Consider the following 72,089-nt stretch of genomic DNA (forward strand, 5'->3'; position numbering starts at 1 on the left):
CCTTCAGGTAGCATATGTGGGTTTATTGCCCAGTTGCCTTCATCCAAAAAGATCACTTTCTCGTGACGCCTGCGTCAACGAGGACATTCCACATCCGCCGCCAAGGTCTATGAGTGGTGGCGCTGGCTAACTCTCCCAGGGTTTTACTAGTACACATAAATACCCAAGAAAGTTGATGGGGAAACAGCGCCGCGGTAGCTCAATAGGTTAGGCATCGCACGCGAAATGCGATGGTTGTGGGTTCGGCTCCCCCCTGCGGCAAGTTCTTTTTTCATCCACTTTTATTTCTAGTATTTGTCGTTTCTTCATTTCATTTATTAAGCACAACAAATTTCTCCTGTGTTTTCCTTGGTGTCAGTGTTTGTTGGCTTCTGATGATATGACTAATAAATATCGGGCCCCTCGGTTAACCCCCTTTCTTCTCGTTTATTACATAACGAGGGTCGCGAATCCGGCTACATTGATGCCTACAGGTAGCATATGTGGGTTTATTCACCAGTTGCCTTCATCCAAAAAGATCACTTTCTCGTGACGCCTGCGTCAACGAGGACATTCCACGTCCGCCGCCAAGGTCTATGAGTGGTGGCGCTGGCTAGCACATCCCAGGAGTTTACTAGTACAAATAAATACCCAAGAAAGTTGATCGGGAAACAGCGCCGCGGTAGCTCAATAGGTTAGGCATCGCACGCGAAATGCGAAGGTTGTGGGTTCGGCTCCCACCTGCGGCAAGTTCTTTTTTCATCCACTTTAATTTCTATTAATTTATCGTTTCTTCATTCCATTTATTGGGCACAACTAATTTCTCCTATGTTTTCTTTGGTGTCAGTGTTCGTTGGCTTCTGATGAGATGACTAATAAATATCGGGCCCCTCGGTTAACCCCCTTTCTTCTGGTTTATTACATAACGAGGGTCTCGAATCCGGCAACATTGATGCCTTCAGGTAGCATATGTGAGTTTATTGACCAGTTGCCTTCATCCGAAAAGATCACTTTCTCGTGACGCCTGCATCAACGAGGACATTCCACGTCCGCCGCCAATGTCTGTGAGTGGTGGCGCTGGCTAGCAATCCCAGGGTTTACTAGTACGCATAAATAACCAAGAAAGTTGATGGGGAAACATTGCCGCGGTAGCTAAGTTTGTAGAGCATCGCAGGCGAAATGCGAAGGTTGTGGGTTCGGTTCCCGCCTGAGGCGAGTTGATTTTTCATCCACTATAATTTCTAGTATTTGTCGTTTCTTCATTTCATTTATTAAGCACAACTAATTTCTCCTGTGTTTTCCTTGGTGTCAGTGTTTGTTGGCTTCTGATGATATGACTAATAAATATCGGGCCCCTCGGTTAACTCCCTTTCTTCTCGTTTATTACATAACGAGGGTCTCGAATCCGGCAACATTGATGCCTTCAGGTAGCATATGTGAGTTTATTGACCAGTTGCCTTCATCCGAAAAGATCACTTTCTCGTGACGCCTGCGTCAACGAGGACATTCCACGTCCGCCGCCAATGTCTATGAGTGGTGGCGCTGGCTAACACTCCCAGGGTTTACTAGTACGCATAAATACCCAAGAAAGTTGATGGGGAAACATTGCCGCGGTAGCTAAGTTTGTAGAGCATCGCAGGCAAAATGCGAAGGTTGTGGGTTCGGTTCCCGCCTGAGGCGAGTTGTTTTTTCATCCACTATAATTTCTATTATTTTTATAGTTTCTTCATTCCATTTATTAAGCACAACTAATTTCTCCTATGTTGTCCTTGTGGTCAGTGCTTGTTGGCTTATGATATGACTAATAAATATCGGGCCCCTCGGTTAACTCCCTTTCTTCTCGTTTATTACATAACGAGGGTCTCGAATCCGGCAACATTGATGCCTTCAGGTAGCATATGTGAGTTTATTGACCAGTTGCCTTCATCCGAAAAGATCACTTTCTCGTGACGCCTGCGTCAACGAGGACATTCCACGTCCGCCGCCAATGTCTATGAGTGGTGGCGCTGGCTAACACTCCCAGGGTTTACTAGTACGCATAAATAACCAAGAAAGTTGATGGGGATACATTGCCGCGGTAGCTAAGTTTGTAGAGCATCGCAGGCGAAATGCGAAGGTTGTGGGTTCGGTTCCCGCCTGAGGCGAGTTGATTTTTCATCCACTATAATTTCTAGTATTTGTCATTTCTTCATTTCATTTATTAAGCACAACTAATTTCTCATGTGTTTTCCTTGGTGTCAGTGTTTGTTGGCTTCTGATGATATGACTAATAAATATCGGGCCCCTCGGTTAACTCCCTTTCTTCTCGTTTATTACATAACGAGGGTCTCGAATCCGGCAACATTGATGCCTTCAGGTAGCATATGTGAGTTTATTGACCAGTTGCCTTCATCCGAAAAGATCACTTTCTCGTGACGCCTGCGTCAACGAGGACATTCCACGTCCGCCGCCAATGTCTATGAGTGGTGGCGCTGGCTAACACTCCCAGGGTTTACTAGTACGCATAAATACCCAAGAAAGTTGATGGGGAAACATTGCCGCGGTAGCTAAGTTTGTAGAGCATCGCAGGCAAAATGCGAAGGTTGTGGGTTCGGTTCCCGCCTGAGGCGAGTTGTTTTTTCATCCACTATAATTTCTAATAATTCATCGTTTCTTCATACCATTTATTAAGCACAACTAATTTCCTCTATGTTGTCCTTGCGATCAGTGCTTATTGGCTTCTCATTATATGACTAATAAATATCGGGCCCCTCGGTTAACTCCCTTTCTTCTCGTTTGTTACATAACGAGGGTCTCGAATCCGGCAACATTGATGCCTTCAGGTAGCATATGTGGGTTTATTGACCAGTTGCCTTCATCCGAAAAGATCACTTTCTCGAGACGCCTGCGTCAACGAGGACATTCCACGTCCGCCGCCAATGTCTATGAGTGGTGGCGCTGGCTAACACTCCCAGGGTTTACTAGTACGCATAAATACCCAAGAAAGTTGATGGGGAAACATTGCCGCGGTAGCTAAGTTTGTAGAGCATCGCAGGCAAAATGCGAAGGTTGTGGGTTCGGTTCCCGCCTGAGGCGAGTTGTTTTTTCATCCACTATAATTTCTATTATTTTTATAGTTTCTTCATTCCATTTATTAAGCACAACTAATTTCTCCTATGTTTTCTTTGGTGTCAGTGTTTGTTGGCTTCTGATGATATGACTAATAAATATCGGGCCCCTCGGTTAACTCCCTTTCTCCTCGTTTATTACATAACGAGGGTCTGGAATCCGGCAACATTGATGCCTTCAAGTAGCATATGTGGGTTTATTGACCAGTTGCCTTCATCCAAAAAGATCACTTTCTCGTGACGCCTGCGTCAACGAGGACATTCCACATCTGCCGCCAAGGTCTATGAGTGGTGGCGCTGGCTAGCAATCCCAGGGTTTACTAGTACATATAAGTACCCAAGAAAGTTGATGGGGAAACAGCGCCACGGTAGCTCATTTGGTAGAGCATCGCACGCGAAATGCGAAGGTTGTGGGTTCGGCTCCTACCTGCGGCAAGTTCTTTTTTCATCCACTTTTATTTCTATTATTTGTCGTTTCTTCATTTCATTTATTAAGCACAACTAATTTCTCCTGTGTTTTCCTTGGTGTCAGTGTTTGTTGGCTTCTGATGATATGAGTAATAAATATCGGGCCCCTCGGTTAACTCCCTTTCTTCTCGTTTATTACATAACGAGGGTCTCGAATCCGGCAACATTGATGCCTTCAGGTAGCATATGTGGGTTTATTGCCCAGTTGCCTTCATCCAAAAAGATCACTTTCTCGTGACGCCTGCGTCAACGAGGACATTCCACATCCGCCGCCCCAGGTCTATGAGTGGTGGCGCTGGCTAACACATCCCAGGATTTTACTAGTACACATAAATACCCAAGAAAGTTGATCGGGAAACAGCGCCTCGGTTGCTCAATAGGTTAGGCATCGCACGCGAAATGCGATGGTTGTGGGTTCGGCTCCCCCCTGCGGCAAGTTCTTTTTTCATCCACTTTTATTTCTAGTATTTGTCGGTTCTTCATTTCATTTATTAAGCACAACAAATTTCTCCTGTGTTTTCCTTGGTCTCAGTGTTTGTTGGCTTCTGATGATATGACTAATAAATATCGGGCCCCTCGGTTAACCCCCTTTCTTCTCGTTTATTACATAACGAGGGTCGCGAATCCGGCTACATTGATGCCTACAGGTAGCATATGTGGGTTTATTCACCAGTTTCCTTCCCCCAGAAAGATCACGTTCTCGTGACGCCTGCGGCAACGAGGACGTTCCACGTCCGCCGCCAAGGTCTGTGAGTTGTGGCGCTGGCTAACTCTCCCAGGGTTTTACTAGTACACATAAATACCCAAGAAAGTTGATGGGGAAACAGCGCCGCGGTAGCTCAATAGGTTAGGCATCGCACGCGAAAAGCGAAGGTTGTGGGTTCGGTTCCCACCTGCGGCAAGTTGTTTTTTAATCCACTATAATTTCTATTAATTTATCGTTTCTTAATTCCATTAATTGAGCACAACTAATTTCTCCTATGTTTTTCTTGGTGTCAGTGTTTGTTGGCTTCTGATGATATGACTAATAAATATCGGGCCCCTCGGTTAACCCCCTTTCTTCTCGTTTATTACATAACGAGGGTCTCGAATCCGGCAACATTGATGCCTTCAGGTAGCATATGTGGGTTTATTCACCAGTTTCCTTCCCCCAAATAGATCACTTTCTCGTGACGCCTGCGTCAACGAGGACATTCCACGTCCGCCGCGAATGTCTATGAGTGGTGGCGCTGGCTAACACTCCCAGGGTTTTACTGGTACACATAAATACCCAAGAAAGTTGATGGGGAAGCAGCGCCGCGGTAGCTCAATTGGTAGAGCATCGCACGCAAAATGCGATGGTTGTGGGCTCGGTTCCCGCCTGCGGCAAGTTGGTTTTTCATCCACTTTAATTTCTAATAATTTATCGTTTCTCCATTCCATTTATTAAGCACAACTAATTTCCTCTATGTTGTCCTTGCGATCAGTGCTTGTTGGCTTCTCATGATATGACTAATAAATATCGGCCCCCTCGGTTAACCCCCGTTCTTCTCGTTTATTACATAACGAGGGTCTCGAATCCGGCAACATTGATGCCTTCAGGTAGCATATGTGGGTTTATTCACCAGTTTCCTTCCCCCAAAAAGATCACGTTCTCGTGACGCCAGCGGCAACGAGGATGTTCCACGTCTGCCGCCAAGGTCTGTGAGTTGTGGTGCTGGCTAACTCTCCCAGGGTTTTACTAGTACACATAAATACCCAAGCAAGTTGATGGGGAAACAGCGCCGCGGTAGCTCAATAGGTTAGGCATCTCACGCGAAATGCGAAGGTTGTGGGTTCAGTTCCCACCTGCGGCAAGTTGTTTTTTCATCCGCTTTAATTTCTAATAATTTATCGTTTCTCCATTCCATTTATTAAGCACAACTAATTTCCCCTATGTTGTCCTTGCTGTCAGTGCTTGTTGGCTTCTCATGATATGATAAATAAATATCGGGCCCCTCGGTTAACACCCTTTCTTCTCGTTTATATCATAACGAGGGTCTCGAATCCGGCAGATGTGCCTTCAGGTAGCACATCTGCGTTTTTTGACCAGTTCCCTTCACCCAAAAAGATCACTTTCTTGTGACGCCTGCGTCAACGAGGACGTTCCACGTCCGCCGCCAAGGTGTGTGAGTTGTGGTGCTGGCTAACTCTCCCAGGGTTTTACTAGTACACATAAATACCCAAGCAAGTTGATGGGGAAACAGCGCCGCGGTAGCTCAATAGGGTAGGCATCGCACGCGAAATGCGAAGGTTGTGGATTCGGCTCCCACCTGCGGCAAGTTGTTTTTAGTCCAGTATAACTTCTATTAATTTATCGTTTCTTCATTCCATTTATTAAGCACAACTAATTTCTCCTATGTTGTCCTTGGTGTCAGTGCTTGTTGGCTTCTCATGATACGACTAATAAATATCGGGCCCCTCGGTTAACCCCCTTTCTTCTCGTTTATTACTTAACGAGAGTCTCGAATCTGGCAACATTGATGCCTTCAGGTAGCATATGTGGGTTTATTCACCAGTTGCCTTCATCCAAAAAGATCACTTTCTCGTGACGCCTGCGGCAACGAGGACATTCCACGTCCGCCGCCAAGGTCTATGAGTGGTGGCGCTGGCTAGCAATCCCAGGGTTTACTAGTACACATAAATACCCAAGAAAGTTGATGGGGAAACAGCGCCAAGGTAGCTCAATTGGTAGAGCATCGCTCGCGAAATGCGAAGGTTGTGGGTTCGGTTCCCACGTGTGGCAAGTTGTTTCTTCATCTACTTTAATTTCTAATAATTTATCGTTTCTTCATTCCATTAATTGAGCACAACTAATTTCTCCTATGTTTTTCTTGGTGTCAGTGTTTGTTGGCTTCTGATGATATGCCTAATAAATATCGGGCCCCTCGGTTAACCCTCTTTCTTCTCGTTTATTACATAACGAGGGTCTCGAATCCGGCAAAATTGATGCCTTCAGGTAGCATATGTGGGTTTATTCACCAGTTTCCTTCCCCCAAAAAGATCACGTTCTCGTGACGCCTGCGGCAACGAGGACGTTCCACGTCCGCCGCCAAGGTCAGTTAGTGGTGGCGCTGGCTAACACTCCCAGGATATTACTAGTACACATAAATACCCAAGAAAGTTGATGGGGAAACAGCGCCACGGTAGATGAAGAGTATAGTGGATTCGGCTTTCTGCCGCGCTAGCGAGCGGACGTGCCGATCATGAGCTCCGTAGGAGCGGCTTCAGCGGCCCAGCAGGGCCGCGGTACCAGGAGTTTTGCCTCAGAAGACCCGGAATACCAAGTTTTGCTGCCTCAATTGCCGACAGGTCGGATAGTTTTAAATACAGTTTTTCTGCATGCGGATGTGCGTGCCAGGCCGTATCGTGTGGAACATTTCCGAGATGCGTTGGCTAGCTTAGGCCTACTTGCCGATGTCATCGCCCTAGGGGCGTATCAGATGAGCCACGTTTGGGCGGTTACTTTCAAGAGCGACGAAGGCGTGAAAAAGCTTTCAAGCGCCAAGAACCTCAAGGTGAATGAACATCGGTGCATTGTCGTTGATCCTGCCAATCAGGCCGTGCGGCTGAAGTTGCATTGGATGCTTCATAACGTGTCGGACGAGGATATACGGACAGCCCTGTTACCGTTCGGAAAGGTCACGGACGTTTTCCATGAAAAGTGGCGTGTTCAAGGAGTTCAAGATAAAGCATCGTCGACACGGGCGGTGTCCCTGGTTCTGAAGACGGGTATGACCGTAGAAGACCTGCCCCATCAACTTCGTGTAGCTGGTGAGCAGACCCTAGTTGTGGTACCGGGCAGAGCACCCCTTTGCCTGAAGTGCCGAAACACCGGACATGTCCGACGTGACTGCCGCGTCCCGAAATGTGCAGTATGCCGTCGCTACGGCCACCTGGATACGGAATGTGTTAAGACTTACGCATCCGTCGCAGGACCTGCGCTTCGAGAGGACGTGGCTGACCTGTTAATGGATGAGGCTGACGTTGATGAGGCTTCCCGCGTGCTAGTACCACCGGCGGACATAGTTGCAACACCTTATGTGCCGGCTGCTAAAGCCACGAAGGTGGTAAATGTGCTGCCTACGAGCCCGAAAGATGCAGTGCAAAGGCCATGCGACGAAGGAGCCAAAGAAGAATCGGCCGCAAAATCCGCCACTGCCGAGGAGGCCGCCACGGAGCACGGACCGGCAACTCCCTTGATGGACGTCGAAGAATCGAGTGCAACCAATGTGGCTATGAAAAGAGCGAGGGACTCGACCGGCAACCTGGACGGCAGCCTGGACGGCAACCTTGACAACGGGGCCAAAGACGAGCCGCCGCCAAAAGCGCAGGCGGGTCGTCGTGTGCCCGTGCGCCCGAAGCCAAACATCCCGCCGGACATACGGCCGGCGGCAAAACCGCCTAAGTAGGACTCGGCGCCTACTGGGGCGCCCGGACTAACGTCGTGAAGAGATGGCGTCCTTTTTGGAATCGGGCTTCGCGTACGCTCTAAAGGTACGCGTGTGGATCGAGCGGTTTTCAGTGCAAAAGTTATGCATGCAAATTTTTCTACAGTGTGTCTGGATCGCTTGTTCTTCAGCGACACCGTGCGATCGGCTTGCTTTTGCAGATAAATGGCGGTGAAACTAGAGAGAGCACTGAGAGTTGCCACGTTAAATGTCCGTGGCCTTGGAGCGCGAAGGAGGCAGTATCAACTTAGCCGCTTGTGTATGGAGAAGGAACTCGATGTAGTTGCCTTACAAGAAACTAAGGTCGAAACCCAAGAGCAGACCGATCGCATGGTGACGCCTTTCACGGCGCATTACAATGTGTGCGTGTGCCATGCGAATGGCACATCAGGCGGATGTGCGTATTAATACGGAAGAGTGCTGGTATTATTGAAGAAAGTGTAACTGTTTCTGAAACTGGCCGCTTGCTTATTGTAGATTTTTCTTTTTCCCACGATTTGTGGCGGCTCGTATGCGTTTATGCGCCAAACAATGTGAATGATCGATTTTTGTTTTTTGAATGTATCGAGCAATATCTAAAATGTGATCGCTTTGTCATATTACTTGGTGATTTTAACTGTGTGTGTTCTCCGGAAGACCGACTAAAAAGGGAAAGGGTTCGCGATAAAAGTGCTCTCCTTTTGAGCAGACTAATTGAAGACCACAACTTAGAAGATGTGGGCCTAGTCCTCACTGATGGTATGATTCCGCAGTACACGCACATTCAGCGAAATAGCCGAGCAAGGCTGGACAGAGTGTATGTTTCTGACGACTTGATCACCCTTTGTAATAGTTATAACGTCGCACCGCAATCGTTCACGGACCATACATAGCCTGGTAAGCTTCTCGATTGGGGAAAAAGTTAAAAGAACACGATTCAACTGGAACATGTGGAAATTCAACGAAAAGCTGCTTGATGATGAACCATTTGTGCGCAGAGTTAAGGAAAAGATAACAGAGTTGATGACAAATGAGGGTGAATATTTTACTGCCACATGGGAGGAATTTAAGATTCAAGTTAAGTTCATTGCAATAGAAAGAGGAAGCAGCCTTCAGCACGATAAATTACAGAAACAAAGAGAGCTGCAAAGACAGCTAGAATATCTGTCAAGCGCACAAAATGCGGGTCACGATCTATTAGCTGAAAACGTAAAGAAAGTAAGACACGAGCTTGAAGTTATCGACGCCGAGCGATACAAAGCAGCAGTTATACGCGCTAGAAGCGAACGCCTATGGATGGGTGAGATACCAAACAAACGGGCAATGAGCGATGAAAAGCGTCACGCGTCAAGAAATGAGATCCAACAGATACGTCTTCAAAACGAGGTGACGTCAGACGCTTCGTCGATTGAGAAAGCTTTTGTGGAACACTATCGCGAATTGTTCGGCAATGTGACTCCTTCTGGACTGGCCTTCGAGAGTGAATTCATGAGCGAGATGCCAAGGTTGGATGACGACGTTAGAGAAAGTCTTGAGAGACCAATAGCTGTGTCCGAGATTGAAAGGGCGATAGAAGAACTGCCATCAGGCAAATCGCCAGGGCCGGACGGCCTAGGCGCCGCTTTTTACAAGGCATTCAGTCAGGAGTTTGCGTGCATATTGCACCGACTACTCTCAGAGGCGTATGAATTTAAAAAAGTACCACCCTCATTCCAGACTTCGCACATAGTATTAATTCCGAAAACCGATGAACGGGAAAAGCTCCTTTCAGTAAGTTCATACAGACCGATAAGTCTGACCAACACAGATTACAAAATATTTATGAAAGTACTGGCTCGACGATTTCAAAGCGTGATTCAGCAGCTTGTAGGGCCACACCAGACGTGTGGCATTAAAGGCCGCACCATTTTCACGAACACCCACATTGCAAGGAATGTGCTTGAATGTTGCGATGCCATTGGGGGTCGGGTGGCCATGTTGCAGCTAGACCTTGCGAAGGCGTTCGACCGGGTGTCACATGAGGTGCTTTTCGCTATACTGCAGTACTGTAATGTTGGGAGCGTCATTGTAGATGGCGTTAAAATGGCTTATGAAGACTGTTACATGCAGCTTATAGTTAATAAGTGTCTTAGTTCGCGGGTGCCACTCCGCTCGTCTGTACGGCAAGGCTGTCCCTTGTCTCCCTTGCTTTTTGCCCTGTACCTCGAACCCTTTTGTATGGCAGTCATACGGAATGAAAACATTCGTGGTTTTAGGCTGCACGCCGCAGAAGTTAAAATGCTAGCTTATGCAGATGACGTCGCCGTCTTTTGTGAAGACAGGGAAAGCGTGGTCGAGGCTGTCCGCCTTGCAAGATCCTTTTGTAGGTACACTGGTGCCCAGATAAACTTCGAAAAAAGTGTTGGGATATGGCATGGAAGCTGGGACGCGACACCCACAAAATTCGCCGGTATGCAGTGGACTACAGTGCCTCCACTGTATCTAGGAGTGCCCCTTGAGCACTATCGGGACTCGACACAGTTGTGGACCGGCCAAATAGAATCAATGAAAGAAAAGATAAAAGGATGGCAGGGCCGGGGATTGTCAGTGTTTGCACGTGCTTCAGCTTGCAATATATTTTTAATTGCCAAAGTTTGGTACATACTGCAAGTAATGTTCATGTCCCGTGTAAACGTTCAAAAAATGCATCGAGTGTTTGCTACCTTCATCTGGAACTCCACTTGGGAGCGATCCAGTCGAACAAATCTTTTTCGCACAGTTTGAAATGGGGGCCTTGGGCTCTCACACTTGTTCATTAGACAGATCGTATCGCGGTTCATCTTCCTGCGAGATGAAAGAAATGTTTTCCTCCGTACGGTCATTCAGGCGAAAATGGCAACAGAACTGCCTGAATTTGTTGTGTCCACATCTAGTGCTATCACTAGAGCGACTGGGTACTATCGTGAAGTCGTTGCATCTTTTAGAATACTCTGCGCACGTTTTTCGCTGGAGTACTTGTGCTCAGTGAGAAGAAAGAAACTGTACGCAGATTTAGTTGACAGTATGTTACCTATCCCACTGTATAGGAGTGTTTATTGTGGAGGCCCAGGAAAAGATGTGCTGAAACGAGTCAAAAGGATGCCTGTAAGACCTGCTGCGAAAACTTTCTTTTTCCACCTACACACGAACACCCTCCCCGTTAAAGTATGGCTAGAACAGAAAGGAATATTCGTACCCTGGACTACCGATTGCCGGCTGTGTAAAAAGCCTGAAACAATTGAACACGCCTTCATTGAGTGTTGGGACGCTGTCTTTCACTGGGACATCTTGCAGCGCACTCTTAAAAAAGAACTCCCCATAAACCCCTATGGAATTCGGTTCCTTCCAGTTAAAAGCGATGACGGGCCACCGTTCGACATGTTCATGTTGCTGGGTCTCCACAGTTTGTGGAAAACAAGAATGGCTGTACGTCATGCTGATGTGAATGTGTGCTCTGCGCGAGAGAACTTCATTGAAAGTATGTCACTATTACGAGAAGTGTATCGTGCACAAAGCGAAACCCCAGACTGGGTTAGCATCCTTGATGAGCTGGTGTGCCTCAAGAAATTTTAGCGACCATCCCACCTGATGTGATGTGGGTGCACTGTGTATATGGATTTGTTTTTTGTGTGTGTTAATGTCTAAGCAGGCAATAAAGAAAAAAAAAAAAGCCACGGTAGATGAATTGGTAGAGCATCGCACGCGAAATGCGAAGGTTGTGGGTTCGGCTCCCCCCTACAGCAAGTTCTTTTTTCATCCACTTTTATTTCTATTAATTTATCGTTTCTTCATTCCATTTATTGAGCACAACTAATTTCTCCTATGTTTTCCTTGGTGTCACTGTTCGTTGGCTTCTGATGATATGACTAATAAATATCGGGCCCCTCGGTTAACCCCCTTTCTTCTCGTTTATTACATAACGAGGGTCTCGAATCCGGCAACATTGATGCCTTCAGGTAGCATATGTGGATTTATTGACCAGTTGCCTTCATCCAAAAAAGATCACTTTCTCGTGACGCCTGCGTCAACGAGGACATTCCACGTCCGCCGCCAATGTCTATGAGTGGTGGCGCTGGATAACACTCCCAGGGTTTACTAGTACACATAAATACCCAAGAAAGTTGATGGGGATACATTGCCGCGGTAGCTAAGTTTGTAGAGCATCGCAGGCGAAATGCGAAGGTTGTTGGTTCGGTTTCCCGCCTGAGGCGAGTTGTTTTTTCATCCACTATAATTTCTAATAATTCATCGTTTCTTCATACCATTTATTAAGCACAACTAATTTCCTCTATGTTGTCCTTGCTATCAGCGCTTGTTGGCTTCTCAAGATATGACTAATAAATATCGGGCCCCTCGGTTAACCCCCTTTCTTCTCGTTTATTACATAACGAGGGTCGCCAATCCGGCTACATTGATGCCTTCAGGTAGCATATGTGGGTTTATTCACCAGTTTCCTTCCCCCAAAAAGATCACGTTCTCGTGACGCCTGCGGCAACGAGGACGTTCCACGTCCGCCAACAAGGTCAGTGAGTGGTGGCGCTGGCTAACACTCCCAGGTTTTTACTGGTACACATAAATACCCAAGAAAGTTGATCGGGAAACAGCGTCGCGGTAGCTCAATAGGTTAGGCATCGCACGTGAAATGCGAAGGTTGTGGGTTCGGTTGCCACCTGCGGCAATTTGTTTTTTAATCCACTATAATTTCTATTAATTTATCGTTTCTTAATTCCATTTATTAAGCACAACTAATTTCTCCTATGTTGTCCTTGCTGTCAGCGCTTGTTGGCTTCTCATGATATGACTAATAAATATCGGGCACATCGGTTAACCCCGTTTCTTCTCGTTTATTACATAACGAGTGTCTCGAATCCGGCAACATTGATGCCAATTCAGGTAGCATATGTGGGTTTTTTGACCAGTTGCCTTCTCCAAAAGAAATCACGTTCTCGTGACGCCTGCGTCAACGAGAACGTTCCACGTCCGCCGCCAATGTCTGTGAGTAGTGGTGCTGGCTAACACTCCCAGGGTTTATTGGAACACATTAATACCCAAGAAAGTTGATGGGGAAACATTGCCGCGGTAGCTAAGTGTGTAGGGCATCGCAGGCGAAATGCGAAGGTTGTGGGTTCGGTTCCCACCTGCGGCAAGTTGTTTTTTCATCCACTTTAATTTCTAATAATTTATCGTTTCTTCATTCCATTTATTGAGCACAACTAATTTCTCCTATCTTTTCCTTGGTGTCAGTGTTTGTTGGCTTCTGATGATATGACTAATAAATATCGAGCCCCTCGGTTAACCCTCTTTCTTCTCGTTTATTACATAACGACGGTCTCGAATCCGGCAACATTGATGCCTTCAGGTAGCACATGTGGGTTTATTGACCAGTTGCCTTCATCCAAAAAGATCACTTTCTCGTGACGCCTGCGTCAACGAGGACATTCCACGTCCGCCGTCAAAGTCTGTGAATGGTGGCGCTGGCTAACACTCCCAGGGTTTACTAGTACACATAAATACCCAAGAAAGGTGATGGGGAAACAACGCCGCGGTAACTCAATTGGTGGAGCATCGCAAGCGAAATGCGATGGTTGTGGGCTCTGTTCCCGCCTGAGGCGAGTTGTTTTTTCATCCGCTTTAATTTCTAATAATTTATCGTTTCTTCATACCATTTATTAGGCACAACTAATTTCCCCTATGTTGTACTTGATATCAGTGCTTGTTGGCTTCGCATGATATGACTAATAAATATCGGGCCCCTCGTTTAACCACCTTTCTTCTCGTTTATAACATAAGGAGGGTCTCGAATCCGGCAAGATTGATGCCTTCAGGTAGCACATGTGGGTTTATTGACCAGTACTCTTCACCCAAAAAGATCACTCTCTCGTGACGCCTGCGTCATCGAGGACATTCCACGTCCGCCGCCAAGGTCTGTGAGTGGTGGCGCTGGCTAACACTCCCAGGGTTTTACTGGTGCACATAAATACCAAAGAAAGTTGATGGGGAAGCAGCGCCGCGGTAGCGCAATTGGTAGAGCATCGCACGCGAAATGCGAAGGTTGTGGGTTCGGTTCCCACGTGTGGCAAGTTGTTTCTTCATCTACTTTAATTTCTAATAATTTATCGTTTCTTCATTCCATTAATTAGGCACAACTAATTTCTCCTATGTTTTTCTTGGTGTCAGTGTTTGTTGGCTTCTGATGATATGCCTAATAAATATCGGGCCCCCAGGTTAACCCCCTTTCTTCTCGTTTATTACATAACGAGGGTCTCGAATCCGGCAAGATTGATGCCTTCAGGTAGCACATGTGGGTTTATTGACCAGTTCCCTTCACCCAAAAAGATCACTTTCTCGTGACGCCTGCGTCAACGAGGACATTCCACGTCCGCCGCCAAGGTCTATGAGTGGTTGCGCTGGCTAGCACTCGCAGGGTTTACTAGTACACATAAATACCCAAGAAAGTTGATGGGGAAACAGCGCCGCGGTAGCTCAATTGGTAGAGCATCACACGCGAAATGCGAAGGTTGTGGGTTCGGCTCCCACCTGCGGCAAGTTGTTTTTTAATCCACTTTAATTTCTATTACTTATCGTTTCTTCATTCCATTTATTAAGCACAACTAATTTCTCCTATGTTGTCCTTGCTATCAGTGCTTGTTGCCTTCTCATGATATGACTAATAAATATCGGGCCCCTCGGTTAACCCCCTTTCTTCTCGTTTATTACATATCGAGGGTCTCGAATCCGGCAACATTGATGCCTTCAGGTAGCATATGTGGGTTTATTGACCAGTTGCCTTCATCCAAAAAGATCACTTTCTCGTGATGCCTGCGTCAACGAGGACATTCCACGTCCGCCGCCAATGTCTGTGAGTGGTGGCGCTGGCTAGCACTCCCAGGGTTTACTAGTACACATAAATACCCAAGAAAGTTGATGGGGAAACATTGCCGCGGTAGATAAGTTTGTAGAGCATTGCAGGCGAAATACGAAGGTTGTGGGTTTGGTTCTCGCCTGAGGCGAGTTGTTTTTTCATCCGCTTTAATTTCTAATAATTTATCGTTTCTTCATACCATTTATTAAGCACAACTAATTTCTCCTATGTTGTCCTTGCTATCAGTGCTTGTTGCCTTCTCATGATATGACTAATAAATATCGGGCCCCTCGGTTAACCCCCTTTCTTCTCGTTTATTACATATCGAGGGTCTCGAATCCGGCAACATTGATGCCTTCAGGTAGCATATGTGGGTTTATCGACCAGTTGCCTTCATCCAAAAAGATCACTTTCTCGTGATGCCTGCGTCAACGAGGACATTCCACGTCCGCCGCCAATGTCTGTGAGTGGTGGCGCTGGCTAGCACTCCCAGGCTTTACTAGTACACATAAATACCCAAGAAAGTTGATGGGGAAACATTGCCGCGGTAGATAAGTGTGTAGGGCATCGCAGGCGAAATGCGAAGGTTGTGGGTTCGGTTCCCACCTGCGGCAAGTTGTTTTTTCATCCACTTTATTTCTAATAATTTATCGTTTCTTCATTCCATTTATTGAGCACAACTAATTTCTCCTATCTTTTCCTTGGTGTCAGTGTTTGTTGGCTTCTGATGATATGCCTAATAAATATCGGGCCCGTCGCTTAACCCCCTTTCTTCTCGTTTATTACATAACGAGGGTCTCGAATCCGGCAAGATTGATGCCTTCAGGTAGCACATGTGGGTTTATTCACCTGTTCCCTTCACCCAAAAAGATCACTTTCTCGTGACGCCTGCGTCAACGAGGACATTCCACGTCCGCCGCCAAGGTCTATGAGTGGTGGCGCTGGCTAACACTTTCATGGTTTTACTAGTACACATAAATACCCTAGAAAGTTGATGGGGAAACAACGCCGCGGTAGCTCAATTGGTAGAGCATCGCATGCGAAATGCTAAGGTTGTGGGTTCGGTTCCCACCTAAGCCAAGTTTTTTTTTTCATCCGCTTTAATTTCTAATAATTTATCGTTTCTTCATACCATTTATTAGACACAACTAATTTCCCCTATGTTGTCCTTGCTGTCAGTCCTTGTTGGCTTCTCATGATATGACTAATAACTATCGGGCCCCTCGGTTAACCCCCTTTCTTCTCGTTTATTACATAACGAGGGTCGCGAATCCGGCAACATTGATGCCTTCAGGTAGCATATGTGGGTTTATTGACCAGTTGCCTTCACCCGAAAAGATCACTTTCTCGTGACGCCTGCGTCAAGGAGGACGTTCCATGTCCGCCACCAAGGTCTGTGAGTGGTGGCGCTGGCTAACACTCCCAGGGTTTACTAGTACACATAAATACCCAAGAAAGTTGATGGGGAAACAGCGCCTGGGTAGCTCAATTGGTAGAGCAACGCACGCGAAATGCGAAGGTTGCGGGTTGGGTTCCCACCTGCGCCAAGTTGTTTTTTCATCCGCTTTAATTTCTAATAATTTATCATTTCTTCATGCCATTTATTAGGCACAACTAATTTCCCCTATGGTGTCCTTGCTGTCAGTGCTTGTTGGCTTCTCATGATATCACTAATAAATATCGGGCCCCATGGTTAACCCCCTTTCCTCTCGTTTATTACATAGGGAGGGTCTCGAATGCGGCAACATTGATGTCTTCAGCCAGCATATGTGGGTTTATTGACCAGTTGCCTTCACCCGAAAAGATCCCGTGCTCGTGACGCCTGCGGCAACGAGGACGTTCCACGTCCGCCGCCAAGGTCTGTGAGTGGTGGCGCTGGCTAACACTCCCAGGGTTTTACTAGTGCACATAAATACCCTAGAAAGTTGATGGGGAAACAGCGCCGCGGTAGCTCAATTGGTAGAGCATCGCACGCGAAATGCGAAGGTTGTGGGTTCGGTTGCCACCTGCGGCAAGTTGTTATTTCATCCGCTTTAATTTCTAATAATTTATCGTTTCTTCATACCATTTAATATGCACAACTCATTTCCCCTATGTTGTCTTTGCTGTCAGTCCTTGTTGGCTTCTCATGATATTCTTTTTTTATTCAGATACCCTAAAGACCCTTATGGGCATTACATAGGGGGGGGGGGGGGGGTTAACAACAGGATATGTCAAACACAATTAGGGGGGGAAGGCAATATAGAACACCGTGGTAAAGATCACCGAATACAAGAAGAAAATATAAAAAGAAAAAAAGGAAAGAGAATTGCATACATGATGAAAACAACAACAACAACACTCCGTACAAAGCATGTAGATACACTTAGAATGCGTCAAAGGCATAAAATTCTGCTTTTACACAACATGCGTAAAACTGCGCTTCAAATTACTAACAAATGAGTCATGATCACGTATAGAAGCAATTTCTTTTGGCAGCTTATTCCAGTGATGAATAGCTAGAAAGAGCGGTGATTGTCGCAGGAGATTCGTACGTGCAAACATGGGACGCACTTTGTAGGGATGGTCGAGGCGGGGAAAAATTTTGTGTGGGGGTTTGATATGGGATGCTGTAAAGGATGACGGGGTATGATACAATCTGTGGAAGTGGGAAAGCAGTGCTAACAGTCGTCGTGTTTCTAGAGACGGTAATTGGAGGGACTCTTTGATAGCCCTGATGCTGGATGTTCTAGAGTATGTTTTAGTGATGAAGCGTGCTGCTTTATTTTGTAAAGATTCCAGCTTGTTTATTAGGTAAGTCTGATTTGGATTCCATATTATGGAAGCGTATTCAATCTTTGAGCGAACTAGAGCTGTGTAAGCTAATAATTTAGTTGACTCATTTGCTAAATACAAATTTCGCCTAATGAATCCAAGTGTTTTATTTGCTTTCGAAATTGTTTCATCAATGTGATCATTCCATGTAAGGTTAGAAGTTAAATGGACTCCCAAATATTTTAATGTAGACACATTCTCTATGCATATGCTGTTCATAAAATATGAACTTAAGTGAACGTTACTGGCTCTGCTAAATGTCATTGTTTTAGTTTTAGAAACATTAATTTCCATTTGCCATTGCTCGCACCAAAGTGAAATTTTGTTTAGGTCGGCCTGTAAAATATTAGTGTCTTCAGAGGTGATAATTTGTCTGTAAAGAACGCAGTCATCTGCAAACAATCGAACTGTTGAGGTCAGGTTGTTACTGATGTCATTAATGTAAATTAAGAATAAGATTGGGCCAAGTACGGATCCCTGAGGAACGCCAGATTTAACTTGTGCTAAAGCGAAAAGTGATCATTTACGGAAACAAATTGGTAGCGATTGGTTAAAAAACTTGAGATCCAATTTATAATTTTACCATGTATGTTAAGCCGGCTAAGTTTCAACATTAAGCGAGAATGGGGAACTTTATCGAATGCTTTCTTGAAGTCTATAAATATGGCATCGATTTTTATGGAATCGGGAACAGCTTGATGAAGATCAGTTATAAGTTCAAAAAGCTGTGTTTCACAAGAGCGTCCTTTCTGAAATCCATGTTGATTGTTAGAAAAGAAGTTATGTTCAGATAAATATTTCATAACTGCGGAAGATATGATATGCTCAAGTAATTTACATGGAATACTAGTCAAGGATATAGGTCTATAGTTTGAGGGCACTGAACGGTCACCTGATTTATAAATGGGAGTGATACGACCGACCTTCCAGTCATCTGGTACAATTCCTGTATCTATTGATTGCTGGAAAAGGGCGGCTAATATGGGAGATATTATAGGTTTAGTCATTTTAAGCATCTTTGTGCAGATGCCGTCTGGACCTGGCGCTCAGTTATTCGAAAGTCGATCGATGGCCGATTCTATTCCCTCTGGTGTAATTATGAGATCATTCATAGATGAGTTAATTGAAGGAAACGTAAGGTCAGGTGGAATTGGATTTTCGTTTGTGAATACAGAGCTGAAAAACGAGTTTAATTCAGTCGCAGCTTCAGATGGTGAGAGTAGCTCACCGTTATTAATGATTGGTATAGTGGATTGAGAAGAGTGTTTAGGGTTAATTACATTCCAAAACTTTTTCGGATTGTTCATTATCATGCTGACGATGTCACCGTTAAAAAACTTGTCTTTAGATGCTTCAATTTCAGCTTTACATTTATTTGATTGTTCTCGGTATCGCTGCCAATCACCATCCGAGTGGGACAACTTAGCTTTAGAGTAAAGGCGTTTCTTTTTATTTATTGCTCTCTTTACTTGGGACGTGAACCATGTGCTCTGTGTTGATGACGTTATTCTAATTTTGGGAACGTGCTTTTGTTTCAGTTCAATAAGCTTTCTTCGGATAGCGAGCCAGTTATCATTTGTATTGCGATAAGCCATGGTTTCCAAGAACCACACAGAAAAATATGACAGGTCTGTAAGAATCGCGTCGATGTTTGCACGGGAGTAATCGTAAATAGATTTCGTTGCCTTTTCTGGTTTACTACTTTGTAATTGGTATCCACAGTGTACTACGTTGTGGTCGCTAATACATTCAAGGACGTGAACAAGCATATTTTCCGGTTCGGTTGTGAGAACTAGATCTAGAATAGCGTTTCCACGTGTTGGTTTGCAAACTATTTGATGCAGATCAAATGAACAAAGAACATCGAGAAATTCCTTGCATTCGCTCTTCCTTGCACAACCTAGGGGCGTACACGTCTGCCAATTTATTGTGGCGTAGTTGAAATCGCCAGCAAGGATTATAGGTGAAGTTGGATACTTGTCTTGGATTAAAGTTAGGGAATGATTAAGACTCTCGATGAATTCAGAAGTAGCATCAGGCGGACGGTAACAGACTCCGACTGCGCAAGTCACAGAGGGACAGACCTGAAGTGAAATCCACAAAATTTCAATATTTGACTGTGTGTCAACAACGCGAGCACATAGATTAGATTTCACGGCAGCTACAACACCGCCTCCCCGTGCGCCCACCCTATCATTTCTAAATATAGTAAAGTTTCTAGAGAGCGACAGCTCGTTTTCCCTAATATCGGGTGTAAGCCAAGTTTCTGTCCCAAGAACAATATCTACAGAACAAGCCTCAATAAATGCACATAGCTGGTCCTGTTTGTGAAACATGCTTCGAAAGTTGCACAGCAGGAGTGACAATGAATCACCTTGATTAGCATGACTGTGTCAATCATTCTGGTTAGTTTCGTCCCCTCGTGCGCCAACAGTAGGTTGCTCATTTCAGCCGACATACTTCGGCTTCATTGCGCGTTGAAAGACAGGTTACTTTGTTTTGTGATGAATCAAAGGTGTAACATTTGCTTCCAAGAAGAAGTTTATCGTAGACCACAGTATATTTTTCGTTAGGCTTACGTACATCGCGAGCGAAATCTCCGAGTTTTTTCCTGATGAGCTGCATTCGGGCCCAGAAATCTTCTTCAATCCACACGCGTGGCTTCTGCAGGTCCTTCAATTTGGAAGCATTTCTTAAAATTATGCTCTTGTCTTTAAAACTCAGAAATTTCACGATAATTGGTCGGATGTGACCTGCTTTAGGTCAACCTATTCTGTGGGCTCGCTCTATTTCGCCTGCATTGAAGCCTAGCTTAGTTAACAGAAACTGGTTGATGATGCGTTCAGTGTCAACCCATGTTTCTTTTGGTTCTTCCGGGATTCCCTTAAATATTAGGTTATTTCTGCGCATACGGTTATTTAGGTCATCAACAACCAGATTGGCCTGCTCCAACTGTTTAGTTTCTATGGTTTTCAGCTGCTCCTGCGATTCCTGAACGACTGAGTTAACGGTGGTGACGTCATGACACAGGTTATCAACTGCTTTTAGTCGCTCTTCGACACCACTGAGTCGCCTTTTGATGTCAGTGACGCTCGTTTGAATATCCTTTAGCTTGTTTGAAGTGTCATCACTAATAAATATCGGGCCCCTCGGTTAACCCCCTTTCTTCTCGTTTATTACATAACGAGGGTCTCGAATCCAGCAAGATTGATGCCTTCAGGTAGCATATGTGGGTTTATTGACCAGTTGCATTCACCCAAAAAGATCACTTTCTCGTGACGCCTGCGTCAACGAGGACGTTCCATGTCCGCCGCTAAGGTCTGTGAGTGGTGGCGCTGGCTAACACTCCCAGGGTTTACTAGTAAACATAAACACCCAAGAAAGTTGATGGGGAAACAGCGCCGCGGTAGCTCAATTGGTAGAGCAACGCACGCGAAATGCGAAGGTTGTGGGTTCGGTTCACACCTGCGGCAAGTTGTTTTTTCATCCACTTTAATTTCTAATAATTTATCGCTTCTTCATGCCATTTATTATGCACAACTAATTTCCCCTATGTTGTCCTAGATGTCAGTCCTTGTTGGTTTCTCATGATATGACTAATAAATATCGGGCCTTTGGTTAACCCCCTTTCTTCTCGTTTATTAGATAACGAGGGTCGCGAATCCGGCAAGATTGATGCCTTCGGGTAGCATATGTGGGTTTATTGACCAGTTGCCTTCACCCGAAAAGATCACTTTCTTGTGACGCCTGCGTCAAGGAGGACATTCCACGTCCGCCGCCAAGGTCTGTGAGTGGTGGCACTGGCTAACACTCCCAGGGTTTTACTAGTACACATAAATACCCTAGAAAGTTGATGAGGAAACAGCGCCGCGGTAGCTCAATTGGTAGAGCATCGCACGCGAAATGCGAAGGTTGTGGGTTCGGTTCCCACCTAAGCGAAGTTGTTTTTTTCATCCGCTTTAATTTCTAATAATTTATCGTTTCTTCATACCATTTATTAGGCACAACTAATTTCCCCTATGTTGTCCTAGATGTCAGTCCTTGTTGGCTTCTCATGATATGACTAATAAATATCGGGCCTTTGGTTAACCCCCTTTCTTCTCGTTTATTACATAACGAGGGTCTCGAATCCGGCAAGATTGATGCCTTCGGCTAGCATATGTGGGTTCATTGACCAGTTGCCTTCACCCGAAAAGATCACTTTCTTGTGACGCCTGCGTCAAGGAGGACGTTCCACGTCCGCCGCCAAGGTGACTGAGTGGTGGCGCTGGCTAACACTCCCAGGGTTTACTAGTACACATAAATACCCTAGAAAGTTGATGAGGAAACAACGCCGCGGTAGCTCAATTGGTAGAGCATCGCACGCGAAATGCGAAGGTTGTGGGTTCGGTTCCCACCTGCGGCAAGTTGTTTTTTTCATCCGCTTTAATTTCTAATAATTTATCGTTTCTTCATACCATTTATTAGGCACAACTAATTTCCCCTATGTTGTCCTTGCTGTCAGTCCTTGTTGGCTTCTCATGATATCACTAATAAATATCGGGCCTCTCGGTTAACCCCCTTTCTTCTCGTTTATTACATAGCGAGGGTCTCCAATCCCGCAAGATTGATGCCTTCAGGTAGCATATGTGGGTTTATTGACCAGTTGCCTTCAACCGAAAAGATCACTTTTTTGTGACAACTGCGTCAAGGAGGACGCTCCACGTGCGCCGCGAAGGTCTGTGATTGGTTGCGCTGGCTAACACTCCCAGGGTTTACTAGTACACATAAATACCCAAGAAAGTTGATGGGGAAACAGCGCCTCGGTAGCTCAATTGGTAGAGCAACGCACGCGAAATGCGAAGGTTGTGGGTTCGGTTCCCACCTGCGGCAAGTTGTTTTTTCATCCACTTTAATTTCTAATAATTTATCGTTTCTTGATGCCATTTATTAGGCATGTGAGCATTATTCATACGCTTCATATTCTCACCTGTACATACTCATCATCACCGTTTTGGACCCTGGTGGTGGGGCTCTCACTCGAGAGAATAAAGAAGAGACTGGCTGCCTAAACCTCGTCTCACAAGTGTTGGAGTGTGCTGTCCGGTTCCTTCGCCCTCTCGCTCCCGGTCGCTCTCCAGCTTCACCTACGGTACATCCCTGGAGCTCCGCTCGGGTCGCCGCCTCTACCAACTGCACTCAACCATGTCGCAAGACCAGCAGACCAGTACCACGACATCCACCTTGCCTACTCCTGCGGGAACCCCTTCTTGGACAGTCACCACCCCTCAGAAGGATCCACCGCTCTTTGCTGGGCTTCCAGGCGACGACGTTGAAGACTGGTTGGAGCTATACGAGCGCGTGAGTGACTTTAACCACTGGAACGAATCAGCAAAACTTGCTCACGTCGCCTTCTACCTAACCGGAGTTGCGAAAACTTGGTTTTCCAATCATGAGCTCGATTTGGTCAACTGGAGCATCTTTAAACACCATCTACGCCAGATTTTCGCGAACTCGTCTCTCCGCTCCGATATCGCTAAGAAGAAGCTTGCTGAGCGTGTACAGCACTCAGGCGAGTCCTACACTTCATACATAGAGGACGTCCTCGCCCTCTGCCGCCGCGTGAACACCTCGATGGCAGAGAGTGACCGTGTGCGCCACCTGCTCAAGGGTATTGGGACTGCGGCATTCAATGCTCTTGTAGTGCTGAATCCCACTACCGTCGCCGACATCATCAGTACGTGTCAGCGTCTCGATGACCTTCATATACTCCGCTTACACCCTGACACGTCTGATTGCAAGGCGTCCAACGACAGCGAGCTACGTGCTTTGATTCGCTCCATCATCCGTGAGGAACTGCACGCCCAAGCTTCGTCAAACCCTCCTGAGGTCCATCTGATGCCCCCTGGTCGCGGCCTACGCCATATCGTGAGGGAAGAGCTAGCTGCCGTGACCTGCCCGCAAATCACGAGCCCGCGCCCTATCCATACGCCAAAATACGCTCAGGTTGCCTCTATAGCGCCACCCTCCCAGCAGCCCTCACAACAGGCACCTGCACCGTACATGTCCCTGAATCCTATCACTGCAAGACCATCGCCTGTTCCGTCTTATAACGCATGGAGCCCACCTCGACCGGTTTGTTACTACTGCGGCATCCGTGGCCACATTTCCAGGTTTTGCCGACGCCGTCAGCAAGATGAAAGACGTGGCTATGACGGCTTTGAAAGGGATCAGTTTTCTGGCCCTGTACCACGACGTCGGCGTTCTGACTACGATTATTATTCACGACGTTCCCCATCTCCACAGGACTTCAACACTGCCGGTTCATTGCGTTTCCCGCGTCGTCGCTCTCCATCACCGATGCGGCGCTCTTCTTCACCTCTACGACCGGCTACTTCGTCCTCCGATCACCGCCCGGAAAACTAAATGGTGCAGCTTCAGGAGGGAAAGCTGCATCTTTTGGACAACGTGAAACTCCTCCGGAGCCCCCGTCAAATGTACTTCTGGTGTGTGTTGAAGGTGTCCGAATCGAAGCCTTGGTTGACACAGGTGCATCGCTTTCCGTTATTAGTGCTGACTTGTGTTCTCGATTGCGAAAAGTGAAGACACCGTATGATGGCCCTCCCCTTCGTTGTGCTAATACAGTTCTTGTTCAGCCCTCCAGTGTTTGCACTGCGCGCGTTTTCATTGATGGCATCCTCCACCACATTCAGTTCGTCGTGCTATCTTCGTGCACTTACGCGATGATTTTGGGATGGGACTTCCTGTCCTCCGCCTCAGCTTTCATCTCTTGCCGTCAGCGAACTATTCATATGACGGACACTGAATCTTCGTCCGCTGTCAATGCTCATAGCCTGCGTTTTGTCACGTCTACCGACTGTTTCATTCCCGCGGGTAATGAGCATATTCTGACGCTGACTTCCGACACTATTCTTAATGGTGATGTGTTCCTTGCACCGAGCGGTTACTGCATTTCTGGTGGGCTTAGCCTTACTCCTAGCCTAGCACGGTTTCAGGACGGTAGAGCGTTTGTCGCTGTTCATAACCCTACTTCTTCGCCAGTTGTGCTCTCCCAGGGCTCTACTGTGACATGCTTTACTGACACCGAACCTCTTTCGCTGGTACCGCTTCACACTGAATCACCACCTTTGTCTACCACAACTGATTATCACACTGCTACCGCTGCGTTAACGGCCGCGATAAATCCCGATTTGACCGCTGCGCAGAAAGAAGACCTTCTGGCACTCCTGCACAAACACAGAGCCTTATTTGACGTCCACTCCAAGCTTCTGGGGCGCACTTCCGTCGCAGTACATCGCATCGAAACCGAAGGCAGTTCGGTTGTACGCCGCCGCCCGTATCGCGTGTCTTCCGCAGAACGGAAAATCATTGCGGATAACGTTGATGACATGCTCAAGAGAGACATCATTCGGCCATCCTCCAGTTCTTGGTCGTCTCCTGTCGTGCTGGTTCGCAAGAAAGACGGCTCTGTACGATTCTGCGTCGATTATCGAGCCCTTAATAAGATCACGCGCAAAGACGTATATCCGATGCCAAGAATTGACGATGCCATTGACTCCCTCCAGGGTGCAGAATATTTCTCTAGTCTAGACCTCCGATCCGGATACTGGCAAATCCCCATGCACGATGCGGACAAGGACAAGACAGCCTTTGCAACACCAGACGGACTTTACGAGTTCAACGTCATGCCATTCGGTTTATGTAATGCCCCTGCAACATTTGAACGCATGATCGACACAGTTTTACGTGGCCTTAAGTGGAAGACCTGTCTGTGCTATTTAGATGACATCGTTATTTTTTCTACAACTTTTCGTCAGCACCTTGAGCGCTTGGACGAAGTTTTCACATGCATTTCCAACGCTGGACTCCAACTCAACACAAAGAAATGCCTTTTTGCCAGAACGAACATCACAGTGTTGGGCCATCTTATCAGCAAAGATGGCGTTCGACCGGATCCCGAAAAGGTTGCTGCCGTGCTTCGCTTCCCTCGCCCTGAAAATCAAAAGCAATTAAGAAGTTTCTTGGGCCTGGCATCCTACTTCCGCCGCTTTATCAGTCATTTTGCGGCCGTGGCATCGCCGCTACACAAGTTGCTCACGTCGGGCACTGCTTTCCCTTGGACAGATGAATGCGAACTTTCTTTTCAAGCCCTCAAACAGGCATTAACCACCGACCCTGTCCTCTGTCACTTCGATGAGAACGCACCAACTTGCTTGCACACCGACGCTAGTGGCCATGGGATCGGTGCTGTACTTTTACAGCGTGATACCACCTCACGAGAGAGAGTTGTTGCCTATGCCAGTCGCGCACTAACACCTGCCGAAAAGAATTACTCGATCACAGAACAGGAATGTCTCGCAGTAGTTTGGGCAATCCAAAAATTTCGACCATATCTTTACGGACGCCATTTCACGGTCATAACCGACCACCACGCCTTATGCTGGTTGTCGTCAATCAAAAATTTGTCCGGACGACTTGGTCGCTGGGTGGTACGCTTACAAGAGTACGATTTTGACGTTGTCTACAAGTCTGGGAAAAAGCATCAAGATGCCGACGCTCTCTCTCGCTGCCCGCTGCCACTATTAGCTTCGAGTACACCTCCCCATTGCTCGCCACTTGATGATGAGACTAAGTCGTCACTCCCGTTATTACCGTTATTACCTCTATCGGTTACTGACACGTTATCTTCCAATCGCGTCACTCACCTCGCCTCGTGTCAACGTTCTGACCCCTACTGCGACAGCATCATCCAACGCCTGTGCGGAACTACATCTGCACCAAATGCCAGATTACGTCGACAGCTGCGACTATTTAAGCTTGACAACGATGTGCTGTACCGCTACGTATACAACTCCGACGGACACCGCTGGGTACCTATTCTTCCACGTTCGATGCGCACACAAGTCCTTGAAGCCTTGCACGACGACCCATCTGCTGGCCATTTGGGATTCCACAAAACATACCACCGCGTTAGGAGCCGTTTCTTTTGGCCAGGCATGTCTACCTTTGTGGCCAAGTACGTCGCTTCTTGCGTTCAGTGTCAACGGCGGAAACGTCCGACTTCGCCTCCTGCTGGGCTTTTACAGCCCATTCCATGTCCCGAGACACCGTTTGCCATCGTTGGGATAGACCTAGTCGGCCCTCTGCCCATAACGCCAGCGGGTCATCGATGGGTCGTGACAGCTGTTGACCAGCTCACACGTTACGCAGAGACCGCTCCTCTACGCTCTAGTTCGGCCTCCGACGTTGCCACCTTCTTTCTAGATGCCATTGTGCTGCGCCATGGTGCACCTCGTGTACTGTTAAGCGACCGCGGCAAGACTTTCATGTCAACAATGCTAGCAGAAGTACTCGGAGCTTGTGGCACAGTTCATAAGACAACATCCGCATATCACCCACAAACAAATGGTTTAACCGAGCGATTTCATCGCACACTAATAGATATGATATCCATGTATATCGGGCCAAACCACGACAACTGGGACAAACTTTTACCTTTCGTGACTTTTGCTCACAACACCGCTATCCAACGAACTACGGGATACTCACCTTTCTACCTAGTTTACGGCCGTTCCCCGACATTCACCATCGACGCCGCTTTCTTCAATGCCCCAGCTAACACCTCGGCCAGTATACCCGAACAGTTCGTCTCGAGACTTGAGGAATGCCGTCAACGCGCTCGCTTCAACACAGAAGTCAGTCAGCTAGACCGCAAGCAACGTTACGACATCTCTCGTCGCGACGTCTCCTTTCGTCCTGGAGAGGAGGTGCTCCTTTGGACGCCCATTCGTACACCCGGTTTGTGCGAGAAGTTTGAATCCCGCTTTCTTGGACCTTATATTATTAACGAACAAACATCCCCCGTGAACTATCGCGTTACTCCCGTAGACGTTTCTTCCGACCATCGTTGTCGTGGTTCGGAGATCGTTCACGTTTCGCGCCTAAAACGATTCGTTCGGCGTTCCCCTCCTGGCTAAGTCACGGCCTGGCTGGCCGCTTGCGCGTGCGGGGAAATTAGTGTGAGCATTATTCATACGCTTCATATTCTCACCTGTACATACTCATCATCACCGTTTTGGACCCTGGTGGTGGGGCTCTCACTCGAGAGAATAAAGAAGAGACTGGCTGCCTAAACCTCGTCTCACAGGCACAACTTATTTCCCCTATGTTGTCCTTGCTGTCAGTGCTTGTTGGCTTCTCATGATATGACTAATAAATATCGGGCCCCTCGGTTAACCCTCTTTCTTCTCGTTTATTAGATAACGAGGGTCTCGAATCCGGCAAGATTGATGCCTTCATGTAGCATATGTGGGTTTATTGACCAGTTGCCTTCACCCGAAAAGATCCCTTTTTTGTGACAACTGCGTCAAGGAGGACGCTCCACGTGCACCGCGAAGGTCTGTGATTGGTTGCGCTGGCTAACACTCCCAGGGTTTACTAGTGCACATAAATACCCAAGAAAGTTGATGGGGAAACAGCGCCTCGGTAACTCAATTGGTAGAGCAACGCACGCGAAATGCGAAGGTTGTGGGTTCGGTTCCCACCTGCGGCAAGTTGTTTTTTCATCCACTTTAATTTCTAATAATTTATCGTTTGTTCATGCCATTTATTAGGCACAACTAATTTCCCCTATGTTGTCCTTGCTGTCAGTGCTTGTTGGCTTCTCATGATATGACTAATAAATATCGGGCCCCTCGGTTAACCCCTTTCTTCTCGTTTATTACATAACGAGGGTCGCGAATCCAGCAACATTGATGCCTTCAGGTAGCATATATGGGTTTATTCACCAGTTTCCTTCACCCAAAAAGATCATGTTCTCGTGACACCTGCGGCAACGAGGACATTCAACGTCCGCCGCCAAGGTCTGTGAGTGGTGGCACTGGCTAACACTCCCAGGGTTTTACTAGTACACATTATTAAACAAGAAAGTTGATGGGGAAACAGCGCCGCGGTAGCTCAATTGGTAGAGCATCGCACGCGAAATGCGAAGGTTGTCGGTTCGGTTCCCACCTGCGGCAAGTTGTTTTTTCATCCGCTTTAATTTCTAATAATTTATCGTTTCTTCATACCATTTATTAGGCACAACTTATTTCCCCTACGTTGTCCTTGCTCTCAGTCCTTGTTGGCTTCTCATGATATGACTAAAAAATATCGGGCCCCTCGGATAACCCCTTTCTTCTAGTTTAATACATAACGAGGGTCTCGAATCCGGCAACATTAATGCCTTCAGGCGGCATATGTGGGTTTATTGACCAGTTGCCTTCACCCGAAAAGGTCCCTTTCTTGTGACGCCTGCGTCAAGGAGGACGCTCCACGTGCACCGCCAAGGTCTGTGATTGGTTGTGCTGGCTAACACTCCCAGGGTTTACTAGTACACATAAATACCCAAGAAAGTTGATGGCGAAACAGCGCCTGGGTAGCTCAATTGGTAGAGCAACGCACGCGAAATGCGAAGGTTGTGGGTTCGCTTCCCACCTGCGGCAAGTTTTTTCATCCGCTTTAATTTCTAATAATTTATCGTTTCTTCATGCCATTTATTAGGCACAACTAATTTCCCCTATGTTGTCCTTGCTGTCAGTGCTTGTTGACTTCTCATGATATGACTAATAAATATCGGGCCCCATGGTTAACCCCCTTTCCTCTCGTTTATTACATAGCGAGGGTCTCGAATGCGGCAACATTGATGCCTTCAGGCAGCATATGTGGGTTTATTGACCAGTTGCCTTCACCCGAAAAGATCACGTGCTCGTGACGCCTGCGGCAACGAGGACGTTCCACGTCAACCGCCAAGGTCTGTGAGTGGTGGCGCTGGCTAACACTCCCAGGGTTTTACGAGTACACATAAATACCCTAGAAAGTTGATGGGGAAACAGCGCCGCGGTAGATCAATTGGTAGAGCATCGCACGCGAAATGCGAAGGTTGTGGGTTCGGTTCCCACCTAAGCCAAGTTGTTTTTTTTCATCCGCTTTAATTTCTAATAATTTATCGTGTCTTCATACCATTTATTAGGCACAACTAATTTCCCCTATGTTGTCCTAGATGTCAGTCCTTGTTGGCTTCTCATGATATGACTAATAAATATCGGGCCTTTGGTTAACCCCCTTTCTTCTCGTTTATTACATAACGAGGGTCTCGAATGCGGCAACATTGATGCCTTCAGGCAGCATATGTGGGTTTATTGACCAGTTGCCTTCACCCGAAAAGATCACTTTCTTGTGACGCCTGCGTCAAGGAGGACGTTGCACGTCCGCCGCCAAGATCAGTGAGTGGTGGCGCTGGCTAACACTCCCAGGATTTTACTAGTACACATAAATACCCAAGAAAGTTGATGGGGAAACAGCGCCTCGGTAGCTCAATTGGTAGAGCAACGCACGCGAAATGCGAAGGTTGTGGGTTCGGTTCCCACCTGCGGCAAGTTCTTTTTTATCCACTTTAATTTCTAATAATTTATCGTTTCTTCATGCCATTTATTAGGCACAACTAATTTCCCCTATGTTGTCCTTGGTGTCGGTGCTTGTTGGCTTGTCATGATATGACTAATAAATATCGGGCCCCTCGGTTAACCCTCTTTCTTCTCGTTTATTAGATAACGAGGGTCTCGAATCCGGCAAGATTAATGCCTTCAGGTAGCATATGTGGGATTATTCAACACTTGCCTTCACCCACAAAGATCGCGTTCTCGTGACGCCTGCGGCAACGAGGACGTTCCACGTCCGCCGCCAAGGTCTGTGAGTGGTGGCGCGGGCTAACACTCCCAGGGTTCTACTAGTACACATAAATACCCTAGAAAGTTGATGGGGAAACAACGCCGCGGTAGCTCAATTGGTAGAGCATCGCACGCGAAATGCGAAGGTTGTGGGTTCGGTACCCACCTGCGGCAAGCTGTCTTTTCATCCGCTTTAATTTCTAATAATTTATCGTTTCTTCACGCGATTTATTAGGCCCAACTAATTTCCCCAATGTTGTCCTTGCTGTCAGTGTTTGTTGGCTTCTCTTGATATGACTAATAAATATCGGGCCCCTTGATTAACCCCTTTGTTCTCGTTTATTACATAACGAGGGTCTCGAATCCGGCAACATTGATGCCTTCAGGCAGCATATGTGGGTTTATTGACCAGTTGCCTTCACCCAAAAAGATCACGTTCACGTGACGCCTGCGGCAACCAGGACGGTCCACGTCCGCCGCCAAGGTCTGTGAGTGGTGGCGCTGGCTAACACTCCCAGGGTTTTACTAGTACACATAAATACCCTAGAAAGTTGATGGGGAAACAACGCCGCGGTAGCTCAATTGGTAGAGCATCGCACGCGAAATGCGAAGGTTGTGCGTTTGGTTCCCACCTAAGCGAAGTTGTTTTTTTCATCCGCTTTAATTTCTAATAATTTATCGTTTCTTCATACCATTTATTAGGCACAACTAATTTCCCCTATGTTGTCCTAGATGTCAGTCCTTGTTGGCTTCTCATGATATGACTAATAAATATCGGGCCTTTGGTTAACCCCCTTTCTTCTCGTTTATTACATAACGAGGGTCTCGAATCCGGCAAGATTGATGCCTTCGGCTAGCATATGTGGGTTCATTGACCAGTTGCCTTCACCCGAAAAGATCACTTTCTTGTGACGCCTGCGTCAAGGAGGACGTTCCACGTCCGCCGCCAAGGTGAGTGAGTGGTGGCGCTGGCTAACGCTCCCAGGATTTTACTAGTACACATAATTACCCAAGAAAGTTGATGGGGAAACAGCGCCGCGGTAGCTCAATTGGTAGAGCATCGCACGCGAAATGCGAAGGTTGTGGGTTGGGTTCCCACCTGCGGCAAGTTGTTATTTCATCTGCTTTAATTTCTAATAATTTATCGTTTCTTCACACCATTTATTAGGCACAACTTATTTCCCCTATGTTGTCCTTGCTGTCAGTCCTTGTTGGCTTCTCATGATATGACTAATAAACATCGGGCCCCTCGGTTAACCCCTTTCTTCTCGTTTATTACATAACGAGGGTCGCGAATCCAGCAACATTGATGCCTTCAGGTAGCATATATGGGTTTATTCACCAGTTTCCTTCACCCAAAAAGATCATGTTCTCGTGACACCTGCGGCAACGAGGACATTCAACGTCCGCCGCAAAGGTCTGTGAGTGGTGGCACTGGCTAACACTCCCAGGGATTTACTAGTACACATTATTAAACAAGAAAGTTGATGGGGAAACAGCGCCGCGGTAGCTCAATTGGTAGAGCATCGCACTCGAAATGCGAAGGTTGTGGGTTCGGTTCCCACCTGCGGCAAGCTGTTTTTTTCATCCGCTTTAATTTCTAATAATTTATCGTTCCTTCACGCCATTTATTAGGCCCAACTAATTTCCCCTATGTTGTCCTTGCTGTCAGTGCTTGTTGGCTTCTCATGATATGAATAATAAATATCGGGCCCCTCGGTTAAACCCCTTTCTTCTCGTTTATTACATAACGAGGGTCTCGAATCCGGCAACATTGATGCCTTCAGGCAGCATATGTGGGTTTATTGACCAATTGCCTTCACCCAAAAAGATCACGTTCTCGTGACGCCTGCGGCAACGAGGACGTTCCACGTCCGCCGCCAAGGTCTGTGAGTGGTGGCGCTGGCTAACACTCCGAGGGTTTTACTAGTACACATAAATGCCCTAGAAAGTTGATGGGGAAACAACGCCGCGGTAGCTCAATTGGTAGAGCATCGCACGCGAAGTGCGAAGGTTGTGGGTTCGGTTCCCACCTGCGGCAAGTTGTTTTTTTCATTCGCTTTAATTTCTCATAATTTATCGTTTCTTCATACCATTTATTAGGCACAACTAATTTCCCCTATGTTGTCCTTGCTGTCAGTGCTTGTTGGCTTCTCATGATATGACTAATAAATATCAAGCCCCTCGGTTAACCCCCTTTCTTCTCGTTTATTACATAACGAGGGTCTCGAATCCAGCAAGATTGATGCCTTCAGGTATCATATGTGGGTTTATTGACCAGTTGCCTTCCCCATAAAAGATCGCTTTCTCGTGACGCCTGCGTCAACGAGGACGTTCCACGTCCGCCGCCAAGGTCTGTGAGTGGTGGCACTGGCTAACACTCCCAGCGTTTTACTAGAACACATAAATACCATAGAATGTTGATGGGGAAACGACGCCGCGGTAGTTCAATTGGTAGATCATCGCACGCGAAATGCGAAGGTTGTGGGTTCGGTTCCCACCTGCGGCAAGCTGTCTTTTTCATCCGCTTTATTTTCAAAAAATTTATCGTTTCTTCTTACCATTTATTAGGCACAACTAATTTCCCCTACGTTGTCCTTGCTGTCAGTCCTTGTCGGCTTCTCATGATATGACTAATAAATATCGGGCCTCTCGGTTAACCCCCTTTCTTATCGTTTATTACATAGCGAGGGTCTCCAATCCGGCAAGATTGATGCCTTCAGGTAGCATATGTGGGTGTATTGACCAGTTTCCTTCACCCAAAAAGATCATGTTGTCGTGACCCCTGCGGCAACGAGGACGTTCCACGTCCGCCGCCAAGGTCTGTGAGTGGTGGCGCTGGCTAACACTCCCAGGGTTTTACTAGTACACATAAATACCCTAGAAAGTTGATGGGGAAACAGCGCCGCGGTAGCTCAATTGGTAGAGCATCGCACGCGAAATGCGAAGGTTGTGGGTTCGGTTCCCACCTAAGCCAAGTTGTTTTTTTCATCCGCTTTAATTTCTAATAATTTATCGTTTCTTCATACCATTTATTAGGCACAACTAATTTCCCCTATGTTGTCCTAGATGTCAGTCCTTGTTGGCTTCTCATGATATGACTAATAAATATCGGGCCTTTGGTTAACCCCCTTTCTTCTCGTTTATTACATAACGAGGGTCTCGAATCCGGCAAGATTGATGCCTTCGGGTAGCATATGTGGGTTCATTAAACAGTTGCCTTCACCCGAAAAGATCACTTTCTTGTGACGCCTGCGTCAAGGAGGACGTTGCACGTCCGCCGCCAAGGTCAGTGAGTGGTGGCGCTGGCTAACACTCCCAGGATTTTACTAGTACACATAAATACCCAAGAAAGTTGATGGTGAAACAGCGCCTCGGTAGCTCAATTGGTAGAGCAACGCACGCGAAATGCGAAGGTTGTCGGTTCGGTTCCCACCTGCGGCAAGTTGTTTTTTCATCCGCTTTAATTTCTAATAATTTATCGTTTCTTCATACCATTTATTAGGGACAACTAATTTCCCGAATGTTGTCCTTGCTGTCAGTGGTTGTTGGCTTCTCATGATATGACTAATAAATATCGGGCCCCTCGGTTAACCCCTTTCTTCTCGTTTATTACATAACGAGGGTCGCAAATCCACCAACATTGATGCCTTGAGGTAGCATATATGGGTTTATTCACCAGTTTCCTTCACCCAAAAAGATCATGTTCTCGTGACACCTGCGGCAACGACGACATTCAACGTCCGCCGCCAAGGTCTGTGAGTGGTGGCACTGGCTAACACACCCAGGGTTTTACTAGTACACATTATTAAACAAGAAAGTTGATGGGGAAACAGCGCCGCGGTAGCTCATTTGGTAGAGCAACGCACGCGAAATGCGAAGGTTGTCGGTTCGGTTCCCACCTGCGGCAAGTTGTTTTTTCATCCGCTTTAATTTCTAATAATTTATCGTTTCTTCATACCATTTATTAGGCACAACTTATTTCCCCTATGTTGTCCTTGCTCTCAGTCCTTGTTGGCTTCTCATGATATGACTAAAAAATATCGCGCCCCTCGGTTAACCCCTTTCTTCTAGTTTAATACATAACGAGGGTGTCGAATCCGGCAACATTAATGCCTTCAGGCGGCATATGTGGGTTTATTGACCAGTTGCCTTCACCCACAAAGATCGCGTTCTCGTGACGCCTGCGGCAACGAGGACATTCAACGTCCGCCGCAAAGGTCTGTGAGTGGTGGCACTGGCTAACACTCCCAGGGATTTACTAGTACACATTATTAAACAAGAAAGTTGATGGGGAAACAGCGCCGCGGTAGCTCAATTGGTAGAGCATCGCACTCGAAATGCGAAGGTTGTGGGTTCGGTTCCCACCTGCGGCAAGCTGTTTTTTTCATCCGCTTTAATTTCTAATAATTTATCGTTCCTTCACGCCATTTATTAGGCCCAACTAATTTCCCCTATGTTGTCCTTGCTGTCAGTGCTTGTTGGCTTCTCATGATATGAATAATAAATATCGGGCCCCTCGGTTAAACCCCTTTCTTCTCGTTTATTACATAACGAGGGTCTCGAATCCGGCAACATTGATGCCTTCAGGCAGCATATGTGGGTTTATTGACCAATTGCCTTCACCCAAAAAGATCACGTTCTCGTGACGCCTGCGGCAACGAGGACGTTCCACGTCCGCCGCCAAGGTCTGTGAGTGGTGGCGCTGGCTAACACTCCGAGGGTTTTACTAGTACACATAAATGCCCTAGAAAGTTGATGGGGAAACAACGCCGCGGTAGCTCAATTGGTAGAGCATCGCACGCGAAGTGCGAAGGTTGTGGGTTCGGTTCCCACCTGCGGCAAGTTGTTTTTTTCATTCGCTTTAATTTCTCATAATTTATCGTTTCTTCATACCATTTATTAGGCACAACTAATTTCCCCTATGTTGTCCTTGCTGTCAGTGCTTGTTGGCTTCTCATGATATGACTAATAAATATCAAGCCCCTCGGTTAACCCCCTTTCTTCTCGTTTATTACATAACGAGGGTCTCGAATCCAGCAAGATTGATGCCTTCAGGTATCATATGTGGGTTTATTGACCAGTTGCCTTCCCCATAAAAGATCGCTTTCTCGTGACGCCTGCGTCAACGAGGACGTTCCACGTCCGCCGCCAAGGTCTGTGAGTGGTGGCACTGGCTAACACTCCCAGCGTTTTACTAGAACACATAAATACCATAGAATGTTGATGGGGAAACGACGCCGCGGTAGTTCAATTGGTAGATCATCGCACGCGAAATGCGAAGGTTGTGGGTTCGGTTCCCACCTGCGGCAAGCTGTCTTTTTCATCCGCTTTATTTTCAAAAAATTTATCGTTTCTTCTTACCATTTATTAGGCACAACTAATTTCCCCTACGTTGTCCTTGCTGTCAGTCCTTGTCGGCTTCTCATGATATGACTAATAAATATCGGGCCTCTCGGTTAACCCCCTTTCTTATCGTTTATTACATAGCGAGGGTCTCCAATCCGGCAAGATTGATGCCTTCAGGTAGCATATGTGGGTGTATTGACCAGTTTCCTTCACCCAAAAAGATCATGTTGTCGTGACCCCTGCGGCAACGAGGACGTTCCACGTCCGCCGCCAAGGTCTGTGAGTGGTGGCGCTGGCTAACACTCCCAGGGTTTTACTAGTACACATAAATACCCTAGAAAGTTGATGGGGAAACAGCGCCGCGGTAGCTCAATTGGTAGAGCATCGCACGCGAAATGCGAAGGTTGTGGGTTCGGTTCCCACCTAAGCCAAGTTGTTTTTTTCATCCGCTTTAATTTCTAATAATTTATCGTTTCTTCATACCATTTATTAGGCACAACTAATTTCCCCTATGTTGTCCTAGATGTCAGTCCTTGTTGGCTTCTCATGATATGACTAATAAATATCGGGCCTTTGGTTAACCCCCTTTCTTCTCGTTTATTACATAACGAGGGTCTCGAATCCGGCAAGATTGATGCCTTCGGGTAGCATATGTGGGTTCATTAAACAGTTGCCTTCACCCGAAAAGATCACTTTCTTGTGACGCCTGCGTCAAGGAGGACGTTGCACGTCCGCCGCCAAGGTCAGTGAGTGGTGGCGCTGGCTAACACTCCCAGGATTTTACTAGTACACATAAATACCCAAGAAAGTTGATGGTGAAACAGCGCCTCGGTAGCTCAATTGGTAGAGCAACGCACGCGAAATGCGAAGGTTGTCGGTTCGGTTCCCACCTGCGGCAAGTTGTTTTTTCATCCGCTTTAATTTCTAATAATTTATCGTTTCTTCATACCATTTATTAGGGACAACTAATTTCCCGAATGTTGTCCTTGCTGTCAGTGGTTGTTGGCTTCTCATGATATGACTAATAAATATCGGGCCCCTCGGTTAACCCCTTTCTTCTCGTTTATTACATAACGAGGGTCGCAAATCCACCAACATTGATGCCTTGAGGTAGCATATATGGGTTTATTCACCAGTTTCCTTCACCCAAAAAGATCATGTTCTCGTGACACCTGCGGCAACGACGACATTCAACGTCCGCCGCCAAGGTCTGTGAGTGGTGGCACTGGCTAACACACCCAGGGTTTTACTAGTACACATTATTAAACAAGAAAGTTGATGGGGAAACAGCGCCGCGGTAGCTCATTTGGTAGAGCAACGCACGCGAAATGCGAAGGTTGTCGGTTCGGTTCCCACCTGCGGCAAGTTGTTTTTTCATCCGCTTTAATTTCTAATAATTTATCGTTTCTTCATACCATTTATTAGGCACAACTTATTTCCCCTATGTTGTCCTTGCTCTCAGTCCTTGTTGGCTTCTCATGATATGACTAAAAAATATCGCGCCCCTCGGTTAACCCCTTTCTTCTAGTTTAATACATAACGAGGGTGTCGAATCCGGCAACATTAATGCCTTCAGGCGGCATATGTGGGTTTATTGACCAGTTGCCTTCACCCACAAAGATCGCGTTCTCGTGACGCCTGCGGCAACCAGGACGTTCCACGTCCGCCGCCAAGGTCTGTGAGTGGTGGCGCTGGTTAACACTCCCAGCGTTTTACTAGAACACATAAATACCATATAATCTTGATGGGGAAACAACGCCGCGGTAGTTCAATTGGTAGATCATCGCACGCGAAATGCGAAGGTTGTGGGTTCGGTTCCCACCTGCGGCAAGCTGTTTTTTTCATCCGCTTTATTTTTCAAATAATTTATCGTTTCTTCTTACCATTTATTAGGCACAACTAATTTCCCCTACGTTGTCCTTGCTGTCAGTCCTTGTCGGCTTCTCATGATATGACTAATAAATATCGGGCCTCTCGGTTAACCCCCTTTCTTATCGTTTATTACATAGCGAGGGTCTCCAATCCGGCAAGATTGATGCCTTCAGGTAGCATATGTGGGTTTATTGACCAGTTGCCTTCACCCGAAAACGTCCCTTTCTTGTGACGCCTGCGTCAAGGAGGACGCTCCACGTGCACCGCCAAGGTCTGTGATTGGTTGTGCTGGCTAACACTCCCAGGGTTTACTAGTACACATAAATACCCAAGAAAGTTGATGGCGAAACAGCGCCTGGGTAGCTCAATTGGTAGAGCAACGCACGCGAAATGCGAAGGTTGTGGGTTCGCTTCCCACCTGCGGCAAGTTGTTTTTTCATCCGCTTTAATTTCTAATAATTTATCGTTTCTTCATACCATTTATTAGGCACAACTAATTTCCCGAATGTTGTCCTTGCTGTCAGTGGTTGTTGGCTTCTCATGATATGACTAATAAATATCGGGCCCCTCGGTTAACCCCTTTCTTCTCGTTTATTACATAACGAGGGTCGCAAATCCACCAACATTGATGCCTTCAGGTAGCATATATGGGTTTATTCACCAGTTGCCTTCACCCAAAAAGATCACGTTCTCGTGACGCCTGCGGCAACGAGGACGTTCCACGTCCGCCGCCAAGGTCTGTGAGTGGTGGCGCTGGCTAACACTCCGAGGGTTTTACTAGTACACATAAATACCCTAGAAAGTTGATGGGGAAACAACGCCGCGGTAGCTCAATTGGTAGAGCATCGCACGCGAAGTGCGAAGGTTGTGGGTTCGGTTCCCACCTGCGGCAAGTTGTTTTTTTCATTCGCTTTAATTTCTCATAATTTATCGTTTCTTCATACCATTTATTAGGCACAACTTATTTCCCCTATGTTGTCCTTGCTCTGAGTCCTTGTTGGCTTCTCATGATATGACTAAAAAATATCGGGCCCCTCGGTTAACCCCTTTCTTCTAGTTTAATACATAACGAGGGTGTCGAATCCGGCAACATTAATGCCTTCAGGCGGCATATGTGGGTTTATTGACCAGTTGCCTTCACCCACAAAGATCGCGTTCTCGTGACGCCTGCGGCAACCAGGACGTTCCACGTCCGCCGCCAAGGTCTGTGAGTGGTGGCGCTGGTTAACACTCCCAGCGTTTTACTAGAACACATAAATACCATATAATCTTGATGGGGAAACAACGCCGCGGTAGTTCAATTGGTAGATCATCGCACGCGAAATGCGAAGGTTGTGGGTTCGGTTCCCACCTGCGGCAAGCTGTTTTTTTCATCCGCTTTATTTTTCAAATAATTTATCGTTTCTTCTTACCATTTATTAGGCACAACTAATTTCCCCTACGTTGTCCTTGCTGTCAGTCCTTGTCGGCTTCTCATGATATGACTAATAAATATCGGGCCTCTCGGTTAACCCCCTTTCTTATCGTTTATTACATAGCGAGGGTCTCCAATCCGGCAAGATTGATGCCTTCAGGTAGCATATGTGGGTTTATTGACCAGTTGCCTTCACCCGAAAAGGTCCCTTTCTTGTGACGCCTGCGTCAAGGAGGACGCTCCACGTGCACCGCCAAGGTCTGTGATTGGTTGTGCTGGCTAACACTCCCAGGGTTTACTAGTACACATAAATACCCAAGAAAGTTGATGGCGAAACAGCGCCTGGGTAGCTCAATTGGTAGAGCAACGCACGCGAAATGCGAAGGTTGTGGGTTCGCTTCCCACCTGCGGCAAGTTGTTTTTTCATCCGCTTTAATTTCTAATAATTTATCGTTTCTTCATGCCATTTATTAAGCACAACTAATTTCCCCTATGTTGTCCTTGCTGTCAGTGCTTGTTGACTTCTCATGATATGACTAATAAATATCGGGCCCCATGGTTAACCCCCTTTCCTCTCGTTTATTACATAGCGAGGGTCTCGAATGCGGCAACATTGATGCCTTCAGGCAGCATATGTGGGTTTATTGACCAGTTGCCTTCACCCGAAAAGATCACGTGCTCGTGACGCCTGCGGCAACGAGGACGTTCCACGTCCGCCGCCAAGGTCTGTGAGTGGTGGCGCTGGCTAACACTCCCAGGGTTTTACGAGTACACATAAATACCCTAGAAAGTTGATGGGGAAACAGCGCCGCGGTAGATCAATTGGTAGAGCTTCGCACGCGAAATGCGAAGGTTGTGAGTTCGGTTCCCTCCTAAGCCAAGTTGTTTTTTTTCATCCGCTTTAATTTCTAATAATTTATCGTGTCTTCATACCATTTATTAGGCACAACTAATTTCCCCTATGTTGTCCTTGGTGTCAGTGCTTGTTGGCTTGTCATGATATGACTAATAAATATCGGGCCCCTCGGTTAACCCCTTTCTTCTAGTTTAATACATAACGAGGGTCTCGAATCCGGCAACAATAATGCCTTCAGGCGGCATATGTGGGTTTATTGACCAGTTGCCTTCACCCACAAAGATCGCGTTCTCGTGACGCCTGCGGCAACGAGGACGTTCCACGTCCGCCGCCAAGGTCTGTGAGTGGTGGCGCTGGCTAACACTCCCAGGGTTCTACTAGTACACATAAATACCCTAGAAAGTTGATGGCGAAACAGCGCCTGGGTAGCTCAATTGGTAGAGCAACGCACGCGAAATGCGAAGGTTGTGGGTTCGCTTCCCACCTGCGGCAAGTTGTTTTTTCATCCGCTTTAATTTCTAATAATTTATCGTTTCTTCATGCCATTTATTAAGCACAACTAATTTCCCCTATGTTGTCCTTGCTGTCAGTGCTTGTTGACTTCTCATGATATGACTAATAAATATCGGGCCCCATGGTTAACCCCCTTTCTTCTCGTTTATTACATAACGAGGGTCTCGAATCCGGCAAGATTGATGCCTTCGGGTAGCATATGTGGGTTCATTGACCAGTTGCCTTCACCCGAAAAGATCACTTTCTTGTGACGCCTGCGTCAAGGAGGACGTTGCACGTCCGCCGCCAAGGTCAGTGAGTGGTGGCGCTGGCTAACACTCCCAGGGTTCTACTAGTACACATAAATACCCAAGAAAGTTGATGGGGAAACAGCGCCTCGGTAGCTCAATTGGTAGAGCAACGCACGCGAAATGCGAAGGTTGTGGGTTCGGTTCCCACCTGCGGCAAGTTGTTTTTTCATCCACTTTAATTTCTAATAATTTATGTTTCTTCATGCCATTTATTAGGCACAACTAATTTCCCCTATGTTGTCCTTGGTGTCAGTGCTTGTTGGCTTGTCATGATATGACTAATAAATATCGGGCCCCTCGGTTAACCCCTTTCTTCTAGTTTAATACATAACGAGGGTCTCGAATCCGGCAACAATAATGTCTTCAGGCGGCATATGTGGGTTTATTGACCAGTTGCCTTCACCCACAAAGATCGCGTTCTCGTGACGCCTGCGGCAACGAGGACGTTCCACGTCCGCCGCCAAGGTCTGTGAGTGGTGGCGCTGGCTAACACTCCCAGGGTTCTACTAGTACACATAAATACCCTAGAAAGTTGATGGGGAAACAACGCCGCGGCAGCTCAATTGGTAGAGCATCGCACGCGAAATGCGAAGGTTGTGGGTTCGGTACCCACCTGCGGCAAGCTGTCTTTTCATCCGCTTTAATTTCTAATAATTTATCGTTTCTTCACGCCATTTATTAGGCCCAACTAATTTCCCCAATGTTGTCCTTGCTGTCAGTGTTTGTTGGCTTCTCTTGATATGACTAATAAACATCGGGCCCCTCGGTTAATCCCTTTGTTCTCGTTTATTACAAAACGAGGGTCTCGAATCCGGCAACATTGATGCCTTCAGGCAGCATATGTGGGTTTATTGACCAGTTGCCTTCACCCAAAAAGATCACGTTCTCGTGACGCCTGCGGCAACCAGGACGGTCCACGTCCGCCGCCAAGGTCTGTGAGTGGTGGCGCTGGCTAACACTCCCAGGGTTTTACTAGTACACATAAATACCCTAGAAAGTTGATGGGGAAACAACGCCGCGGTAGCTCAATTGGTAGAGCATCGCACGCGAAATGCGAAGGTTGTGGGTTTGGTTCCCACCTGCGGCAAGTTGTTTTTTTCATCCGCTTTCATTTCTAATAATTTATCGTTTCTTCATACCATTTATTAGGCACAACTAATTTCTCCTATGTTGTCCTTGCTGTCAGTCCTTGTTGGCTTCTCATGATATGACTAATAAATATCGGGCCTCTTGGTTAACCCCCTTTCTTCTCGTTTATTACATAGCGAGGGTCTCCAATCCGGCAAGATTGATGCCTTCAGGTAGCATATGTGGGTTTATTGACCAGTTGCCTTCACCCAAAAAGATCATGTTCTCATGACACCTGCGGCAACGAGGACATTCCACGTCCGCCGCCAAGGTCTGTGAGTGGTGGCACTGGCTAACACTCCCAGGGTTTTACTAGTACACATAAATACCCTAGAAAGTTGATGAGGAAACAGCGCCGCCGTAGCTCAATTGGTAGAGCATCGCACGCGAAATGCGAAGGTTGTGGGTTCGGTTCCCACCTAAGCGAAGTTGTTTTTTTCATCCGCTTTAATTTCTAATAATTTATCGTTTCTTCATACCATTTATTAGGCACAACTAATTTCCCCTATGTTGTCCTAGATGTCAGTCCTTGTTGGCTTCTCATGATATGACTAATAAATATCGGGCCTTTGGTTAACCCCCTTTCTTCTCGTTTATTACATAACGAGGGTCTCGAATCCGGCAAGATTGATGCCTTCGGCTAGCATATGTGGGTTCATTGACCAGTTGCCTTCACCCGAAAAGATCACTTTCTTGTGACGCCTGCGTCAAGGAGGACGTTCCACGTCCGCCGCCAAGGTGAGTGAGTGGTGGCGCTGGCTAACGCTCCCAGGATTTTACTAGTACACATAATTACCCAAGAAAGTTGATGGGGAAACAGCGCCGCGGTAGCTCAATTGGTAGAGCATTGCACGCGAAATGCGAAGGTTGTGGGTTTGGTTCCCACCTGCGGCAAGTTGTTATTTCATCTGCTTTAATTTCTAATAATTTATCGTTTCTTCACACCATTTATTAGGCACAACTTATTTCCCCTATGTTGTCCTTGCTGTCAGTCCTTGTTGGCTTCTCATGATATTAATAATAAATATCGGGCCCCTCGGTTAACCCCCTTTCTTCTCGTTTATTACATAACGAGGGTCTCGAATCCGGCAACATTGATGCCTTCAGGTAGCATATGTGGGTTTAGTTGCCTTCACCCGAAAAGATCACTTTCTCGTGACGCCTGCGTCAACTAGGACGTTCCACGTCCGCCGCCAAGGTCTGTGATTGGTTGCGCTGGCTAACACTCCCAGGGTTTACTAGTACACATAAATACCCTAGAAAGTTGATGGGGAAACAGCGCCGCGGCAGCTCAAATGGTAGAGCATCGCACGTGAAATGCGAAGGTTGTGGGTTCCGTTCCCACCTGCGGCAAGTTGTTTTTCGTCCGCTTTAATTTCTATTAATTTATCGTTTCTTCATTAAATTTATTAGGCACAACTAATTTCCCCAATGTTGTCCTTGCTGTCAGTGCTTGTTAGCTTCTCATGATATGACTAATAAATATCGGGCCCCTCGGTTAACCCCCTTTCTTCTCGTTTATTACATAACGAGGGTCGCGAATCCGGCAACATTGATGTCTTCAGGTAGCATGTGTGGGTTTATTGACCAGTTGCCTTCACCTAAAGAGATCACTTTCTCGTGACGCCTGCGTCAACTAGGACGTTCCACGTCCGCCGCCAAGGTCTGTGAGTGGTGGCGCTGGCTAACAATCCCAGGATTTTAGTAGTACACATAAATACCCAAGAAAGTTGATGGGGAAACAGCGCCGCGGTAGCTCAAATGGTAGAGCATCGCACACGAAATGCGAAGGTTGTGGGTTCGGTTCCCACCTGCGGCAAGTTGTTTTTCATCCGCTTTAATTTCTATTAATTTATCGTTTCTTCATGCCATTTATTAGGCACAACTAATTTCCCCTATGTTGTCCTTGCTGTCAGTCCTTGTTGGCTCCTCATGATATTATTAATAAATATCGGGCCCCTCGGTTAACCCCCTTTCTTCTCGTTTATTACATAACGAGGGTCTCGAATCCGGCAAGATTGATGCCTTCAGGTAGCATATGTGGGTTTATTGACCAGTTGCCTTCACCCAAAAAGATCACTTTCTCGTGACACCTGCGTCAACCAGGACGTTCCACGTCCGCCCCCATGGTCTGTGAGTGATGGCGCTGGCTAATACTCCCAGGGTTTACTAGTACACCTAAATACCCAAGAAAGTTGATGGAAACAGCGCCGCAGTAGCTCAATTGGTAGAGCAACGCATGCGAAATGCGAAGGTTGTGGGTTCGGTTCCCACCTGCGGCAAGTTGTTTTTTCATCCGCTTTAATTTCTAATAATTTATCGTTTCTTCATGCCATTTATTAGGCACAACTAATTTCCCCTATGTTGTCCTTGCTGTCAGTGCTTGTTGGCTTCTCATATGACTAATAAATATCGGGCCCCTCGGTTAACCCCCTTTCTTCTCGTTTATTACATAACGAGGGTCGCGAATCCGGCAGCATTGATGCCTTCAGGTAGCATATGTGGGTTTATTGAATAGTTTCTTTACCCAAAAAGATCACTTTCTCGTGACGCCTGCGTCAACGAGGACGTTGCACGTGCGCCGCCAATTTTTGTGAGTGGTGGCGCTGGCTAACATTCCCAGGGTTTACTAGTACACATAAATACCCAAGAAAGTTGATGGGGAAACAGCGCCGCGGTAGCTCAAATGGTAGAGCATCGCACGCGAAATGCGAAGGTTGTGGGTTCGGTTCCCACCTGCGGCAAGTTGTTTTTTCATCCGTTTAATTTCTATTAATTTATCGTTTCTTCATTAAATTTATTAGGCACAACTAATTTCCCCCATGTAGTCCTTGCTGTCAGTGCTTGTTGGCTTCTCACGTTGTGACTAATACATATCGGGCCCCTCGGTTAACCCCCTTTCTTCTCGTTTATTACATAACGAGGGTCGCGAATCCGGCAGCATTGATGCCTTCAGGTAGCATATGTGGGTTTATTGACCGGTTGCCTTCACGCAAAAAGATCTCGTTCTCGTGACGCCTGCGGCAACGAGGACGCTCCACGTCTGCCGCAAAGGTCTGTGAGTGGTGGCGCTGGCAAATACTCCCAGGATTTTACTAGTACACATAAATACCCAAGAAAGTTGATGGGGAAACAGCGCCGCGGTAGCTCAATTGGTAGAGCATCGCACGCGAAATGGGAAGGTTGTGGGTTCGGTTCCCACCTGCGGAAAGTTGTTTTTTCATCCACTTTAATTTATAATAATTTATCGTTTCTTCATTCCATTTATTAAGAACAACTAATTTCCCCTATGTTGTCCTTGCTGTGAGTGCTTGTTGGCTTCTCATGATATTACTAATAAATATCGGACCCCTCGGTTAACCCCCTTTCTTCTCCTTTAATACATAACGACAGTCGCGAATCCGGCAGCATTGATGCCTTCAGGTAGCAAATGTGGGTTTATTCACCAGTTTCCTTCACCCAAAAAGATCTCGTTCTCGTGACGCCTGCGGCAACGTGGACGCTCCACGTCTGCCGCAAAGGTCTGTTAGTGGTGGCGCTGGCTAACACTCCCACGGTTTTACTAGTACACATTAATACCCAAAAAGTTGATGGGGAAACAGCGCCGCGGTAGCTCAATTGGTAGAGCATCGTTCTGAAATGCGAAGGTTGTGGGTTCGGTTCCCAACTGCGGCAAGTTGTTTTTTTCATCCACTTTTATTTCTAAAAATTTATCGTTTCTTCATACCATTTATTAGGCACAACTAATTTCCCCTATGTTGTCCTTGCTGTCAGTGCTTGTTGGCTTCTCATGATATGACTAATAAATATCGGGCTCCTCGGTTAACCCCCTTTCTTCTCGTTTATTACATAGCGAGGGTCTCCAATCCGGCAAGATTGATGCCTTCAGGTAGCATATGTGGGTTTATTGACCAGTTGCCGTCACCCGAAAAGATCACTTTCTTGTGACGCCTGCGTCAAGGAGGACGCTCCACGTGCACCGCCAAGGTCTGTGATTGGTTGCGCTGGCTAACACTCCCAGGGTTTACTAGTAAACATAAATACCCAAGAAAGTTGATGGGGAAACAGTGCCTGGGCAGCTCAATTGGTAGAGCAACGCACGCGAAATGCGAAGGTTGTGGGTTCGGTTCCCACCTGCAGCAAGTTGTTTTTTCATCCACTTTAATTTCTATTAATTTATCGTTTCTTCATTCCATTTATTAAGCACAACTAATTTCCCCTATGTTGTCCTTGCTGTCAGTGCTTGTTCGCTTCTCATTATATTACTAATAAATATCGGGCCCCTGGGTTAACCCCATTTCTTCTCGTTTATTACATAACGAGGATCTCGAATGCGGCAACATTGATGCCTTCAGGTAGCATATGTGGGTTTATTGACCAGTTGCCTTCACCCAAAAGATCACGTTCTCGTGACGCCTGCGCCAACGAGGACTTTCCACATCCGCCGCGAAGGTCTGTGAGTAGTAGCGCTGGCTAACACTCCCAGGGTTTTACTAGTACACATAAATACCCAAGAAAGTTGATGGGGAAACAGCGCCGCAGTAGCTCAATTGGTAGAGCATCGCACGCGAAATGCGAAGGTTGTGGGTTCGGTTCCCACCTGCGGCAAGTTGTTTTTTCATCCGCTTTAATTTCTAATAATTTATCGTTTCTTCATACTATTTATTAGGGACAACTAATTTCCCCAATGTTGTCCTTGCTGACAGTGCTTGTTGGCTTCTCATGATATGACTAATAAATATCGGGCCTCTCGGTTAACCCCCTTTCTTCTCGTTTATTACATAACGAGGGTCTCGAATCCGGCAACATTGATGCCTTCAGGTACCATATGTGGGTGTATTGACCAGTTTCCTTCACCCAAAAAGATCATGTTGTCGTGACGCCTGCGGCAACGAGGACGTTCCACGTCCGCCGCCAAGGTCAGTGAGTGGTGGTGCTGGCTAACACTCCCAGGATTTTACTAGTACACATAAATACCCAAGCAAGTTCATGGGGAAACAGCGCCGCGGTAGCTCAATTGGTAGAGCATCGCACGCGAAATGCGAAGGTTGTGGGTTCGGTTACCACCTGCGGCAACTTGTTTTTTCATCCGCTTTAATGTCTAATAATTTATCGTTTCTTCATATAATTTATTAGGCACAACTAATTTCCCCAATGTTGTCCTTGCTGTCAGTGCTTGTTGGCTTCTCATGATATGACTTATAAATATCGGGCCCCTCGGTTAACCCACTTTCTTCTCGTTTATTACATAACGAGGGTCTCGAATAAGGCAAGATTAATGCCTTCAGGTAGCATATGTGGGTTTATTGAATAGTTACCTTCACCCAAAAAGATCACGTTCTCGTAACGCCTGCGGCAACGAGGACGTTCCGCGTCCACCGCCAAGGTATGTGAGTGGTGGCGCTGGCTACACTCCCAGGGCTTTACTAGTACACATTAATACCCAAGAAAGTTGATGGGGAAACAGCGCCGCGGTAGCTCTATTGGTAGAGCATCGCACGCGAAATGCGAAGGTTGAGGGTTCGGTTCCCACCAGCGGCAAGTTGTTTTTTCGTCCACTTTAATTTCTAATAATTCATCGTTTCTTCATACCATTTATTAGGCACAAATAATTTCCCCTATGTTGTCCTTGCTGTCAGTGCTTGTTGGCTTCTCATGATATGACTAATAAATATCGGGCCCCTCGCTTAACCCCCTTTGTTCTCGTTTATTACAAAACGAGGGTCGCGCATCCGGCAACATTGATGCCTTCAGGTAGCCTGTGTGGGTTTATTGACCAGTTGCCTTCATTCAAAAAGATCACTTTCTCGTGACGCCTGCGTCAAAGAGGACGTTCCACGTCCGCCGCCAAGGTCTGTGAATGGTGGCGCTGGCTGACACTCCCCGGGTTTAATAGTACACATAAATACCCAAGAAAGTTGATGGGGAAACAGCGCCGAGGTTGCTTAATTGGTAGAGCATCCCACGCGAAATGCGAAGGTTGTGGGTTCGGTTCCCACCTTCGGCAAGTTGTTTTTTCTTCCACTTTTATTTCTATTAATTTATGGTTTCTTCATTCCATTTATTAAGAAGAACTAATTTCCCCTATGTTGTCCTTGGTGTCAGTGCTTGTTGGCTTCTCATGATATGACTTATAAATATCGGGCCCCTCGGTTAACCCACTTTCTTCTCGTTTATTACATAACGAGGGTCTCGAATGCGGCAACATTGATGCCATCAGGCCGCATATGTGGGTTTATTGACCAGTTGCCTTCACCCAAAAAAATCACGTGCTCCTGACGCCCGCGTCAACGAGGACGTTCCACGTCCGCCGCCAAGGTCTGTGAGTGGTGGCGCTGGCTAACACTCCCAGGGTTTAATAGTACACATAAATACCCAAGAAAGTTGATGGGGAAACAACGTCGCGGTAGCTCAATTGGTAGAGCATCGCACGCAAGATGCGAAGGTTGTGGGTTTGGTTCCCACCTAAGCCAAGTTGTTTTTTCCATCCGCTTTAATTTCTAATAATTTATCGTTTCTTCATACCATTTATTAGGCCCAACTAATTTCCCCTATTATGTCCTTGCTGTCAGTGCTAGTTGGCTTCTCATGATATGACTAATAAATATCGGGCCCCTCGCTCGACCCCCTTCCTTCTCGTTTATTACATAACGAGGGTCTCCAATCCGGGAACATTCATGCCTTCAGGTAGCATATGTGGGTTTATTCACCAGTTTCCTTCACCCAAAAAGATCTCGTTCTCGTGACGCCTGCGGCAACGAGGACGCTCCACGTCTGCCGCAAAGGTCTGTGAGTGGTGGCGCTGGCTAACACTCCCACGGTTTTACTAGTACACATTAATACCCAAAAAGTTGATGGGGAAACAGCGCCGCGGTAGCTCAATTGGTAGAGCATCGCTCTGAAATGCGAAGGTTGTGGGTTCGGTTCCCACCTGCGGCAAGTTGTTTTGCCATCCACTTTGATTTCTAATAATTTATCGTTTCTTCATGCCATTTATTAGGCACAACTAATTTCCCCTATGTTGTCCGTGCTATTAGTCCTTGTTGGTTCCTCATGATATTACTAATAAATATTGGGCCCCTCGGTTAACCCCCTTTCTTCTCGTTTATTACATAACGACGGTCTCGAATCCGGCAAGATTGATGCCTTCAGGTAGCATATGTGGGTTTATTGAACAGTTGCCTTCACCCAAAAGTATCACTTTCTCGTGACGCCTGCGTCAACCAGGACGTTCCACGTCCGCCGCCAAGGTCTGTGAGTGATGGCGCTGGCTAACACTCCCAGGGTTTACTAGTACACATAAATACCCAAGAAAGTTGAAGGGGAAACAGCGCCGCGGTAGCTCAATAGGTTAGGCATCGCACGCGAAATACGAAGGTTGTGGGTTCGGTTCCCAACTGCGGCAAGTTGTTTTTTTCATCCACTTTTATTTCTAATAATTTATCGTTTCTTCATACCATTTATTAGGCACAACTAATTTCCCCTATGTTGTCCGTGCTGTTAGTCCTTGTTGGTTCCTCATGATATTACTAATAAATATTGGGCCCCTCGGTTAACCCCCTTTCTTCTCGTTTATTATATAACGACGGTCTCGAATCCGGCAAGATTGATGCCTTCAGGAAGCATATGTGGGCTTATTGAACAGTTGCCTTCACCCAAAAGGATCACTTTCTCGTGACGCCTGCGTCAACCAGGACGTTCCACGTCCGCCGCCAAGGTCTGTGAGTGATGGCGCTGGCTAACACTCCCAGGGTTTACTAGTACACATAAATACCCAAGAAAGTTGAAGGGGAAACAGCGCCGCGGTAGCTCTATTGGTAGAGCATCGCACGCGAAATGCGAAGGTTGAGGGTTCGGTTCCCACCTGCGGCAAGTTGTTTTTTCGTCCACTTTAATTTCTAATAATTCATCGTTTCTTCATACCATTTATTAGGCACGAATAATTTCCCCTATGTTGTCCTTGCTGTCAGTGCTTGTTGGCTTCTCATGATATGACTAATAAATATCGGGCCCCTCGCTTAACCCCCTTTGTTCTCGTTTATTACATAACGAGGGTCTCGAATGCGGCAACATTGATGCCATCAGGCCGCATATGTGGGTTTATTGACCAGTTGCCTTCACCCAAAAAAATCACGTGCTCCTGACGCCCGCGTCAACGAGGACGTTCCACGTCCGCCGCCAAGGTCTGTGAGTGGTGGCGCTGGCTAACACTCCCAGGGTTTAATAGTACACATAAATACCCAAGCAAGTTGATGGGGAAACAGCGCCGCGGTAGCTCAATTGGTAGAGCATCGCACGCGAAATGCGAAGGTTGTGGGTTCGGTTCCCACCTGCGGCAACTTGTTTTTTCATCCGCTTTAAGGTCTAATAATTTATCGTTTCTTCATATAATTTATTAGGCACAACTAATTTCCCCAATGTTGTCTTTGCTGTCAGTGCTTGTTGGCTTCTCATGATATGACTTATAAATATCGGGCCCCTCGGTTAACCCACTTTCTTCTCGTTTATTTCATAACGAGGGTCTCGAATAAGGCAAGATTGATGCCTTCTGGTAGCATATGTGGGTTTATTGAACAGTTACCTTCACCCAAAAAGATCACGTTCTCGTAACGCCTGCGGCAACGAGGATGTTCCATGTCCACCGCCAAGGTCAGTGATTGGTGGCGCTGGCTAACACTCCCAGGGTTTTACTAGTACACATAAATACCCAAAAAGTTGATGGGGAAACAGCGCCGCGGTAGCTCAATTGGTAGAGCATCGCTCTGAAATGCGAAGGTTGTGGGTTCGGTTCCCACCTGCGGCAAGTTGTTTTGCCATCCACTTTGATTTCTAATAATTTATCGTTTCTTCATGCCATTTATTAGGCACAACTAATTTCCCCTATGTTGTCCGTGCTGTTAGTCCTTGTTGGTTCCTCATGATATTACTAATAAATATTGGGCCCCTCGGTTAACCCCCTTTCTTCTCGTTTATTACATAACGACGGTCTCGAATCCGGCAAGATTGATGCCTTCAGGTAGCATATGTGGGTTTATTGAACAGTTGCCTTCACCCAAAAGGATCACTTTCTCGTGACGCCTGCGTCAACCAGGACGTTCCACGTCCGCCGCCAAGGTCTGTGAGTGATGGCGCTGGCTAACACTCCCAGGGTTTACTAGTACACATAAATACCCAAGAAAGTTGAAGGGGAAACAGCGCCGCGGTAGCTCAATAGGTTAGGCATCGCACGCGAAATGCGAAGGTTGTGGGTTCGGTTCCCAACTGCGGCAAGTTGTTTTTTTCATCCACTTTTATTTCTAATAATTTATCGTTTCTTCATACCATTTATTAGGCAACACTAATTTCCACTATGTTGTCTTTGCTGTCAGTGCTTGTTGGCTTCTCATGATATGATTAATGAATATCGGGCCCCTCGGTTAACCCCCTTTCCTCTCGTTTATTACATAACAAGGGTCTGGAATGCGGCAACATTGATGCCTTCAGGCAGCATATGTGGGTTTATTGACCAGTTGCCTTCACCCGAAAAGATCACGTGCTCGTGACGCCTGCGGCAACGAGGACGTTCCACGTCCGCCGCCAAGGTCTGTGAGTGGTGGCGCTGGCTAACACTCGCAGGGTTTTACTAGTACACATAAATACCCAAGAAAGTTGATGGGGAAACAGCGCCGCAGTAGCTCAATTGGTAGAGCATCGCACGCGAAATGCGAAGGTTGTGGGTTCGGTTCCCACCTGCGGCAAGTTGTTTTTTCATCCGCTTTAATTTCTAATAATTTATCGTTTCTTCATACTATTTATTAGGCACAACTAATTTCCCCAATGTTGTCCTTGCTGTCAGTGCTTGTTGGCTTCTCATGATATGAGTAATAAATATCGGGCCCCTCGGTTAACCCCCTTTCTTCTCGTTTATTACATAGTGAGGGTCTCGAATCCGGCAAGATTGATGCATTCAGGTAGCATATGTGGGTTTATTGACCAGTTCCCTTCACCCGAAAAGATCACTTTCTTGTGACGCCTGCGTCAAGCAGGACGCTCCACGTGCACCGCCAAGGTCTGTGATTGGTGGCGCTGGCTAACACTCCCAGGGTTCACTAGTTCACATTAATACCCAAGAAAGTTGATGGGGAAACAGCGCCGCGGTAGCCCAATTGGTAGAGCATCGCACGCAAAATGCGAAGGTTGTGGATTCGGTTCCCACCTGCGGCAAGTTGTTTTTTCGTCCACTTTAATTTCTAATAATTCATCGTTTCTTCATACCATTTATTAGGCACAAATAATATCCCCTATGTTGTCCTTGCTGTCAGTGCTTGTTGGCTTCTCATGATATGACTAATAAATATCGGGCCCCTAACTTAACCCCCTTTGTTCTCGTTTATTACATAACGAGGGTCTCGAATGCGGCAACATTGATGCCATCAGGCCGCATATGTGGGTTTATTGACCAGTTGCCTTCACCCAAAAAAATCACGTGCTCGTGACGCCCGCGTCAATGAGGACGTTCCACGTCCGCCGCCAAGGTCTGTGAGTGGTGGCGCTGGCTAACACTCCCAGGGTTTAATAGTACACATAAATACCCAAGCAAGTTGATGGGGAAACAGCGCCGCGGTAGCTCAATTGGTAGAGCATCGCACTCGAAATGCGAAGGTTGTGGGTTCGGTTCCCACCTGCGGCAACTTGTTTTTTCATCCGCTTTAAGGTCTAATAATTTATCGTTTCTTCATATAATTTATTAGGCACAACTAATTTCCCCAATGTTGTCCTTGCTGTCAGTGCTTGTTGGCTTCTCATGATATGACTAATAAATATCGGGCCCCTCGGTTAACCCACTTTCTTCTCGTTTATTACATAACGAGGGTCTCGAATAAGGCAAGATTGATGCCTTCGGGTAGCATATGTGGGTTAATTGACCAGTTGCCTTCACGCAAAAAGATCACTTTCTTGTGACGCCTGCGTCAAGCAGGACGCTCCACGTGCACCGCCAAGGTCTGTGATTGGTGGCGCTGGCTAACACTCCCAGGGTTTACTAGTTCACATTAATACCCAAGAAAGTTGATGGGGAAACAGCGCCGCGGTAGCTCAATTGGTAGAGCAACGCACGCGAAATGCGAAGGTTGTGGGTTCGGTTCCCACCTGCGGCAAGTTGTTTTTTCATCCACTTAATTTCTAATATTTTTATCGTTTCTTCATGCCATTAATTAGGCACAACTAATTTCCCCTATTATGTCCTTGCTGTCAGTGCTAGTTGGCTTCTCATGATATGACTAATAAATATCGGGCCCCTCGCTTAACCCCCTTCCTTCTCGTTTCTTACATAACGAGGGTCTCCAATCCGGGAACATTGATGCCTTCAGGTAGCATATGTGGGTTTATTGAACAGTTACCTTCACCCAAAAAGATCACGTTCTCGTAACGCCTGCGGCAACGAGGATGTTCCACGTCCACCGCCAAGGTCAGTGATTAGTGGCGCTGGCTAACACTCCTAGGGTTTTACTAGTACACATAAATACCCAAGAAAGTTGATGGCGATACAGCGCCGCGGTAGCTCAATTGGTAGAATATCGCACGCGAAATGCGAAGGTTGTGGGTTCGGTTCCCACCTGCGGCAAGTTGTTTTTTCATCCACTTTAATTTCGAATAATTTATCGTTTCTTCATTCCATTTATTAAGCACAACTAATTTCCCCTATGTTGTCCTTGCTGTCAGTGCTTGTTGGCTTCTCATGATATTACTAATAAATATCGGGCCCCTGGGTTAACCCCATTTCTTCTCGTTTATTACATAACGAGGATCTCGAATGCGGCAACATTGATGCCTTCAGGTAGCATATGTGGGTTTATTGACCAGTTGCCTTCACTCAAAAGATCACGTTCTCGTGACGCCTGCGCCAACGAGGACTTTCCACATCCGCCGCGAAGGTCTGTGAGTAGTACCGCTGGCTAACGCTCCCAGGGTTTTACTAGTACACATAAATACCCAAGAAAGTTGATGGGCAAACAGCGCCGCGGTAGCTCAATTGGTAGAGCATCGCACGCGAAATGCGAAGGTTGTGAGTTCGGTTCCCACCGGCGGCAAGTTGTTTTTTCATCCACTTTAATTTCTAATAATTTATCGTTTCTTCATGCCATTAATTAGGCACAACTAATTTCCTCTATGTTGTCCTTGCTGTCAGTGCTAGTTGGCTTCTCATGATATGACTAATAAATATCGGGCCCCTCGGTTAACCCCCTTTCTTCTCGTTTAATACATAACGAGGGTCGCGAATCCGGCAGCATTGATGCCTTCAGGTAGCATATGTGGGTTTATTCACCAGTTTCCTTCACCCAAAAAGATCACGTTCTCGTGACGCCTGCGGCAACGAGGACGCTCCACGTCCGCCGCAAAGGTCTGTGAGTGGTGGCGCTGGCTAACACTCCCAGGGTTTTACTAGTACACATTAATACCCAAAAAGTTGATGGAGAAACAGCGCCGCGGTAGCTCAATTGGTAGAGCATCGCTCTGAAATGCCAAGGTTGTGGGTTCCGTTCCCACCTGCTGCAAGTTGTTTTTCCATCCACTTTGATTTCTAATAACTTATCGTTTCTTCATGCCATTTATTAGGCACAACTAATTTCCCCTATGTTGTCCTTGCTGTTAGTCCTTGTTGGCTCCTCATGATATTGCTAATAAATATCAGGCCCCTCGGTTAACCCCCTTTCTTCTCGTTTATTACATAACGAGGGTCTCCAATCCGGGAACATTGATGCCTTTAGGTAGCATATGTGGGTTTATTGAACAGTTACCTTCACCCAAAAAGATCACGTTCTCGTAACGCCTGCGGCAACGAGGATGTTCCACGTCCACCGCCAAGGTCAGTGATTAGTGGCGCTGGCTAACACTCCCAGGGTTTTACTAGTACAGATAAATACCAAAGAAAGTTGATGGCGATACAGCGCCGCGGTAGCTCAATTGGTAGAATATCGCACGCGAAATGCGAAGGTTGTGGGTTCGGTTCCCACCTGCGGCAAGTTGTTTTTTCATCCACTTTAATTTCGAATAATTTATCGTTTCTTCATTCCATTTATTAAGCACAACTAATTTCCCCTATGTTGTCCTTGCTGTCAGTGCTAGTTGGCTTCTCATGATATGACTAATAAATATCGGGCCCCTCGGTTAACCCCCTTTCTTCTCGTTTATTACATAACGAGGGTCGCGAATCCGGCAGCATTGATGGCTTCAGGTAGCATATGTGGGTTTATTCACCAGTTTCCTTCACCCAAAAAGATCACGTTCTCGTGACGCCTGCGGCAACGAGGACGCTCCACGTCCGCCGCAAAGGACTGTGAGTGGTGGCGCTGGCTAACACTCCCAGGGTTTTACTAGTACACATTAATACCCAAAAAGTTGATGGGGAAACAGCGCCGCGGTAGCTCAATTGGTAGAGCATCGCTCTGAAATGCGAAGGTTGTGGGTTCGGTTCCCACCTGCGGCAAGTTGTTTTTCCATCCACTTTGATTTCTAATAACTTATCGTTTCTTCATGCCATTTATTAGGCACAACTAATTTCCCCTATGTCGTCCTTGCTGTTAGTCCTTGTTGGCTCCTCATGATATTACTAATAAATATTGGGCCCCTCGGTTAACCCCCTTTCTTCTCGTTTATTACATAACGAGGGTCTCCAATCCGGGAACATTGATGCCTTTAGGTAGCATATGTGGGTTTATTGAACAGTTACCTTCACTCAAAAGATCACGTTCTCGTGACGCCTGCGCCAACGAGGACTTTCCACATCCGCCGCGAAGGTCTGTGAGTAGTACCGCTGGCTAACGCTCCCAGGGTTTTACTAGTGCACATAAATACCCAAGAAAGTTTATGGGGAAACAGCGCCGCGGTAGCTCAATTGGTAGAGCATCGCACGCGAAATGCGAAGGTTGTGAGTTCGGTTCCCACCGGCGGCAAGTTGTTTTTTCATCCACTTTAATTTCTAATAATTTATCGTTTCTTCATGCCATTAATTAGGCACAACTAATTTCCCCTATGTTGTCCTTGCTGTCAGTGCTAGTTGGCTTCTCATGATATGACTAATAAATATCGGGCCCCTCGGTTAACCCCCTTTCTTCTCGTTTATTACATAACGAGGGTCGCGAATCCGGCAGCATTGATGGCTTCAGGTAGCATATCTGGGTTTATTCACCAGTTTCCTTCACCCAAAAAGATCACGTTCTCGTGACGCCTGCGGCAACGAGGACGCTCCACGTCCGCCGCAAAGGACTGTGAGTGGTGGCGCTGGCTAACACTCCCAGGGTTTTACTAGTACACATTAATACCCAAAAAGTTGATGGGGAAACAGCGCCGCGGTAGCTCAATTGGTAGAGCATCGCTCTGAAATGCGAAGGTTGTGGGTTCGGTTCCCACCTGCGGCAAGTTGTTTTTCCATCCACTTTGATTTCTAATAACTTATCGTTTCTTCATGCCATTTATTAGGCACAACTAATTTCCCCTATGTCGTCCTTGCTGTTAGTCCTTGTTGGCTCCTCATGATATTACTAATAAATATTGGGCCCCTCGGTTAACCCCCTTTCCTCTCGTTTATTACATAACGAGGGTCTGGAATGCGGCAACATTGATGCCTTCAGGCAGCATATGTGGGTTTATTGACCAGTTGCCTTCACCCGAAAAGATCACGTGCTCGTGACGCCTGCGGCAACGAGGACGTTCCACGTCCGCCGCCAAGGTCTGTGAGTGGTGGCGCTGGCTAACACTCCCAGGGTTTTACTAGTACACATAAATACTCTAGAAAGTTGATGGGGAAACAACGTCGCGGTAGCTCAATTGGTAGAGCATCGCACGCAAGATGCGAAGGTTGTGGGTTTGGTTCCCACCTAAGCCAAGTTGTTTTTTCCATCCGCTTTAATTTCTAATAATTTATCGTTTCTTCATACCATTTATTAGCCACAACTAATTTCCCCTATGTTGTCCTAGATTTCAGTCCTTGTTGGCTTCCCATCATATGACTAATAAATATCGGGCCTCTCGGTTAACCCCCTTTCTTCTCGTTTACTACATAACGAAGGTCTCGAATCCGGCAACATTGATGCCTTCAGGTAGCATATGTGGGTTTATTGAATAGTTACCTTCACCCAAAAAGATCACGTTCTCGTGACGCCTGCGGCAACGAGGACGTTCCACGTCCGCCGCCAACGTCAGTGATTAGTGGCGCTGGCTAACACTCCCAGGGTTTTTACTAGTACACATAAATACCCAAGAAAGTTGATGGCGATACAGCGCCGGGGTAGCTCGATTGGTAGAATATCGCACGCGAAATGCGAAGGTTGTGGGTTCGGTTCCCACCTGCAGCAAGTTGTTTTTTCATCCACTTTAATTTCGAATTATTTATCGTTTCTTCATTCCATTTATTAAGCACAACTAATTTCCCCTATGTTGTCCTTGCTGTCAGTGCTCGTTGGCTTCTCATGATATTACTAATAAATATCGGGCCCCTGGGTTAACCCCATTTCTTCTCGTTTATTACATAACGAGGATCTCGAATGCGGCAACATTGATGCCTTCAGGTAGCATATGTGGGTTTATTGACCAGTTGCCTTCACTCAAAAGATCACGTTCTCGTGACGCCTGCGCCAACGAGGACTTTCCACATCCGCCGCGAAGGTCTGTGAGTAGTACCGCTGGCTAACGCTCCCAGGGTTTTACTAGTGCACATAAATACCCAAGAAAGTTTATGGGGAAACAGCGCCGCGGTAGCTCAATTGGTAGAGCATCGCACGCGAAATGCGAAGGTTGTGAGTTCGGTTCCCACCGGCGGCAAGTTGTTTTTTCATCCACTTTAATTTCTAATAATTTATCGTTTCTTCATGCCATTAATTAGGCACAACTAATTTCCCCTATGTTGTCCTTGCTGTCAGTGCTAGTTGGCTTCTCATGATATGACTAATAAATATCGGGCCCCTCGGTTAACCCCCTTTCTTCTCGTTTATTACATAACGAGGGTCGCGAATCCGGCAGCATTGATGGCTTCAGGTAGCATATGTGGGTTTATTCACCAGTTTCCTTCACCCAAAAAGATCACGTTCTCGTGACGCCTGCGGCAACGAGGACGCTCCACGTCCGCCGCAAAGGACTGTGAGTGGTGGCGCTGGCTAACACTCCCAGGGTTTTACTAGTACACATCATCATCATCATCAGCCTGGTTACGCCCACTGCAGGGCAAAGGCCTCTCCCATGCTTCTCCAACAACCCCGGTCATGTACTAATTGTGGCCATGCCGTCCCTGCAAACTTCTTAATCCCATCCGCCCACCTAACTTTCTGCCGCCCCCTGCTACGCTTCCCTTCCCTTGGGATCCAGTCCGTAACCCTTAATGACCATCGGTTATCTTCCCTCCTCATTACATGTCCTGCCCATGCCCATTTCTTTTTCTTGATTTCAACTAAGATGTCATTAACTCGCGTTTGTTCCCTCACCCAATCTGCTCTTTTCTTATCCCTTAACGTTACACCTATCATTCTTCTTTCCATAGCTCGTTGTGTCGTCCTCAATTTGAGTAGAACCCTTTTAGTAAGCCTCCAGGTTTCTGCCCCGTAGGTGAGTACTGGTAAGACACAGCTATTATATACTTTTCTCTTGAGGGATAATGGCAACCTGCTGTTCATGATTTGGGAATGCCTGCCAAATGCACCCCAGCCCATTCTTATTCTTCTGATTATTTCCGTCTCATGATCCGGATCCGCCGTCACTACCTGCCCTAAGTAGATGTATTCCCTTACGACTTCCAGTGCCTCACTGCCTATTGTAAATTGCTGTTCTCTCCCGAGACTGTTAAGCATTACTTTAGTTTTCTGCAGATTAATTTTTAGACCCACTCTTCTGCTTTGCCTCTCCAGGTCAGTGAGCATGCATTGCAATTGGTCCCCATAGTTACTAAGCAAGGCAATATCATCAGCGAATCGCAAGTTACTAAGGTATTCTCCATTAACTTTTATCCCCAATTCTTCCCAATCCAGGTCTCTGAATACCTCCTGTAAACATGCTGTGAATAGCATTGGAGATATCGTATCTCCCTGCCTGACGCCTTTCTGTATTGGGATTTTGTTGCTTGCTTTATGGAGGAGTACGGTGGCTGTGGAGCCGCTATAGATATCTTCCAGTATTTTTACATATGGCTCATCTACACCCTGATTCCGTAATGCCTCCATGACTGCTGAGGTTTCGACTGAATCAAACGCTTTCTCGTAATCAATGAAAGCTATATATAAGGGTTGGTTATATTCTGCACATTTCTCTATCACTTGATTGATAGTGTGAATATGGTCTATTGTTGAGTAGCCTTTACGGAATCCTGCCTGGTCCTTTGGTTGACAGAAGTCTAAGGTGTTCCTGATTCTATTTGCAATTACCTTAGTAAATACTTTGTAGGCAGCGGACAGTAAGCTGATCGGTCTATAATTTTTCAAGTCTTTGGCGTCCCCTTTCTTATGGATTAGGATTATGTTAGCGTTCTTCCAAGATTGCGGTACGCTCGAGGTCATGAGGCATTGCGTATACAGGGTGGCCAGTTTCTCTAGAACAATCTGTCCACCATCCTTCAACAAATCTGCTGTTACCTGATCCTCCCCAGCTGCCTTCCCCCTTTGCATATCTCCTAAGGCTTTCTTTACTTCTTCCGGCGTTACCTTTGGGATTTCGAATTCCTCTAGACTATTTTCTCTTCCATTATCGTCGTGGAAGCCACTGGTACTGTATAAATCTCTATAGAACTCCTCAGCCACTTGAACTATCTCATCCATATTAGTAATGATATTGCCGGCTTTGTCTCTTAACGCATACATCTGATTCTTGCCAATTCCTAGTTTCTTCTTCACTGTTTTTAGGCTTCCTCCGCTCCTGAGAGCATGTTCAATTCTATCCATATTATACTTCCTTATGTCAGCTGTCTTACGCTTGTTGATTAACTTCGAAAGTTCTGCCAGTTCTGTTCTAGCTGTAGGGTTAGATGCTTTCATACATTGGCGTTTCTTGATCAGATCTTTCGTCTCCTGCGATAGTTTGCTGGTATCCTGTCTAGCGGAGTTACCACCGACTTCTATTGCACACTCCTTAATGATGCCCACAAGATTGTCGTTCATTACTTCAACACTAAGGTCCTCTTCCTGAGTTAAATCCGAATACCTGTTCTGTAGCTTGATCTGGAATTCCTCTATTTTCCCTCTTACCGCTAACTCATTGATCGGCTTCCTATGTACCAGTTTCTTCCGTTCCCTCCTCAGGTGTAGGCTAATTCGAGTTCTTACCATCCTGTGGTCACTGCAGCGCACCTTGCCGAGCACGTCCACATCTTGTATGATGCCAGGGTTAGCGCAGAGTATGAAGTCTATTTCATTTCTAGTCTCGCCGTTCGGGCTCCTCCACGTCCACTTTCGGCTATCTCGCTTGCGGAAGAAGGTATTCATTATCCTCATATTATTCTGTTCCGCAAACTCTACTAATAACTCTCCCCTGCTATTCCTAGTGCCTATGCCATATTCACCCACTGCCTTGTCTCCAGCCTGCTTCTTGCCTACCTTCGCATTAAAGTCGCCCATTAGTATAGTGTATTTAGTTTTCACTCTGCCCATTGCCGATTCCACGTCTTCATAGAAGCTTTCGACTTCCTGGTCATCATGACTGGATGTAGGGGCGTAGACCTGTACAATCTTCATTTTGTACCTCTTATTAAGTTTCACAACAAGAGCTGCCACCCTCTCGTTAATGCTATAGAATTCCTGTATGTTACCAGCTATATTCTTATTAACCAGGAATCCGACTCCTAGTTCTCTTCTCTCCGCTAAGCCCCGGTAGCACAGAACGTGCCCGCTATTTAGCACTGTATATGCTTCTTTTGGCCTCCTAACTTCACTGAGCCCTATTATATCCCATTTACTGCCCTCTAATTCCTCCAATAGCATTGCTAGACTCGCCTCACTAGATAACGTTCTAGCGTTAAACGTTGCCAGGTTCATATTCCAATGGCGGCCTGTCCGGAGCCAGTGATTCTTAGCACCCTCTGCTGCGTCGCAGGTCTGACCGCCGCCGTGGTCAGTTGCTTCGCAGCTGCTGGGGACTGAGGGCCGGGGTTTGATTGTTGTGTTCATAGGAGGTTGTGGCCAAGTACTGCACCAGGGTGGCCAATCCTGCTCTGGTGAGGGAGTGCGTTGCCGGTTCTGGTCACCGGGATCAGGCCACACTCCAGGCCTGTTTGTGCAATTTTATCAACACGCGGATTTTTTTTTTTATATCCGGTGGAAAATTGCCGGCACCGGGATTCGAACCACGGACCTCTTGCACGCGAGGCGGGTGTTCTACCTCTACGCCACCGCGGCAAATCTAGTACCCAAATACCCAAATACCCAAATCTAGTACACATTAATACCCAAAAAGTTGATGGGGAAACAGCGCCGCGGTAGCTCAATTGGTAGAGCATCGCTCTGAAATGCGAAGGTTGTGGGTTCGGTTCCCACCTGCGGCAAGTTGTTTTTCCATCCACTTTGATTTCTAATAACTTATCGTTTCTTCATGCCATTTATTAGGCACAACTAATTTCCCCTATGTCGTCCTTGCTGTTAGTCCTTGTTGGCTCCTCATGATATTACTAATAAATATTGGGCCCCTCGGTTAACCCCCTTTCCTCTCGTTTATTACATAACGAGGGTCTGGAATGCGGCAACATTGATGCCTTCAGGCAGCATATGTGGGTTTATTGACCAGTTGCCTTCACCCGAAAAGATCACGTGCTCGTGACGCCTGCGGCAACGAGGACGTTCCACGTCCGCCGCCAAGGTCTGTGAGTGGTGGCGCTGGCTAACACTCCCAGGGTTTTACTAGTACACATAAATACTCTAGAAAGTTGATGGGGAAACAACGTCGCGGTAGCTCAATTGGTAGAGCATCGCACGCAAGATGCGAAGGTTGTGGGTTTGGTTCCCACCTAAGCCAAGTTGTTTTTTCCATCCGCTTTAATTTCTAATAATTTATCGTTTCTTCATACCATTTATTAGCCACAACTAATTTCCCCTATGTTGTCCTAGATTTCAGTCCTTGTTGGCTTCCCATCATATGACTAATAAATATCGGGCCTCTCGGTTAACCCCCTTTCTTCTCGTTTACTACATAACGAAGGTCTCGAATCCGGCAACATTGATGCCTTCAGGTACCATATGTGGGTGTATTGACCAGTTTCCTTCACCCAAAAAGATCATGTTGTCGTGACGCCTGCGGCAACGAGGACGTTCCACGTCCGCCGCCAAGGTCAGTGAGTGGTGGCGCTGGCTAACACTCCCAGGATTTTACTAGTACACATAAATACCCAAGCAAGTTGATGGGGAAACAGCGCCACGGTAGCTCAATTGGTAGAGCATCGCACGCGAAATGCGAAGGTTGTGGGTTCGGTTCCCACCTGCGGCAACTTGTTTTTTCGTCCGCTTTAATGTCTAATAATTTATCGTTTCTTCATATAATTTATTAGGCACAACTAATTTCCCCAATGTTGTCCTTGCTGTCAGTGCTTGTTGGCTTCTCATGATATGACTTATAAATATCCAGCCCCTCGGTTAACCCACTTTCTTCTCGTTTATTACATAACGAGGGTCTCGAATAAGGCAAGATTGATGCCTTCAGGTACCATATGTGGGTTTATTGACCGGTTGCCTTCACCCGAAAAGATCACTTTCTTGTGACGCCTGCGTCAAGCAGGACGCTCCACGTGCACCGCCAAGGTCTGTGAGTGGTGGCGCTGGCTAACACTCCCAGGGTTTACTAGTTCACATAAATACCCAAGAAAGTTGATGGGGAAACAGCGCCCCGGTAGCTCAATTTGTAGAGCAACGCACGCGAAATGCGAAGGTTGTGGGTTCGCTTCCCACCTGCGGCAAGTTGTTTTTTCATCCACCTAATTTCTAATATTTTTATCGTTTCTTCATGCCATTAATTAGGCACAACTAATTTCCCCTATTATTTCCTTGCTGTCAGTGCTAGTTGGCTTCTCATGATATGACTAATAAATATCGGGCCCCTCGCTTAACCCCCTTCCTTCTCGTTTATTACATAACGAGTGTCGCGAATCCGGGAACATTGACGCCTTCAGGTAGCATATGTGGGTTTATTGAATAGTTACCTTCACCCAAAAAGATCACGTTCTCGTGACGCCTGCGGCAACGAGGATGTTCCACGTCCACCGCCAACGTCAGTGATTAGTGGCGCTGGCTAACACTCCCAGGGTTTTTACTAGTACACATAAATACCCAAGAAAGTTGATGGCGATACAGCGCCGGGGTAGCTCGATTGGTAGAATATCGCACGCGAAATGCGAAGGTTGTGGGTTCGGTTCCCACCTGCAGCAAGTTGTTTTTTCATCCACTTTAATTTCTAATAATTTATCGTTTCTTCATTCCATTTATTAAGCACAACTAATTTCCCCTATGTTGTCCTTGCTGTCAGTGCTTGTTGGCTTCTCATGATATTACTAATAAATTTCGGGCCCCTGGGTTAACCCCATTTCTTCTCGTTTATTACATAACGAGGATCTCGAATGTGGCAACATTGATGCCTTCAGGTAGCATATGTGGGTTTATTGACCAGTTGCCTTCACCCAAAAGATCACATTCTCGTGACACCTGCGCCAACGAGGACTTTCCACATCCGCCGCGAAGGTCTGTGAGTAGTAGCGCTGGCTAACACTCCCAGGGTTTTACTAGTACACATAAATACCCAAGAAAGTTGATGGGGAAACAGCGCCGCAGTAGCTCAATTGGTAGAGCATCGCACGCGAAATGCGAAGGTTGTGGGTTCGGTTCCCACCTGCGGCAAGTTGTTTTTTCATCCGCTTTCATTTCTAATAATTTATCGTTTCTTCATAGCATTTATTAGGCAAAACTAATTTCCCCAATGTTGTCCTTGCTGTCAGTGCTTGTTGGCTTCTCATGATATGACTAATAAATATCGGGCCCCTCGGCTAACCCCCTTTCTTCTCGTTTATTACCTAACGAGGGTCGCGAATCCGCCAACATTGATGCCTTCAGGTAGCATATGTGGGTTTATTGACCGGTTGCCTTCACCCGAAAAGATCACTTTCTTGTGACGCCTGCGTCAAGCAGGACGCTCTACGTCCACCGCCAAGGTCTGTGATTGGTGGCGCTGGCTAACACTCCCAGGGTTTACTAGTTCACATTAATACCCAAGAAAGTTGATGGGGAAACAGCGCCGCGGTAGCTCAATTGGTAGAGCAACGCACGCGAAATGCAAAGGTTGTGGATTCGGTTCCCACCTGCGGCAAGTTGTTTTTTCATCCACTTAATTTCTAAAATTTTTATCGTTTCTTCATGCCAATAATTAGGCACAACTAAATTCCCCTATTATGCCCTTGCTGTCAGTGCTAGTTGGCTTCTCATGATATGACTAATAAATATCGGGTCCCTCGCTTAACCCCCTTCCTTCTCGTTTATTACATAACGAGGGTCTCCAATCCGGGAACATTGATGCCTTCAGGTAGCATATGTGGGTTTATTGAACAGTTACCTTCACCCAAAAAGATCACGTTCTCGTAACGCCTGCGGCAACGAGGATGTTCCACGTCCACCGCCAAGGTCAGTGATTAGTGGCGCTGGCTAACACTCCCAGGGTTTTACTAGTACACATTAATACCCAAAAAGTTGATGGGGAAACAGCGCCGCGGTAGCTCAATTGGTAGAGCATCGCTCTGAAATGCGAAGGTTGTGGGTTCGGTTCCCACCTGCGGCAAGTTGTTTTTCCATCCACTTTGATTTCTAATAACTTATCGTTTCTTCATTCCATTTATTAAGCACAACTAATTTCCCCTATGTTGTCCTTGCTGTCAGTGCTTGTTGGCTTCTCATGATATTACTAATAAATATCGGGCCCCTGGGTTAACCCCATTTCTTCTCGTTTATTACATAACGAGGATCTCGAATGCGGCAACATTGATGCCTTCAGGTAGCATATGTGGGTTTATTGACCAGTTGCCTTCACTCAAAAGATCACGTTCTCGTGACGCCTGCGCCAACGAGGACTTTCCACATCCGCCGCGAAGGTCTGTGAGTAGTACCGCTGGCTAACGCTCCCAGGGTTTTACTAGTGCACATAAATACCCAAGAAAGTTTATGGGGAAACAGCGCCACGGTAGCTCAATTGGTAGAGCATCGCACGCGAAATGTGAAGGTTGTGAGTTCGGTTCCCACCGGCGGCAAGTTGTTTTTTCATCCACTTTAATTTCTAATAATTTATCGTTTCTTCATGCCATTAATTAGGCACAACTAATTTCCCCTATGTTGTCCTTGCTGTCAGTGCTAGTTGGCTTCTCATGATATGACTAATAAATATCGGGCCCCTCGGTTAACCCCCTTTCTTCTTGTTTAATACATAACGAGGGTCGCGAATCCGGCAGCATTCATGGCTTCAGGTAGCATATGTGGGTTTATTCACCAGTTTCCTTCACCCAAAAAGATCACTTTCTCGTCATGCCTGCGTCAACCAGGACGTTCCACGTCCACCGCCAAGGTCTGTGAGTGATGGCGCTGGCTAATACTCCCAGGGTTTACTAGTACACATAAATACCCAAGAAAGTTGATGGGGAAACAGCGCCGCAGTAGCTCAATTGGTAGAGCATCGCACGCGAAATGCGAAGGTTGTGGGTTCGGTTCCCACCTGCAGCAAGTTGTTTTTCCATCCACTTTGATTTCTAATAACTTATCGTTTCTTCATTCCATTTATTAAGCACAACTAATTTCCCCTATGTTGTCCTTGCTGTCAGTGCTTGTTGGCTTCTCATGATATTACTAATAAATATCGGGCCCCTGGGTTAACCCCATTTCTTCTCGTTTATTACATAACGAGGATCTCGAATGTGGCAACATTGATGCCTTCAGGTAGCATATGTGGGTTTATTGACCAGTTGCCTTCACCCAAAAGATCACATTCTCGTGACACCTGCGCCAACGAGGACTTTCCACAACCGCCGCGAAGGTCTGTGAGTAGTAGCGCTGGCTAACACTCCCAGGGTTTTACTAGTACACATAAATACCCAAGAAAGTTGATGGGGAAACAGCGCCGCAGTAGCTCAATTGGTAGAGCATCGCACGCGAAATGCGAAGGTTATGGGTTCGGTTCCCACCTGCGGCAAGTTGTTTTTTCATCCGCTTTAATTTCTAATAATTTATCGTTTCTTCATACTATTTATTAGGCACAACTAATTTCCCCGATGTTGTCCTTGCTATCAGTGCTTGTTGGCTTCTCATGATATGACTAATAAATATCGGGCCCCTCGGTTAACCCCCTTTCTTCTCGTTTATTACATAGTGAGGGTCTCGAATCCGGCAAGATTGATGCATTCAGGTAGCATATGTGGGTTTATTGACCAGTTGCCTTCACCCGAAAAGATCACTTTCTTGTGACGCCTGCGTCAAGAGGACGTTCCACGTCCGCCGCCAAGGTCAGTGAGTGGTGGCGCTGACTAACACTCCTAGGATTTTACTAGTACAAATAAATACCCAAAAAAGTTGATGGGGAAACAGCGCCGCGGTAGCCCAATTGGTAGAGCATCGCACGCAAAATGCGAAGGTTGTGGGTTCGGTTCCCACCTGTGGCAAGTTGTTTTTTCATCCGCTTTCATTTCTAATAATTTATCGCTTCTTCATAGCATTTATTAGGCTAAACTAATTTCCCCTATGTTGTCCTTCCTGTCAGTGCTTGTTGGCTTCTCATGATATGACTAATAAATATCGGGCCCCTCGGCTAACCCCCTTTCTTCTCGTTTATTACCTAACGAGGGTCGCGAATCCGGCAGCATTGATGGCTTCAGGTAGCATATGTGGGTTTATTCACCAGTTTCCTTCACCCAAAAAGATCACTTTCTCGTCATGCCTGCGTCAACCAGGACGTTCCACGTCCACCGCCAAGGTCTGTGAGTGATGGCGCTGGCTAATACTCCCAGGGTTTACTAGTACACATAAATACCCAAGAAAGTTGATGGGGAAACAGCGCCGCAGTAGCTCAATTGGTAGAGCATCGCACGCGAAATGCGAAGGTTGTGGGTTCGGTTCCCACCTGCAGCAAGTTGTTTTTTCATCCACTTTAATTTCTATTAATTTATCGTTTCTTCATTCCATTTATTAAGCACAACTAATTTCCCCTATGTTGTCCTTCCTGTCAGTGCTTGTTGGCTTCTCATGATATGACTAATAAATATCGGGCCCCTCGGCTAACCCCCTTTCTTCTCGTTTATTACCTAACGAGGGTCGCGAATCCGGCAACGTTGATGCCTTCAGGTAGCATATGTGGGTTTATTGACCGGTTGCCTTCACCCGAAAAGATCACTTTCTTGTGACGCCTGCGTCAAGCAGGACGCTCTACGTCCACCGCCAAGGTCTGTGATTGGTGGCGCTGGCTAACACTCCCAGGGTTTACTAGTTCACATTAATACCCAAGAAAGTTGATGGGGAAACAGCGCCGCGGTAGCTCAATTGGTAGAGCAACGCACGCGAAATGCAAAGGTTGTGGATTCGGTTCCCACCTGCGGCAAGTTGTTTTTTCATCCACTTAATTTCTAATATTTTTATCGTTTCTTCATGCCATTAATTAGGCACAACTAATTTCCCCTATTATGTCCTTGCTGTCAGTGCTAGTTGGCTTCTCATGATATGACTAATAAATATGGGGCCCCTCGCTTAACCCCCTTCCTTCTCGTTTATTACATAACGAGGGTCTCCAATCCGGGAACATTGATGCCTTCAGGTAGCATATGTGGGTTTATTGAACAGTTACCTTCACCCAAAAAGATCACGTTCTCGTAACGCCTGCGGCAACGAGGATGTTCCATGTCCACCGCCAAGGTCAGTGATTAGTGGCGCTGGCTAACACTCCCAGGGTTTTACTAGTACACATAAATACCCAAGAAAGTTGATGGTGATACAGCGCCGCGGTAGCTCAATTGGTAGAACATCGCACGCGAAATGCGAAGGTTGTGGGTTCGGTTCCCACCTGCGGCAAGTTGTTTTTTCATCCACTTTAATTTCTAATAATTTATCGTTTCTTCATTCCATTTATTAAGCACAACGAATTTCCCCTATGTTGTCCTTGCTGTCAGTGCTTGTTGGCTTCTCATGATATTACTAATAAATATTGGGCCCCTGGGTTAACCCCATTTCTTCTCGTTTATTACATAACGAGGATCTCGAATGCGGCAACATTGATGCCTTCAGGTAGCATATGTGGGTTTATTCACCAGTTTCCTTCACCCAAAAAGATCACGTTCTCGTGACGCCTGCGGCAACGAGGACGCTCCACGTCCGCCGCAAAGGTCTGTGAGTGGTGGCGCTGGCTAAGACTCCCAGGGTTTTACTAGTACACATTAATACCCAAAAAGTTGATGGGGAAACAGCGCCGCGGTAGCTCAATTGGTAGAGCATCGCTCTGAAATGCGAAGGTTGTGGGTTCGGTTCCCACCTGCGGCAAGTTGTTTTTCCATCCACTTTGATTTCTAATAACTTATCGTTTCTTCATGCCATTTATTAGGCACAACTAATTTCCCCTATGTTGTCCTTGCTGTTAGTCCTTGTTGGCTCTTCATGATATTGCTAATAAATATTGGGCCCCTCGGTTAACCCCCTTTCTTCTCGTTTATTACATAACGAGGGTCTCCAATCCGGGAACATTGATGCCTTCAGGTAGCATATGTGGGTTTATTGAACAGTTACCTTCACCCAAAAAGATCACGTTCTCGTAACGCCTGCGGCAACGAGGATGTTCCACGTCCACCGCCAAGGTCAGTGATTAGTGGCGCTGGCTAACACTCCCAGGGTTTTACTAGTACACATAAATACCCAAGAAAGTTGATGGCGATACAGCGCCGCGGTAGCTCAATTGGTAGAATATCGCACGCGAAATGCGAAGGTTGTGGGTTGGGTTCCCACCTGCGGCAAGTTGCTTTTTCATCCACTTTAATTTCTAATAATTTATCGTTTCTTCATACTATTTATTAAGCACAACTAATTTCCCCAATGTTGTCCTTGCTGTCAGTGCTTGTTGGCTTCTCATGATATGACTAATAAATATCGGGCCCCTCGGTTAACCCCCTTTCTTCTCGTTTATTACATAGTGAGGGTCTCGAATCCGGCAAGATTGATGCATTCAGGTAGCATATGTGGGTTTATTGACCAGTTGCCTTCACCCTAAAAGATCAATTTCTTGTGACGCCTGCGTCAAGAGGACGTTCCACGTCAGCCGCCAAGGTCAGTGAGTGGTGGCACTGGCTAACACTCCCAGGGTTTAATAGTACACATAAATACCCAAGCAAGTTGATGGGGAAACAGCGCCGCGGTAGCTCAATTGGTAGAGCATCGCACGCGAAATGCGAAGGTTGTGGGTTCGGTTCCCACCTGCGGCAACTTGTTTTTTCATCCGCTTTAAGGTCTAATAATTTATCGTTTCTTCATATAATTTATTAGGCACAACTAATTTCCCCAATGTTGTCCTTGCTGTCAGTGCTTGTTGGCTTCTCATGATATGACTTATAAATATCGGGCCCCTCGGTTAACCAACTTTCTTCTCGTTTATTACATAACGAGGGTCTCGAATAAGGCAAGATTGATGCCTTCAGGTAGCATATGTGGGTTTATTGAACAGTTACCTTCACCCAAAAAGATCACGTTCTCGTAACGCCTGCGGCAACGAGGATGTTCCACGTCCAACGCCAAGGTCAGTGATTAGTGGCGCTGGCTAACACTCCCAGGGTTTTACTAGTACACATAAATACCCAAGAAAGTTGATGGGGAAACAGTGCCTGGGCAACTCAATTGGTAGAGCAACGCACGCGAAATGCGAAGGTTGTGGGTTCGGTTCCCACCTGCGGCAAGTTGTTTTTTCATCCACTTTAATTTCTAATAATTTATCGTTTCTTCATGCCATTTATTAGGCCCAACTAATTTGCCCTATGTTGTCCTTGCTGTCAGTGCTTGTTGGCTTCTCATGCTATGATTAATGAATATCGGGCCCCTCGCTTAACCCCCTTTCCTCTCGTTTATTACATAACGAGGGTCTGGAATGCGGCAACATTGATGCCTTCAGGCAGCATATGTGGGTTTATTGACCAGTTGCCTTCACCCGAAAAGAATGAATGTTTGATGTTTTATGGCGCAAGGGCCAAGTATGGCCAAAGAGCGCCATGTCCGTGTTGATGAGTTTGCAGTGAAATCATGAGTTCGATGAAGTTGATGTGACGTGGCTGTAGAGGGGCCTTAAAAAATGGTCGCGCTAAAGTGCGCAAAATCTATATAATAAGATTATGGCGATGACTTATGACGTGTACAATGAACAGTAAGATGCATTTAAATAGAATGATAAGATGCGTAAGAATATATAAGGTTATAAGATATGCTCGAGCACTACTGCCTCCTTAGAGCCCTTGAAAAAACAAGGGCCTGGAGGCATGTGCTAGGCAAAACTGTTATCGCAGCGGCATCCTCTGGAGCGAGGATGCTCTACGAATATCTTGGGCATATAACGTGTAGTACGACATCATTTAAGAAGCTCAGGACTGTCTTGGTGTCAAAAAGCGGTTCCTTGCCGAGAAACATAGCCGGGTGTAGAGGGATGTTGTAATGGTAAGCAAGCGGAAAATATTTCTTTCTCTCCGTTTCGGCTTCCCGACACTCCAGGAGCACGTGGAGGACGGTAAGCCTCTCACCGCATCTACCACAGATTGGGGGTTCACTTCCAGTAAGCAGATAATTATGGGTGCCAAATGTGTGTCCTATTCTGAGGCGACAGAATAGGACATCTGTTCGCCGAGATTTTGTTGGGGAGGGCCAGAAACCTAACTGTGGCTTTATAACGTGCAGTTTATTATCTATCTCTGCGTCCCACATGCGTTGCCAGTGGTTTCGCAGTTTCTTTCGTATGTAAGGTTTCAGATCGGTGAAGGGCACCAAAGCAGTATTATTAACGGCAGGGAGTGCAATTGATGTAGCCATCTGGTCTGCCAAAGCGTTACCTTCGATTCCCCTGTGGCCGGGTACCCAGCATATGATGATTTGCTGGTTAGATAGATAAGCTTTGCACATGTCGGAATAGACCTCAGTAAGTACAGGATTTTTATGTTTGTAGGGTGACATTAAGGCCTTCACCACACTTAGGGAGTCTGTATATATAACGGCTTTTTGGAGTTTTGCTTTCTTTATATGCTTTACAGCCGACCATACAGCGTAGGCCTCTGCCGTAAAGATACTTGTTTCTGGATGTAGTACATCGGATTCCGAAAAAGAAGGACCAACGGCTGCATATGATACTCCGCCATGTGACTTGGAAGCGTCTGTGTAGAACTCTGTGCATGAGTGTTTGTACTGAAGTTCAAGGAAATGCATTCGAATTTCAACCTCTGGAGCATGCTTTGAAACTTTTACAAAGGATACGTCGCATTCTATGACCTGCCAGTCCCAAGGAGGTAATAGCTTGGGTGGGCGCATTAAGCGGTGCTCCAGGAGTGGGGCATGCATTTCATCGCTAAGCTCCTTCACACGCAGCGAGAAAGGCTGTCTTATGGACGGACGGTTGCGGAAAAGTGTAGCATACGTCATATCGGTAATAGTATTAAAACATGGGTGTTCAGGAATGGAATGCACTTTAAGGAAATAAGTAAAGCCGACGTATGATCTCTGTAAGTGGAGCGGCCACTCATTCGATTCGGCATATAGGCTTTCGATCGGGCTTGTTCTGAAAGCACCAGTGGCTAGGCGGATACCTAGATGATGGACAGGATCCAGCATCCTTAGCGCGCTCGGGGCGGCAGAGTTATACACTACGGCCCCATAATCCAATCGTGACCGTATTAGGCTCTTGTAGAGATTCATTAGACACTTTCTGTCACTACCCCACGTACTCTTGGATAGAAGTTTCATTAAGTTCATTGTTTTTAGACATTTTTCTTTGAGATATTTGATGTGTGGAATGAAAGTGAGTCTATTGTCAAGTATAATACCTAGGAATTTGTGCTCTTTGTTGATAGGAATTTGTTGTCCACACAGTTCTAAGCAAGGATCCGGGACCAGGCCTCTCTTTCGTTTAAAAAGAACACAAGAACTTTTGCGAGGATTGATTTTAAATCCGTTTTTCTCTGCCCATTTTGATACTTTGTTCAAACCATGCTGTACCTGCCTCTCGCACACTGCGAGGTTACAGGATTTAAAAGCTATTTGAATGTCGTCCACGTAGATGGAGTAAAAAATGGCCGGA

At 46.5% G+C, this 72,089-nt stretch overlaps 9 non-coding genes across 9 annotated transcripts; all 9 read left to right on the forward strand.

Moving 5' to 3' along the window:
- Positions 1-4,849: 4,849 nt before the first annotated feature.
- TRNAL-CAA (transfer RNA leucine (anticodon CAA)) lies at positions 4,850-4,922 on the forward strand. Its single transcript has one exon. It is a non-coding gene; the product is annotated as a tRNA-Leu (tRNA).
- A 17,106-nt stretch (positions 4,923-22,028) lies between these two features.
- Positions 22,029-22,101, forward strand: TRNAS-CGA (transfer RNA serine (anticodon CGA)). The gene has a single exon. It is a non-coding gene; the product is annotated as a tRNA-Ser (tRNA).
- Positions 22,102-31,903: 9,802 nt separating this feature from the next.
- On the forward strand, positions 31,904-31,976 carry TRNAS-CGA (transfer RNA serine (anticodon CGA)). Its single transcript has one exon. It is a non-coding gene; the product is annotated as a tRNA-Ser (tRNA).
- A 2,730-nt stretch (positions 31,977-34,706) lies between these two features.
- Positions 34,707-34,779, forward strand: TRNAS-CGA (transfer RNA serine (anticodon CGA)). The gene has a single exon. It is a non-coding gene; the product is annotated as a tRNA-Ser (tRNA).
- Positions 34,780-50,090: 15,311 nt separating this feature from the next.
- On the forward strand, positions 50,091-50,163 carry TRNAS-CGA (transfer RNA serine (anticodon CGA)). The gene has a single exon. It is a non-coding gene; the product is annotated as a tRNA-Ser (tRNA).
- Positions 50,164-51,955: 1,792 nt separating this feature from the next.
- Positions 51,956-52,028, forward strand: TRNAL-CAA (transfer RNA leucine (anticodon CAA)). Its single transcript has one exon. It is a non-coding gene; the product is annotated as a tRNA-Leu (tRNA).
- Positions 52,029-52,421: 393 nt separating this feature from the next.
- Positions 52,422-52,494, forward strand: TRNAS-CGA (transfer RNA serine (anticodon CGA)). Its single transcript has one exon. It is a non-coding gene; the product is annotated as a tRNA-Ser (tRNA).
- A 13,883-nt stretch (positions 52,495-66,377) lies between these two features.
- Positions 66,378-66,450, forward strand: TRNAL-CAA (transfer RNA leucine (anticodon CAA)). Its single transcript has one exon. It is a non-coding gene; the product is annotated as a tRNA-Leu (tRNA).
- A 2,723-nt stretch (positions 66,451-69,173) lies between these two features.
- Positions 69,174-69,246, forward strand: TRNAS-CGA (transfer RNA serine (anticodon CGA)). The gene has a single exon. It is a non-coding gene; the product is annotated as a tRNA-Ser (tRNA).
- Positions 69,247-72,089: the final 2,843 nt, after the last annotated feature.

The sequence above is a fragment of the Dermacentor variabilis genome, chromosome 9, assembly GCF_050947875.1.
Source record: "Dermacentor variabilis isolate Ectoservices chromosome 9, ASM5094787v1, whole genome shotgun sequence".
Taxonomy (NCBI): domain Eukaryota; kingdom Metazoa; phylum Arthropoda; class Arachnida; order Ixodida; family Ixodidae; genus Dermacentor; species Dermacentor variabilis.